The sequence below is a fragment of the Anomaloglossus baeobatrachus genome, chromosome 4, assembly GCF_048569485.1.
Source record: "Anomaloglossus baeobatrachus isolate aAnoBae1 chromosome 4, aAnoBae1.hap1, whole genome shotgun sequence".
NCBI lineage: Eukaryota > Metazoa > Chordata > Amphibia > Anura > Aromobatidae > Anomaloglossus > Anomaloglossus baeobatrachus.
Window position 1 is genome coordinate 399,335,287 of NC_134356.1, and position 72,089 is coordinate 399,407,375.

The following is a 72,089-nucleotide window of genomic DNA, read 5'->3' on the forward strand; positions in this document are numbered from 1 at the left end:
GTCAAGTTATGGTTTGTGGACTGAGGTAGAAATTCTATGTATTCTGTGGATGTGTATAGTCTCTGGTCCAGAAGAGGAAGTGGATTACGGCATAGCAGACATCCAGATTGACGTGTTAGTTTAGGTCGTGTACCCTTTTTAATATGGGGTCTAATCAGTCCACACCTGTCAAGTTAACGGCAGAAGAATTAGTAAGCGAACGAGAAGGAATGGAAAGATGTTTTGTTAAACAAGCGAGGGATCTTGAAAGATAAAGATCTCCTTATGGATGCTGAGGCATGGTATAGAACGTCAAAAGATGTTAGGAAATTGACATGGAAAGAGGAATGGGATAGAGATGGTAGATATTTCTATATTGCATCAGCTCAAGAAAATGGCACCTCAGGAAGTGGCCAAGCCCATTAGGAAACAACGCCCCCCTCCTCATAAGTCGTCCCCAGAGGGTTGGACTTGTGTAGTTTGTCCCCCTGCCCACCAAACGCCCTCCCTAGCCTGCCCAGACGTCATTTCAGGTTGGGCCGCACCTAGTTCCCTTTTCCGGCCATCTTAAGTCCCAAGGCCACTGGCCTATTTGTTGCTGGAGCAGCAGAAGACACCGAGGGGTGTCAGGAAGATGACAATGATTTAACAATGATCCACCCCACCACCAACACTGTCCCTAGTAGAGGTAAACCACAGGTGCTGTCCTATTTGAGGACGTCAGGCCACACATGGCATCGCACCATTATTCCGATAGTCCCAGACAAGAACGCCCTAAATATGTGACATGGAAGCCTCAAGAGGCTGCAGTCCTTGTGAAGGAACACTGAGATATATGCACCTATGAGTGACGTGTCATCAATAATTGATGTTTGATACCTTGGACCTGATGTACAGGTGCAGTGTTAAGGAACAAGTGGGTGAAAGAGCCCTGACTGTTACCTGGTACGGTTTTCATGCTAAGCAGTGAGTTGAACGTTGTATGCGTACTCACTGGTCTTGTTTTAGTAGATGTCAATGTATTCTTACCTAGAATTAAATACATTGGGGAAGACCCCTAAACTTTGGTCTTAATCGGAATTATTGAGTAGTCGATAGACCGTTCTCATGGAGGTGTATGTATATCGTGAATTCTCTCTCTGACATAATATCTCATATATAGTTTTCCCTGAAAGATGTTTTCACCCAGATTAAAGCTGGGGATTCTTTCTGGCCAGTAATGGAGCCAGGTTTGCAGTGAGGGTGTATGTACCTTATCACCCAAGTGACACTGGAAGATGTTTTATGTATAATGTACGCAGTTTTTGGTGTGAAACACCGTAGGAGAGTTGAAAAGAAAGGAAAAAAAAACAAAAAAAAAAAAACAGGGAAATGTTTCCATTTCAGTCCTGTGAATGAAATTCGGTGAAGTTTAGTTGTAAATGACACACGTATGTTGAAATGGAGAATTCTAGATGTGAATTGATGAGTAATTCTGAATCTAGCAACTGCACTATGTGTATTTTACCTGTCTGTGAAAATAAGAAATATAAGCTGATATATAGGGTGGACTTGTGTCCACGTAAGCCCACCCCATTATTTCCTGTTCTGAATGTAGATTTCTTTCTGTCACTCAGCCCTGGGTGGGGTATGGTATGGGGATAGTTATTGCAGGGGCTGACAGGAGATAGGGATACGCTGGAGGCTCGGCCCTGACCACCATCAGGTCTACCGTCGAGATGAGGGCGAGTACAGGGTCCCTAGTTACAGGGTCAGCCCAGGGGTCCCTATATAATCCATATTCCCGGTGACAGATTGAATACCTCCTGAATGTAGATGTCACAATACATGACATCTTTTCTTTTCACTCCCTCCCAGGACTCTTCAGACGCCATTTTTGGCCAACACCTACTTCCTCTTTTAGCGGCTGTTTCTTATCGGTAATTATCTTTAGTGGACGTTTTAACTCAGACACTACATAGTTCATCTTTAGACGCCATTTTTAGTCCAGCCGACACCCAGTTCCCCATTTTTTGTTTTAGCAGCCAAAGTCACTGCTCTGTTTATTGCCGACATAGCAGGGACTGCAGAGGGGGGAGACAGGGACCTGGAACACACACACTCCATTTTTCCACTAATGAACCTTAGCAGAGGTTATTGCTGATAGTCCTGTGGACCTTTTCCCTTCACTTTTGCATATTTGTTTTTTTCTGTATGTTATACAATTTAGTAGACCATATAGACTGCTCACTATTAGTCCTGGTGGACAGTGAATATTTTTCTGCATATGGCAGTTGTTACTTAGCCTAGTTTTGAGATATTTTCACTTGTATGTTATCCTGCCTGGTGTCTTACACAAGAGTTCCCTGATAGAGAGGGTGGAGGTTCATGTGGTCCCAAGGGGACATTGATCATCAGGAGTTGACATATATTAAAGTTTTCGTTGGCAGCACCCAGTAATCCTTTGTGTCTTAGTTTGCAGGGTCTGACAGGAGATAGGGATACGCTGGAGGCTCGGCCCTGACCACCATCAGGTCTACCGTCGGGATGAGGGAGAGTGCAGGGCCCCGAGTTACAGGGTCAGCACAGGAGAGGTAGAGTAGATACGCTCCACTGCTTTTTCCTAGTTGTGTAGATGTAGTCAGGGGGTGCTGCTTGGTAGTTTCCAAACCCTCTTGTGCTCTTTTCTCTTTCCCCGGGATTTTAGGGGATTTTAGTTTTTAGAATTTCAATGTTCTCCTGACCCCAAAGTTACACCCATTGCTCTTTCTTACAAACCTGGGTATAGTCCTTTGTATCAGGTCTCCGAGAGCCCATATGCAAACAACTACAGCTGGTAACACCTGAGTTACAGTCAGTCATCTGAGCTACAGTCACAGTCACCTGAGTTACAGTTACAGTCACCTGAAGAGTATAATCATGTCATCTCCAGCCCAGAAGTCATTCTACATGTTTGCAATGGAGGAAGATAGCAGTCCTTTGAACACTACTCAGCCAGATTGAACACCTACCTAAAGCACCAGTTGAAGATCAGTGCCCGTATGACATCACTGCTCCCTGACAAAGTCACCAACTCCCGGTGTGCGGTCCTTAATCCTGCTGAACTTCTCCCTCTTCCAAGGGGGGAGTGTCCCACCTCTGACACCTTGGTGGAAGAGGTAGTCGACTCTGGCATAGCTGAAACTCTGGATTCGATACCGTGACAGATACACCTTTGGACCCTGACTTAACATCTTTGCGGATGGATCAAGATGTGCATCAAGAAGACGGTTCCACATGGGTATGGTGGTGGTAGCAGAAGACGCTGTGCTGATAGAGCAGTCGCTACCCGCATGCCTGTCTGTGAAGAAGCAGATGTATGTGCTCTCGCTGAAGCCTGCAAGATGGCAGCCAGCATCTACTCTGTGGAGGATAAGAGACTTGATCACTGACAATGGAACTGTACGCCGCCATGAGGCCATAGAAGAACGGATGGAAGCTTTGCTATTGCCAGACAGAGTCGCGGTGAGCAGGGTTGAGGCCTACATTGGAGGAGTCAAGGGAAGCAGTAAGAAGTGCCCTCACTGACAGAACATCCAAAGAAGCCCCAAGACCACTTACGAGAGAAACAGTCAGTCAATCTGTGCTTTTCGAATGACCCAGATGTGAAGAAGAAAGGAAGGATGGAAAGTCTTGAGAAGACGTTGTCCTGACCCTACAAGAGCAAGTCCCAGAAGAAGAGGACTGAGATAGGGTGCAGCTGTGGGCTCCCGGAGACCATGGAAAGTGGCTAGTGACCTGCTTTCACTGCCAGCCAAAGAGATATGGCAGGCCTTAGACACAGAACTGACTCTACACACCCCATACCAGCCACAGAATAGGGGGAAGGTTGGGAGGATGGGGCAGTGTAGAAGGCAAGGGCATGAGAGTCTTCCCCTTGAATTGTTCAGTGTCAGACACACCTCAGCAGGGATCACTAGGTTGAGACCCTATGAAATCCTGTTTAGAAGTAGCGCCAGATACTTCAACTAAGCTTGTTGTTTGTTTAAACATTTGCCTAATACACGTTTTTGAAGTTTTCTCCTCCAGATCCAACCAGATCTAGATTTCTCTCTCTTTTCTTTTTCTCTCTCCTCTTTTCCTCTCTCTTTTCCTCTCTCTTTTCTCTTTTCCTCTCTCTCTCTCTCCCTCTCTTCTCAATCTTTCTCTCTCTCTTTCTCTCTCTCTTCCCTCACTCTTTTTCTTTCGGACGAAGATCCATGCATTCCACTACAAAGAGATGTCGGACCTGCCTGAGACCAGGAGATGGCTGTCTTCCCTCTTCTACCCGATACTTTGTGCCAGGATGATGATATCTAAGCATGTGGACTGGAAGACGACTCTACATCCCACCTTTGATGTCCCACCATTACCGCCTGAGGACTGAGGAGCATGAGACTCTGAGTGAACCCAACCCTGATAAATATTAGCCAATTAAAGGACTAGTGCCACGTTCCCCCTTCCTGAATAACGTGGGCCAGGGGAACATAGCCATGAGGACAGTCTAGAGAACACGGTCAGGATCTGGCTTCCTATGCATAGTCTGTTGGGTGGGGAGATTCATCCACAAGGGATGGGGTATCTCGTATGTGAGTGAGGTAACCATCAGCATTAGGACAGATCAATAGACCTGGAAACGTAAGGAAAGACTTTTTGGCTATCTCCAAAGGGGGGACTGTTAGGGATGTGATTATCATTATTATGAGTATATAGGAGTTACATGGAGATATCCATAAAGAACAAGATTTAAGATGTTGTTTGAACTGTACCCCACATATCTCTTGGCATAAGACTCAGACAGACAGTCTGGGCTATTCTTGTGACAAGTGAATAATGCTGACATTGCTTAATATAAATGAGGAACCAAGCACATTACAGTAAATTGTATATCACAGAATAAGCTGTTCTACTTTATCCAATAGGAGACGTGTTACGTATTCTTGGCACCTAGCCAATAAGGTTATATATATTTGTAACACTTCCGGAAATAAATCAGTCTTACTTTCTATTCATATCTGAGTACGTCTCTCTGGTGTGAGCGAAAGAGAGGGTAATGCATGCTACCACGAGTGACTCATAATTTGGACTGCAGACAGTTTAAGAGGGATGCATGATTAGATTGCATCAACCTAAATTACGGCCTTATCACAGCGTGTAAAGTACCCTAAAGTGTGCTGCTATTAGTGAGCTCAGTGGTTTTGCCCATGTAGATGATACAAATGGCTCAGAGCTGCTGATCTTAGTAGTTGAACGCCAACATGATTATAATTATTTATAACACAAATTATATGAAGAAGAAATAAATTTAATATAAACATCTGATTTAAACAGAAAGGTATTTTTTTTAAATTCCCAGAAATTCTTCTGATCCTTTCAGATTATACATTTATGCCATGCAGTTTATATCTCTATAATAACTGTTCCTCTGTTTTTCAAATAGAAGAAATAGAGAATAAAAAAAGTAAATAAAATAATAAATAATAAAATAAATAAAGATAAAAAGAATCAGTTTACTGCTCTGCTCAAAAGAGCACAACTTGTTTGAGGAATTATTTTTTCCTGCCTTGGCTTTACTCAGAATGCTTTTTTCTTAGCTGATCAAAAAAAAATATGAAGGAAAAAAAAGGCAATGGTTAAGGGTTAAGTGAAAATAAAGATCTTGTGTGAAAAAAAAAACCCTGTACATTTTAGAAAGAAAACTTTTTCATCATCTTATAGAGCAGCTGGATAAAAGGTGTAACTTCAGCTTCTTTAGCTGTTAGTTGAATTTATTTCTTTCCTGCAGGCTAACAGCATGGCACTTGGTGGGGATAAGTGCCACAGAGAAAGTAAAAGCAACATTTCCACACAGCTGACAAAAATGTGACTGATGTACATTGAAAGGTGTTAAAATGAAATACTGTACCTTCTTTTCTTCTGATGAAGCAATACATTTGTATTATATGATATTGATTGCGGGAAAAACAGTTTAAGTGGATTTGAAAACAAGGTTCTAAAATAATAGAAATCACACTGTCAGTTTCCAGACAATTCTGTGAATTTCTGTTTCCTGGCTGTATCGACATTTGTTTTTGACTCCAGATTTCACCAGATTTTTTTTTTTTTAGGATATAGAAATTGACAGCTTGGTGGGTGTTAATGGGTGTGTTACTGTATCTCAAAAGATGGTCCAATCTTTTTTTTTCTGGTCCCAATTGTAAAGATGAGGAAATATCAAATTTTTTAACACCATTGTGTAACCAAACAAGATAATGTTTTTCCACTGAATGGGGGATTTTCCTGAGAATCCCTTTCAACCAAGTATGTTAATTATTGATGGTCTGTAAAACAATTCTGCACCATCTACTGTTATCCCTTTTTCCACCTTATAATTTTTGGGTGAGTACAAATTATGAATGTTGAGGATTTCAACAGCATAATCTCTAGTGAGGAGGCAATATTTTATGATGTACTGTATATGAAAGATATGAAAGTTGCGATATAAATGGGATATGTTGTCAAGGTCTTCCTTTAGAAATTAGTAAAATTTATCATGCTTCTAAGACTCATTGATCTAGAGTCCTATATAGTCATGTTACTCCTAGTTTGATTATTCTGGAATAGGATATCTGTTGGTTTTACGTTGTAACCAAGCTATCACACTGGATATGCTCTTGGAAATTATACTTGCAGATCTTGGAGAAGCTAATGAAACTTTGCCAACTGTCCAGAAAATCCAGGTGTCACGTAGTGACTACAGGGATTCCACCAAGTAGACTGGAACCCCTGGCGAGTGCCGCAACACACAGGATACACATTACAATGGTGGGCCCTTCCGATAGATAAAGGTACACAAGGTCACTTCCTAAACTTACCTGAGACTGATCCCTCCACTCATAAAGGTCCTTATACGAGTTCTTTCACACTGTCGCTGATCAGTTGCCTACCCCTTTTTTTCCCTGGGCTCTGCCCTGTATAGTCAACCCTACATTTAACAATTCAGGTCCACAACCAAGATGTTAAATTGATCAAATAATTTTTTCTTGATTATCGTACAAACAAATACATATATATATTTAAAATACTTTACCATAGGCTACCACTATAAGGAAGAAGGGATAGAGTCGCACTATTGTGAGTGGCTATCTGGGGAGATCTGCGATCAGTAAAACACTGGTTAAGAAGGCTGGTATGGCTATATTATTAGACATACAGATACCTGGTGCATAGAACACATAGGCTAATCATTATATGTGTACTGCTGCAGTACATCTGTCATAGGATATTATTTAGCATCCACTAATAATTGAACTATGCATCCTTAAGGTGCAAGTATTAACAGTAGATACTGCATCAGCCACTCACCTATCACTGCCTATGGTGTATAATGCCGCCCATACATCAATCCAGGATTACTTATAAGAATTACCTGCAGCCATGTGTGTACCGATCGCAAGTGCCCAGGCAGCCACTACCACCTCAACGCGTGTTTCACCACTTCCGGTTTCATCAGGAGGCATGCTGGAGAGCTAGTGTGTGCCTTAATATAGTCTGTGGGATTGGTTACAGCTGTTGATTAGGTACCGGTGTCGGGCGCACTGAGCGTCATGATGTGCATTCAGTGGGTGAGTCGCACAACGAGCACGTCATCAGATCACATGGCCGCGTGTCACGCGGCATGCGATCATGTGATGTCGAGCAACCACGGAGACCGGACCGAAGTCCCGCCCCCATGTAGCTCGCTCTAGCGGCGCGTCACCCACGAGAACTGCACAGCGCATGGTCTCTGTGCGACCCCCAGGTACGTGAGTGTTCAAATACTATGCTGCACCCACATTAAACTTCTAACAACCATAGAGTTTTGTATATATATGTGTAATTACAATATCGTCCAGGTGTGTGTCACTTAGTATTTATATGATTAGCATGTACATGTAGAGATGTCAGTCTGATCTCCCATATGCTCTAAAACACTACATACTGTTGTTCTTAAGGTAGAATGGGGGGAGGAAAACCATTTTTGCATGTGCTATATGATTACACAATGTAACTCTATATTACAGGGATATTGTTCTAGACCTTACAGGGCAGCAGATCACACATCTCCCAGTATTGTGGACAAGCGTCTCCATATGGTTCACGGATCTAGAAAATATACACCATATAGGTCCATGTTAATAGACCAAAATTAAATCTGCGATCCAGTGAACTCACATAGAGACGCTCTTGAGGTAGTACAGAAAAACACAGTGGCCATTCAAAATACCTATATTTCATGTCACAGCCTATATATACGTCAAGTCCACCATATTTCAATGCTCCACTAAGTACAGACTATCATCTGGAAATATGTGAGCCCATACATGAATGCAATTAAATCAATCGCCCTTAAGCCCACAAAAATATTAGATAGACATAGCAAGTACAACACTAATATGCTGCCCTACACACTTACATATAGAATAGTGTATCGGCATGTAGATACATAGAGTAGCATCAATTGGAGATCACTTGACATCTGATCCGTCGTTGTTCTTATATATGTCCATTCATGAATCCAGACTGAATATCTGCTTGTCCATTCCACATCCATGCATATCATATGTAGTATCAGACACATCTTTAGGCGGCCACTATGGTTAAATTGAAGGCACAAAGAGAGAACAAGGAAAAATTAAAATATGATAGAGTATAGGAATTTAAAATTCGCGCTATGTTGGTAAAAAAGGTTTGAAACTCAAGGCCTCATTGAGGCCTCTGGGCATCAAGGTGTCAAGGACCACCATCCAATTTGTCTCTTTTTTTAAAAGTTCACTTTTGTAGTCCCCTCCTCTTGCTCCTAAACTCACATGGTCTATACCTCTCACTCTCAAGCCCTTAGGATTACATTTGTGGTGTACAGAGAAGTGTAGTGGTATTGTTTTCAAATCGTGAATATCTTTACATCATTTGGCATTAGTAATGTCTCGGACGTGTTCTAGTGTTCTCATCCTTAGTTGTCTAGTGGTCATACCCCATAGATTGTTTTGCAGGGGCAGCTAGCGTAGTAAATTACCATCTCTGTTTTACAGGTTATATTGTAAGTAATGGAAAAACTTCTTTTCTCTGTACTGTCCACAAATGTAGTGCATCTGTCTATGTACTTACATGCTGTACAATTCCCACATTGAAAGCATCCCCATTTGGGTCCCCTCTGAGTGAATGGGTTTTGAGATGGTGGGACATAGTGACTGCGAGTGAGCAGGTCTTTAAAATTTTTAGATATTCGCCATGTGATGGAAGGATAGATTGTAAGGTGTTTACCAGAGCTTGATCTGCCAGCAAAATCCCCCAGTGTTTTTGGAAGATATTTCTGATGTTATATCATTTAGTATTGAAGTTAGATATAAATCTAACAGGTTGTAATTCATCATTTTCCTTATGTATTACTAGCAGGCGCTCTCGTTTGCTGTTCACTGCTCGGGTATAGCCTTGTCTGATTTTTTGAGGTGTGTAGCCTCTCTCTTTAAGGTTGGCACTGAGTTGTTTGGCCTGAACCTCAAAGTCCACCTCCCTTGAGCAGATCCTGCTCATGCACAGGAATTGCCCTGTAGGCACTGCCTTGATAGTTTGTGGATGATGGGAGGAAGATGCATGCAAAAGCGAGTTCGTCACTGTGCTTTTGTGAAAAACATCCGTCACCAGACTACCATCCTCACCTCTCTTGATCGAGATGTCCAAAAATTCCGCCTTCACATAATCATACTTAAATGTAAGTTTTATATTCAAGTGGTTGTTGTTTAATTGTTGTAAAAACATCTCCAGGGAAGCCTCAGAACCCTGCCATATAAACAGGATGTCGTCTATGTACCTGTACCATGATACCACTGCGTCAAAGCCCACCAAAGACTGCACAACCTCCTGCTCCCACAGCCCCAGGAAAAGATTGGCATATGAGGGCGCACAAGTCGCCCCCATTGCCACTCCCCAGAGCTGTAGATAATAGCGGTCTTTGAATAAAAAATAGTTGTGCCTCAAAACAAAATTTAACAGTTCCATAACAAAATCAATGAGTTCACTATCCATATTGGTCATTTGTAGGTAGGTCTTTGACGCAGTGGTACCATGGTCATGCACAATCGACGTATAGAGTGACTCAACGTCACATGTCACTAATATCATATTTGGCTCCAGATGGATATTTTGTAGGTGCCTAAGCACATCAGTCAAGTCCCTGATATACGATGGCAGGGTCCTGACGCACCCCTGAAGGTAAAAATCAATGAACCTACAAATCTTTTCATTAAGCCCCCCTATCCCCGACACAATCGGTCATCCTGGGGGGTTTACTTTATCTTTATGAATTTTTGGTGTTAAATAGAAGGTCGGAACCCTTGGACATCTCATCAGAAGTCCAATCCCTCTTTTTTTCAGTGATCATACCCCTCCTAAAACCATTTTCAACAATACCGTCTAGTATTTTTTTGTACTGTACTGTGGGATTATTGCTCAATTTTTGATAACAGGAAGTGGCATTAAGTTGTCGAGATGCCTCGCGTTCATACATATCTACAGGCTAAACTACAAGATTTCCCCCCTTATCGGCCGATTTTATGACCACATCTTTCATGTTTTTAAGTTCTTTAATAGCCTTTCTTTCTTGGAATGTTAAATTATGGTCTCTCGTTTTCTCTGGGATGGTAGATAACTCTTTTTTAACCAATTCTACAAAAATATCTACATTAGGACTAAGGCCATGAGGGGAAAAACTTGCGTTCGGCCATACAGATATGTGGGAAACCGCACCTGTAATAGTTCATCTTCCTCTTGTTCCTCCAATAAAGTTTGGAGGTCAGATAGAGCTTGCTGTTCTCTAAAGGTCGGGAAATTACCGTCATCTGTAGATGCAAAGAACTTTTTGTATCTTAATTTTCTAGCAAAGAGTTCTAGATCTTTAATGAGGGTGAAGTAATCAAAATGTGCAGTGGGGGAGAAGGTGAGCCCCTTCTCTAGCACACATATCTGCGCATTTGTTAGATTTTTATTGGATAGATTAATTACCTTCAATTTGTCTTGTTTTTGTATCCCCATTGTTTCTGGTTCCTCAAGACTCTTCCAGAACTTCCTGGGTTTTGAGCATTTAATGGAGGATTTTGTTCTGGACCATTTCCCCTCCCTTGCTGCTTGGCCAAAATATTCTCCACATGATTCCTCAGACAGATTTGATGTAATGGATGATGATCGGGGCCCCCCTCTATTTTTATTTCTCTGATTATTGTTATACCAACGGTACACTTTATTGTCCCAATAATCGCCAAGGTCCCTCTGAAATGTTTTGATTTTTCTTTCCTGCACTTCTTTTTAACATTTATTAATTTTGACATCCAATTCTTTATCAAATTTAGAGAATTCTTCAGAAGAAAGATTCTCCTGAATTTGTAGTTTTTTATGTATCAATATCCTTTTCTACTGTTTCAATAGATTTTTTTTGTCCAGTCCGATCAGCAGTTCAGTTAGTGTACGGGAGCATTTAGTTAATGTATCTTCCCATCTTTCAATAAATATTGGGTCAGGTGTTTCTGTAGTAGGAAATATCTATAACCTGAGTCCTCGGGGCATAATATCTTTCTGGAGATAATTTTCCAATGACACCTTATTCCACCATAAGCGTGTGCATTTTTTGAGGGAATTGGTGACCTTGAGTTTCAAATCCTTAACATTACACGTTTCACTCTCAACGACTCCCCCCTCACCAAAGAGTGAGCCTATCTGATTTATCCAAGCTTTGTCTCGCTTTTTATAATCCATGTAGCCAGTGCTCGAGGCATCTGAAATTACATAAAAAGAAATATAGGATGCAACCTATAGTTAGCCTTAGGGTTGTCTTATTCTCAGGGACACTATTCTTGTATTATTGGAGGCTAACTATAGGTTGTCTGCCCTGTATAGTGTAGGGCACAGAAATGCTAGTCACAGTGTAGGATAAAGACACAGAGGGGATAAGACAGACTGGAGTAAAATAAACAGCAATCATATACAAAACACTCAAAACAAGAGGTAATAATGAGGAACGAACCAGAGCGGAAAAAACAAACAGGATAAAGGAAGGAAAAACAACAGCTTTCACACAACAAATATTCACTGTATGGCTTGTTGGTCTTCAGCTTACAGTTTCCCTCTAGAGGCAGTATAGCACCAACTATCACCAGTGATTTACCTGGACTACGATAGAGGTTTTTATAGAACAGGTGATTAGCAATAGAGACCAGCTGACTATTGCCCACACTCAAGAGTTTCAGGAGACCAGATGATCTAGTTAACCGTAGCAGCACTGAATAAAGGAGAATCTGCACAGCCAGCAGTATTAACCTAAGCCAGTGTGTATGAAGCCCTGGGCTGTGATCTCCTGATACCAGAAATAAGAGGGCCTACTCTCGGTCTCATGACGCCAGGACAGTCCATAAAAATAGCTCACTTTTTTGCCTTGTCTTTAAAAAAATGTAAGGCGTTTGACATTTTTTCAAGCTAAAGAGACTTAAACAAATTATGATTGTAATTAAAATTATTTGATAATTCCCAGTGAATGCAGCTGATGTCTTCATGTCAGAATTCTTAGCCATAGACTTATCATTCCATCATAATGATCTGTTATGGTTTTACAATGAGTCTGTAAAAAATATGGTCTGTCATCCAGACAAAAAAAAAAGTCAAATTAGCAACCCTCTGCTCATGTCTGGCTAGAGGCTATAGATGATAAGGTTTAGGGCAATTCTATGGTATGCAGGCTCAGATGGTAATTTGATTATGGATTGAGTATTCTTTTGGAGGCTGGCTGTAGTTCAGGTACAATCTGGTCAAGAAGATCACTGGGTGTAATGTAATGTATTAAAGTAGCTAAAAACACTGTTTGTGAGGATTGGCTGGGCTGAGGTGTTCTTTCACAGCTCTAATCATTAGTGACATGGGTTCCTTTAGGTATGTGTGGTGTTATTTCCTTCTGTTTCCCTTTCTGTCACAGCCCTAAATACCAGTGACATGGATTCTCCTGTGTATCTATGTGTGTGGTGTTATTTGCTGTTGTTTCCCACTTAAGTCACATATAATCAGATTGATCAGTTACCCAATAACAAGGAAAGACACCGTACATTTCATAAAAATAAAGTTAACTCTCTGGTGGAACTAAAGGAACATACAGTCATGGCTGAAAGAATTGGCCCCCTTGAAATTGTTCCAGAAGATGAAGTATTTCTCCAAGAAAATTATTGCAATTACACATTTTTGTTATACACATGTTTATTTCCTTTGTATAAAATTGCTGATCTTAAAATTGCCTTTGTGTCACATCATGACACAATTTGTGATGTTCTAATAGACACACCATAAAATCTGAAGATTACCAAATGATTTTGTGTAGCGCTGTACTAGCCAATGTCAAAAAGCTGGGTTTCAACTCTTTGTCATGGGGTCTACAGCAGGACAATGACCCCAAACAACAGTAATTTAAAGCTCTCTATACTGGTGTTTCATGGGATTTAGATCTGGAGTCATTGCTGGCCACTGCAGAACTCTTCAGCACTTTGTTTCCATCCATTTCTGAATGATTCATGCAGTATGTTTCGGGTCATTGTCCTGCTGGAAGACCCAATGACAAAGGACTGAAACCCAACTGTTCCCTACTTAAAGCCCAGCAGTAGGGATACCTAAGGTCAGGTATCCAGCTTGGCACATAGGTGCAGAACCTATCTAGGGTGGTGAGGGACCCCTGGGACCAACACTAAGATTGGTCAAGAGTCACCATTTTCCCTTTCCTTAGACAGAGGGTTTCCCTTGCCTTCCCTTTTTCTGTTTGCTTGGTACTTCCCTGTACCTAGCGTGACAGAAAACCAGCTTTCTGACATTGTGCAGAACATTGCAACACAAAATCCTTTGGTAATCTTCAGATTTCATGATGTGTCTATTGGAACAACACAATAAAAAAACTGGAAAAAAAAGGCAAATTTGACATAATTTCACACTAAACTCCAAAAACTGGCAGGACAAAATTATTGGAACTCTCAACTTAATATTTAGTTGCTCACCCTTTGAAATAAATTACTATTTGGTTGCACACCTTATGGAATAAATAATTGCAATCAGTCACTTCCTATAACCATCAACAAGCTTCTTACTCCTCTCAACAGAAATTTTGGACTACTTTTCTTTTGTAAACTGCTCCAGGTCTCTCAAATTTGAAGGATGCCTTCTCATTTTCATTTTGCCCACAGTTGTTACTTGTCACAGGTGAGTTTGTATGAGCATCACATGCTTGAAACAATGTTGTTTACCCACAATTTAGGAAAGGTGCAAACAATTTTTTCTGGCCCATTTTGGGGGTTCTGTGTAAAATTGTGTCCAATTTGCATTTTTTTTCTGTTTGTTCTTTTTGTGTTTTTCCAACACACACAAAGAAAATATGAGGGGCTGCTGATAACTCTTTGGCTTTGTGATTTTTTTTGTTTCTATGGTAGCAAATGTTACATCACATGACATCTTATGTGTCTAATATATGTTTTCAAAATTTTGTGTTTGTTGCTTATAACTAGAGATGAGCGAACCGGTCCCGGTTCGGCTCGAGGTCGGTTCGCCGAACGGAGGTCCCGTTCGAGTTCGGCTCGTTCGACGTTCGACGAACCGAACTCGAGCCAATAGGAAACAATGGCAGGCAATCACAAACACAGAAAAACACCTAGAAAACACCCTCAAAGGTGTCCAAAAGGTGACAAACAACTCACAACACATGGAAAAGTGACAAGGACATATACTCATGCGAAAACAAAAGAGCTGGACAAGGAAAAAGAGGAGGACACACAGATATATGAGTATATGCAAGGAAACATCGATTCCATTATTGTGCAACTTGAGCCCTGCTCATTTTAGGCTTCCAATCTGGATAAATTGCCTGAGCTTGCCACGTACGCCTTGGGGATCTTGTCGTGTCCTGCAGCCAGCGTTCTCTCAGAACCTGTCTTCAGTGCTGCTGGGGGTCTGCTGGCAGATAAGCACACGTGTCTGTCCACTGACAATGTGGACATGGCTCTCAGAGGACTTTTCTTCCCCTGGGTCATCCAGGGGACGGGAAAGGCACGCGTATTTTTGAGAGTGCTTCATGCAAAGCATCTTTTTCATCTTGAAAATTGGGTCAACTGATGCCAGTCAAGTGGGGTGTGTGTGGCCCAATTAGTGTCAACGAGGGAGACTGTGGTTGGAGTCCCCTCGCTGTGTTTCTAAAAGAACCAAGATGAACAAGTCATGGCTCTCAGAGGACTTTTCTTCCCCTGGGTCATCCAGGGGACGGGAAAGGCACGCGTATTTTTGAGAGTGCTTCATGCAAAGCATCTTTTTCATCTTGAAAATTGGGTCACTGATGCCAGTCAAGTGGGGTGTGTGTGGCCCAATTAGTGTAAACGAGGGAGACTGTGGTTGGAGTCCCCTCGCTGTGTTTCTAAAAGAACCAAGATGAACAAGTCATGGCTCTCAGAGGACTTTTTTTCCCCTGGGTCAGGCAGGGGACGGGAAAGGCACGCGTATTTTTGAGAGTGCTTCATGCAAAGCATCTTTTTCATCTTGAAAATGGGGGTCAACTGATGCCAGTCAAGTGGGGTGTGTGTGGCCCAATTAGTGTCAACGAGGGAGACTGTGGTTGGAGTCCCCTCGCTGTGTTTCTAAAAGAACCAAGATGAACAAGTCATGGCTCTCAGAGGACTTTTCTTCCCCTGGGTCAGCCAGGGGACGGGAAAGGCACGCGTATTTTTGAGAGTGCTTCATGCAAAGCATCTTTTTCATCTTGAAAATTGGCTCAACTGATGCCAGTCAAGTGGGGTGTGTGTGGCCCAATTAGTGTCAACGAGGGAGACTGTGGTTGGAGTCCCCTCGCTGTGTTTCTAAAAGAACCAAGATGAACAAGTCATGGCTCTCAGAGGACTTTTCTTCCCCTGGGTCAGCCAGGGGACGGGAAAGGCACGCGTATTTTTGAGAGTGCTTCATGCAAAGCATCTTTTTCATCTTGAAAATGGGGGTCAACTGATGCCAGTCAAGTGGGGTGTGTGTGGCCCAATTAGTGTCAACGAGGGAGACTGTGGTTGGAGTCCCCTCGCTGTGTTTCTAAAAGAACCAAGATGAACAAGTCATGGCTCTCAGAGGACTTTTCTTCCCTGGGTCATCCAGGGGACGGGAAAGGCACGCGTATTTTTGAGAGTGCTTCATGCAAAGCATCTTTTTCATCTTGAAAATTGGGTCAACTGATGCCAGTCAAGTGGGGTGTGTGTGGCCCAATTAGTGTCAACGAGGGAGACTGTGGTTGGAGTCCCCTCGCTGTGTTTCTAAAAGAACCAAGATGAACAAGTCATGGCTCTCAGAGGACTTTTCTTCCCCTGGGTCAGCCAGGGGACGGGAAAGGCACGCGTATTTTTGAGAGTGCTTCATGCAAAGCATCTTTTTCATCTTGAAAATGGGGGTCAACTGATGCCAGTCAAGTGGGGTGTGTGTGGCCCAATTAGTGTCAACGAGGGAGACTGTGGTTGGAGTCCCCTCGCTGTGTTTCTAAAAGAACCAAGATGAACAAGTCATGGCTCTCAGAGGACTTTTCTTCCCCTGGGTCAGCCAGGGGACGGGAAAGGCACGCGTATTTTTGAGAGTGCTTCATGCAAAGCATCTTTTTCATCTTGAAAATTGGCTCAACTGATGCCAGTCAAGTGGGGTGTGTGTGGCCCAATTAGTGTCAACGAGGGAGACTGTGGTTGGAGTCCCCTCGCTGTGTTTCTAAAAGAACCAAGATGAACAAGTCATGGCTCTCAGAGGACTTTTCTTCCCCTGGGTCAGCCAGGGGACGGGAAAGGCACGCGTATTTTTGAGAGTGCTTCATGCAAAGCATCTTTTTCATCTTGAAAATTGGCTCAACTGATGCCAGTCAAGTGGGGTGTGTGTGGCCCAATTAGTGTCAACGAGGGAGACTGTGGTTGGAGTCCCCTCGCTGTGTTTCTAAAAGAACCAAGATGAACAAGTCATGGCTCTCAGAGAACTTTTCTTCATCTGGGTCATCCAGGGGACGGGAAAGGCACGCGTATTTTTGAGAGTGCTTCATGCAAAGCATCTTTTTCATCTTGAAAATTGGGTCAACTGATGCCAGTCAAGTGGGGTATGTGTGGCCCAATTAGTGTCAACGAGGGAGACTGTGGTTGGAGTCCCCTCGCTGTGTTTCTAAAAGAACCAAGATGAACAAGTCATGGCTTTCAGAGGACTTTTCTTCCCCTGGGTCAGCCAGGGGACGGGAAAGGCACGCGTATTTTTGAGAGTGCTTCATGCAAAGCATCTTTTTCATCTTGAAAATTGGGTCAACTGATGCCAGTCAAGTGGGGTGTGTGTGGCCCAATTAGTGTCAACGAGGGAGACTGTGGTTGGAGTCCCCTCGCTGTGTTTCTAAAAGAACCAAGATGAACAAGTCATGGCTCTCAGAGGACTTTTCTTCCCCTGGGTCAGCCAGGGGACGGGAAAGGCACGCGTATTTTTGAGAGTGCTTCATGCAAAGCATCTTTTTCATCTTGAAAATGGGGGTCAACTGATGCCAGTCAAGTGGGGTGTGTGTGGCCCAATTAGTGTCAACGAGGGAGACTGTGGTTGGAGTCCCCTCGCTGTGTTTCTAAAAGAACCAAGATGAACAAGTCATGGCTCTCAGAGGACTTTTCTTCCCCTGGGTCAGCCAGGGGACGGGAAAGGCACGCGTATTTTTGAGAGTGCTTCATGCAAAGCATCTTTTTCATCTTGAAAATTGGCTCAACTGATGCCAGTCAAGTGGGGTGTGTGTGGCCCAATTAGTGTCAACGAGGGAGACTGTGGTTGGAGTCCCCTCGCTGTGTTTCTAAAAGAACCAAGATGAACAAGTCATGGCTCTCAGAGGACTTTTCTTCCCCTGGGTCAGCCAGGGGACGGGAATGGCACGCGTATTTTTGAGAGTGCTTCATGCAAAGCATCTTTTTCATCTTGAAAATTGGCTCAACTGATGCCAGTCAAGTGGGGTGTGTGTGGCCCAATTAGTGTCAACGAGGGAGACTGTGGTTGGAGTCCCCTCGCTGTGTTTCTAAAAGAACCAAGATGAACAAGTCATGGCTCTCAGAGAACTTTTCTTCATCTGGGTCATCCAGGGGACGGGAAAGGCACGCGTATTTTTGAGAGTGCTTCATGCAAAGCATCTTTTTCATCTTGAAAATTGGGTCAACTGATGCCAGTCAAGTGGGGTATGTGTGGCCCAATTAGTGTCAACGAGGGAGACTGTGGTTGGAGTCCCCTCGCTGTGTTTCTAAAAGAACCAAGATGAACAAGTCATGGCTTTCAGAGGACTTTTCTTCCCCTGGGTCAGCCAGGGGACGGGAAAGGCACGCGTATTTTTGAGAGTGCTTCATGCAAAGCATCTTTTTCATCTTGAAAATGGGGGTCAACTGATGCCAGTCAAGTGGGGTGTGTGTGGCCCAATTAGTGTCAACGAGGGAGACTGTGGTTGGAGTCCCCTCGCTGTGTTTCTAAAAGAACCAAGATGAACAAGTCATGGCTCTCAGAGGACTTTTCTTCCCCTGGGTCAGCCAGGGGACGGGAAAGGCACGCGTATTTTTGAGAGTGCTTCATGCAAAGCATCTTTTTCATCTTGAAAATTGGCTCAACTGATGCCAGTCAAGTGGGGTGTGTGTGGCCCAATTAGTGTCAACGAGGGAGACTGTGGTTGGAGTCCCCTCGCTGTGTTTCTACAAGAACCAAGATGAACAAGTCATGGCTCTCAGAGGACTTTTCTTCCCCTGGGTCAGCCAGGGGACGGGAAAGGCACGCGTATTTTTGAGAGTGCTTCATGCAAAGCATCTTTTTCATCTTGAAAATTGGCTCAACTGATGCCAGTCAAGTGGGGTGTGTGTGGCCCAATTAGTGTCAACGAGGGAGACTGTGGTTGGAGTCCCCTCGCTGTGTTTCTAAAAGAACCAAGATGAACAAGTCATGGCTCTCAGAGGACTTTTCTTCCCCTAAGTCATCCAGGGGACGGGAAAGGCACGCGTATTTTTGAGAGTGCTTCATGCAAAGCATCTTTTTCATCTTGAAAATTGGCTCAACTGATGCCAGTCAAGTGGGGTGTGTGTGGCCCAATTAGTGTCAACGAGGGAGACTGTGGTTGGAGTCCCCTCGCTGTGTTTCTAAAAGAACCAAGATGAACAAGTCATGGCTCTCAGAGGACTTTTCTTCCCCTAAGTCATCCAGGGGACGGGAAAGGCACGCGTATTTTTGAGAGTGCTTCATGCAAAGCATCTTTTTCATCTTGAAAATTGGCTCAACTGATGCCAGTCAAGTGGGGTGTGTGTGGCCCAATTAGTGTTAACGAGGGAGACTGTGGTTGGAGTCCCCTCGCTGTGTTTCTAAAAGAACCAAGATGAACAAGTCATGGCTCTCAGAGGACTTTTCTTCCCCTGGGTCAGCCAGGGGACGGGAAAGGCACGCATATTTTTGAGAGTGCTTCATGCAAAGCATCTTTTTCATCTTGAAAATGGGGGTCAACTGATGCCAGTCAAGTGGGGTGTGTGTGGCCCAATTAGTGTCAACGAGGGAGACTGTGGTTGGAGTCCCCTCGCTGTGTTTCTAAAAGAACCAAGATGAACAAGTCATGGCTCTCAGAGGACTTTTCTTCCCCTGGGTCAGGCAGGGGACGGGAAAGGCACGCGTATTTTTGAGAGTGCTTCATGCAAAGCATCTTTTTTATCTTGAAAATGGGGGTCAACTGATGCCAGTCATGTGGGGTGTGTGTGGCCCAATTAGTGTCTGCGAGGGAGACTGTGGTTGGAGTCCCCTCGCTGTGTTTCTAAAAGAACCAAGATGAACAAGTCATGGCTCTCAGAGGACTTTTCTTCCCCTGGGTCAGCCAGGGGACGGGAAAGGCACGCGTATTTTTGAGAGTGCTTCATGCAAAGCATCTTTTTCATCTTGAAAATGGGGGTCAACTGATGCCAGTCAAGTGGGGTGTGTGTGGCCCAATTAGTGGAAACGAGGGAGACTGTGGTTGGAGTCCCCTCGCTGTGTTTCTAAAAGAACCAAGATGAACAAGTCATGGCTCTCAGAGGACTTTTCTTCCCCTGGGTCAGCCAGGGGACGGGAAAGGCACGCGTATTTTTGAGAGTGCTTCATGCAAAGCATCTTTTTCATCTTGAAAATTAGCTCAACAGATGCCAGTCAAGTGGGGTGTGTGTGGCCCAATTAGTGTCAACGAGGGAGACTGTGGTTGGAGTCCCCTCGCTGTGTTTCTAAAAGAACCAAGATGAACAAGTCATGGCTCTCAGAGGACTTTTCTTCCCCTGGGTCAGCCAGGGGACGGGAAAGGCACGCGTATTTTTGAGAGTGCTTCATGCAAAGCATCTTTTTCATCTTGAAAATTGGCTCAACTGATGCCAGTCAAGTGGGGTGTGTGTGGCCCAATTAGTGTCAACGAGGGAGACTGTGGTTGGAGTCCCCTCGCTGTGTTTCTAAAAGAACCAAGATGAACAAGTCATGGCTCTCAGAGGACTTTTCTTCCCCTGGGTCAGCCAGGGGACGGGAAAGGCACGCGTATTTTTGAGAGTGCTTCATGCAAAGCATCTTTTTCATCTTGAAAATTGGGTCAACTGATGCCAGTCAAGTGGGGTGTTTGTGGCCCAATTAGTGTCAACGAGGGAGACTGTGGTTGGAGTCCCCTCGCTGTGTTTCTAAAAGAACCAAGATGAACAAGTCATGGCTCTCAGAGGACTTTTCTTCCCCTGGGTCAGCCAGGGGACGGGAAAGGCACGCGTATTTTTGAGAGTGCTTCATGCAAAGCATCTTTTTCATCTTGAAAATGGGGGTCAACTGATGCCAGTCAAGTGGGGTGTGTGTGGCCCAATTAGTGTCAACGAGGGAGACTGTGGTTGGAGTCCCCTCGCTGTGTTTCTAAAAGAACCAAGATGAACAAGTCATGGCTCTCAGAGGACTTTTCTTCCCCTGGGTCAGCCAGGGGACGGGAAAGGCACGCGTATTTTTGAGAGTGCTTCATGCAAAGCATCTTTTTCATCTTGAAAATGGGGGTCAACTGATGCCATTCAAGTGGGGTGTGTGTGGCCCAATTAGTGTCAATGAGGGAGACTGTGGTTGGAGTCCCCTCGCTGTGTTTCTAAAAGAACCAAGATGAACAAGTCATGGCTCTCAGAGGACTTTTCTTCCCTGGGTCATCCAGGGGACGGGAAAGGCACGCGTATTTTTGAGAGTGCTTCATGCAAAGCATCTTTTTCATCTTGAAAATTGGGTCAACTGATGCCAGTCAAGTGGGGTGTGTGTGGCCCAATTAGTGTCAACGAGGGAGACTGTGGTTGGAGTCCCCTCGCTGTGTTTCTAAAAGAACCAAGATGAACAAGTCATGGCTCTCAGAGGACTTTTCTTCCCCTGGGTCAGCCAGGGGACGGGAAAGGCACGCGTATTTTTGAGAGTGCTTCATGCAAAGCATCTTTTTCATCTTGAAAATGGGGGTCAACTGATGCCAGTCAAGTGGGGTGTGTGTGGCCCAATTAGTGTCAACGAGGGAGACTGTGGTTGGAGTCCCCTCGCTGTGTTTCTAAAAGAACCAAGATGAACAAGTCATGGCTCTCAGAGGACTTTTCTTCCCCTGGGTCAGCCAGGGGACGGGAAAGGCACGCGTATTTTTGAGAGTGCTTCATGCAAAGCATCTTTTTCATCTTGAAAATTGGCTCAACTGATGCCAGTCAAGTGGGGTGTGTGTGGCCCAATTAGTGTCAACGAGGGAGACTGTGGTTGGAGTCCCCTCGCTGTGATTCTAAAAGAACCAAGATGAACAAGTCATGGCTCTCAGAGGACTTTTCTTCCCCTGGGTCAGCCAGGGGACGGGAAAGGCACGCGTATTTTTGAGAGTGCTTCATGCAAAGCATCTTTTTCATCTTGAAAATTGGCTCAACAGATGCCAGTCAAGTGGGGTGTGTGTGGCCCAATTAGTGTCAACGAGGGAGACTGTGGTTGGAGTCCCCTCGCTGTGTTTCTAAAAGAACCAAGATGAACAAGTCATGGCTCTCAGAGGACTTTTCTTCCCCTGGGTCAGCCAGGGGACGGGAAAGGCACGCGTATTTTTGAGAGTGCTTCATGCAAAGCATCTTTTTCATCTTGAAAATGGGGGTCAACTGATGCCAGTCAAGTGGGGTGTGTGTGGCCCAATTAGTGTCAACGAGGGAGACTGTGGTTGGAGTCCCCTCGCTGTGTTTCTAAAAGAACCAAGATGAACAAGTCATGGCTCTCAGAGGATTTTCTTCCCCTGGGTCAGCCAGGGGACAGGAAAGGCACGCGTATTTTTGAGAGTGCTTCATGCAAAGCATCTTTTTCATCTTGAAAATTGGCTCAACTGATGCCAGTCAAGTGGGGTGTGTGTGGCCCAATTAGTGTCAACGAGGGAGACTGTGGTTGGAGTCCCCTCGCTGTGTTTCTAAAAGAACCAAGATGAACAAGTCATGGCTCTCAGAGGACTTTTCTTCCCCTGGGTCAGCCAGGGGACGGGAAAGGCACGCGTATTTTTGAGAGTGCTTCATGCAAAGCATCTTTTTCATCTTGAAAATTGGCTCAACTGATGCCAGTCAAGTGGGGTGTGTGTGGCCCAATTAGTGTCAACGAGGGAGACTGTGGTTGGAGTCCCCTCGCTGTGTTTCTACAAGAACCAAGATGAACAAGTCATGGCTCTCAGAGGACTTTTCTTCCCCTGGGTCAGCCAGGGGACGGGAAAGGCACGCGTATTTTTGAGAGTGCTTCTTGCAAAGCATCTTTTTCATCTTGAAAATTGGCTCAACTGATGCCAGTCAAGTGGGGTGTGTGTGGCCCAATTAGTGTCAACGAGGGAGACTGTGGTTGGAGTCCCCTCGCTGTGTTTCTAAAAGAACCAAGATGAACAAGTCATGGCTCTCAGAGGACTTTTCTTCCCCTAAGTCATCAAGGGGACGGGAAAGGCACGCGTATTTTTGAGAGTGCTTCATGCAAAGCATCTTTTTCATCTTGAAAATGGGGGTCAACTGATGCCAGTCAAGTGGGGTGTGTGTGGCCCAATTAGTGTCAACGAGGGAGACTGTGGTTGGAGTCCCCTCGCTGTGTTTCTAAAAGAACCAAGATGAACAAGTCATGGCTCTTAGAGGACTTTTCTTCCCCTGGGTCAGGCAGGGGACGGGAAAGGCACGCAAATTTTTGAGAGTGCTTCATGCAAAGCATCTTTTTTGTCTTGAAAATGGGGGTCAACTGATGCCAGTCATGTGGGGTGTGTGTGGCCCAATTAGTGTCTACGAGGGAGACTTTGGTTGGAGTCCCCTCGCTGTGTTTCTAAAAGAACCAAGATGAACAAGTCATGGCTCTCAGAGGACTTTTCTTCCCCTGGGTCAGCCAGGGGACGGGAAAGGCACGCGTATTTTTGAGAGTGCTTCATGCAAAGCATCTTTTTCATCTTGAAAATGGGGGTCAACTGATGCCAGTCAAGTGGGGTGTGTGTGGCCCAAATAGTGGAAACGAGGGAGACTGTGGTTGGAGTCCCCTCGCTGTGTTTCTAAAAGAACCAAGATGAACAAGTCATGGCTCTCAGAGGACTTTTCTTCCCCTGGGTCAGGCAGGGGACGGGAAAGGCACGCGTATTTTTGAGAGTGCTTCATGCAAAGCATCTTTTTCATCTTGAAAATTGGCTCAACTGATTCCAGTCAAGTGGGGTGTGTGTTGCCCAATTAGTGGAAACGAGGGAGACTGTGGTTGGAGTCCCCTCGCTGTGTTTCTAAAAGAACCAAGATGAACAAGTCATGGCTCTCAGAGGACTTTTCTTCCCCTGGGTCAGCCAGGGGACGGGAAAGGCACGCGTATTTTTGAGAGTGCTTCATGCAAAGCATCTTTTTCATCTTGAAAATTGGCTCAACTGATGCCAGTCAAGTGGGGTGTGTGTGGCCCAATTAGTGTCAACGAGGGAGACTGTGGTTGGAGTCCCCTCGCTGTGTTTCTAAAAGAACCAAGATGAACAAGTCATGGCTCTCAGAGGACTTTTCTTCCCCTGGGTCAGCCAGGGGACGGGAAAGGCACGCGTATTTTTGAGAGTGCTTCATGCAAAGCATCTTTTTCATCTTGAAAATTGGGTCAACTGATGCCAGTCAAGTGGGGTGTGTGTGGCCCAATTAGTGTCAACGAGGGAGACTGTGGTTGGAGTCCCCTCGCTGTGTTTCTAAAAGAACCAAGATGAACAAGTCATGGCTCTCAGAGGACTTTTCTTCCCCTGGGTCAGCCAGGGGACGGGAAAGGCACGCGTATTTTTGAGAGTGCTTCATGCAAAGCATCTTTTTCATCTTGAAAATGGGGGTCAACTGATGCCAGTCAAGTGGGGTGTGTGTGGCCCAATTAGTGTCAACGAGGGAGACTGTGGTTGGAGTCCCCTCGCTGTGTTTCTAAAAGAACCAAGATGAACAAGTCATGGCTCTCAGAGGACTTTTCTTCCCCTGGGTCAGCCAGGGGACGGGAAAGGCACGCGTATTTTTGAGAGTGCTTCATGCAAAGCATCTTTTTCATCTTGAAAATTGGCTCAACTGACGCCAGTCAAGTGGGGTGTGTGTGGCCCAATTAGTGTCAATGAGGGAGACTGTGTTTGGAGTCCCCTCGCTGTGTTTCTAAAAGAACCAAGATGAACAAGTCATGGCTCTCAGAGGACTTTTCTTCCCCTGGGTCAGCCAGGGGACGGGAAAGGCACGCGTATTTTTGAGAGTGCTTCATGCAAAGCATCTTTTTCATCTTGAAAATGGGGGTCAACTGATGCCAGTCAAGTGGGGTGTGTGTGGCCCAATTAGTGTCAATGAGGGAGACTGTGGTTGGAGTCCCCTCGCTGTGTTTCTAAAAGAACCAAGATGAACAAGTCATGGCTCTCAGAGGACTTTTCTTCCATGGGTCATCCAGGGGACGGGAAAGGCACGCGTATTTTTGAGAGTGCTTCATGCAAAGCATCTTTTTCATCTTGAAAATTGGGTCAACTGATGCCAGTCAAGTGGGGTGTGTGTGGCCCAATTAGTGTCAACGAGGGAGACTGTGGTTGGAGTCCCCTCGCTGTGTTTCTAAAAGAACCAAGATGAACAAGTCATGGCTCTCAGAGGACTTTTCTTCCCCTGGGTCAGCCAGGGGATGGGAAAGGCACGCGTATTTTTGAGAGTGCTTCATGCAAAGCATCTTTTTCATCTTGAAAATTGGCTCAACTGATGCCAGTCAAGTGGGGTGTGTGTGGCCCAATTAGTGTCAACGAGGGAGACTGTGGTTGGAGTCCCCTCGCTGTGTTTCTAAAAGAACCAAGATGAACAAGTCATGGCTCTCAGAGGACTTTTCTTCCCCTGGGTCAGCCAGGGGACGGGAAAGGCACGCGTATTTTTGAGAGTGCTTCATGCAAAGCATCTTTTTCATCTTGAAAATTGGCTCAACTGATGCCAGTCAAGTGGGGTGTGTGTGGCCCAATTAGTGTCAACGAGGGAGACTGTGGTTGGAGTCCCCTCGCTGTGTTTCTAAAAGAACCAAGATGAACAAGTCATGGCTCTCAGAGGACTTTTCTTCATCTGGGTCATCCAGGGGACGGGAAAGGCACGCGTATTTTTGAGAGTGCTTCATGCAAAGCATCTTTTTCATCTTGAAAATTGGCTCAACTGATGCCAGTCAAGTGGGGTGTGTGTGGCCCAATTAGTGTCAACGAGGGAGACTGTGGTTGGAGTCCCCTCGCTGTGTTTCTAAAAGAACCAAGATGAACAAGTCATGGCTCTCAGAGGACTTTTCTTCCCCTGGGTCAGCCAGGGGACGGGAAAGGCACGCGTATTTTTGAGAGTGCTTCATGCAAAGCATCTTTTTCATCTTGAAAATTGGGTCAACTGATGCCAGTCAAGTGGGGTGTGTGTGGCCCAATTAGTGTCAACGAGGGAGACTGTGGTTGGAGTCCCCTCGCTGTGTTTCTAAAAGAACCAAGATGAACAAGTCATGGCTCTCAGAGGACTTTTCTTCCCCTGGGTCAGCCAGGGGACGGGAAAGGCACGCGTATTTTTGAGAGTGCTTCATGCAAAGCATCTTTTTCATCTTGAAAATGGGGGTCAACTGATGCCAGTCAAGTGGGGTGTGTGTGGCCCAATTAGTGTCAACGAGGGAGACTGTGGTTGGAGTCCCCTCGCTGTGTTTCTAAAAGAACCAAGATGAACAAGTCATGGCTCTCAGAGGACTTTTCTTCCCCTGGGTCAGCCAGGGGACGGGAAAGGCACGCGTATTTTTGAGAGTGCTTCATGCAAAGCATCTTTTTCATCTTGAAAATTGGCTCAACTGACGCCAGTCAAGTGGGGTGTGTGTGGCCCAATTAGTGTCAATGAGGGAGACTGTGTTTGGAGTCCCCTCGCTGTGTTTCTAAAAGAACCAAGATGAACAAGTCATGGCTCTCAGAGGACTTTTCTTCCCCTGGGTCAGCCAGGGGACGGGAAAGGCACGCGTATTTTTGAGAGTGCTTCATGCAAAGCATCTTTTTCATCTTGAAAATGGGGGTCAACTGATGCCAGTCAAGTGGGGTGTGTGTGGCCCAATTAGTGTCAATGAGGGAGACTGTGGTTGGAGTCCCCTCGCTGTGTTTCTAAAAGAATCAAGATGAACAAGTCATGGCTCTCAGAGGACTTTTCTTCCATGGGTCATCCAGGGGACGGGAAAGGCACGCGTATTTTTGAGAGTGCTTCATGCAAAGCATCTTTTTCATCTTGAAAATTGGGTCAACTGATGCCAGTCAAGTGGGGTGTGTGTGGCCCAATTAGTGTCAACGAGGGAGACTGTGGTTGGAGTCCCCTCGCTGTGTTTCTAAAAGAACCAAGATGAACAAGTCATGGCTCTCAGAGGACTTTTCTTCCCCTGGGTCAGCCAGGGGATGGGAAAGGCACGCGTATTTTTGAGAGTGCTTCATGCAAAGCATCTTTTTCATCTTGAAAATTGGCTCAACTGATGCCAGTCAAGTGGGGTGTGTGTGGCCCAATTAGTGTCAACGAGGGAGACTGTGGTTGGAGTCCCCTCGCTGTGTTTCTAAAAGAACCAAGATGAACAAGTCATGGCTCTCAGAGGACTTTTCTTCCCCTGGGTCAGCCAGGGGACGGGAAAGGCACGCGTATTTTTGAGAGTGCTTCATGCAAAGCATCTTTTTCATCTTGAAAATTGGCTCAACTGATGCCAGTCAAGTGGGGTGTGTGTGGCCCAATTAGTGTCAACGAGGGAGACTGTGGTTGGAGTCCCCTCGCTGTGTTTCTAAAAGAACCAAGATGAACAAGTCATGGCTCTCAGAGGACTTTTCTTCATCTGGGTCATCCAGGGGACGGGAAAGGCACGCGTATTTTTGAGAGTGCTTCATGCAAAGCATCTTTTTCATCTTGAAAATTGGGTCAACTGACGCCAGTCAAGTGGGGTATGTGTGGCCCAATTAGTGTCAACGAGGGAGACTGTGGTTGGAGTCCCCTCGCTGTGTTTCTAAAAGAACCAAGATGAACAAGTCATGGCTCTCAGAGGACTTTTCTTCCCCTGGGTCAGCCAGGGGACGGGAAAGGCACGCGTATTTTTGAGAGTGCTTCATGCAAAGCATCTTTTTCATCTTGAAAATGGGGGTCAACTGATGCCAGTCAAGTGGGGTGTGTGTGGCCCAATTAGTGTCAACGAGGGAGACTGTGGTTGGAGTCCCCTCGCTGTGTTTCTAAAAGAACCAAGATGAACAAGTCATGGCTCTCAGAGGATTTTCTTCCCCTGGGTCAGCCAGGGGACGGGAAAGGCACGCGTATTTTTGAGAGTGCTTCATGCAAAGCATCTTTTTCATCTTGAAAATTGGCTCAACTGATGCCAGTCAAGTGGGGTGTGTGTGGCCCAATTAGTGTCAACGAGGGAGACTGTGGTTGGAGTCCCCTCGCTGTGTTTCTAAAAGAACCAAGAGGAACAAGTCATGGCTCTCAGAGGACTTTTCTTCCCCTTGGTCAGCCAGGGGACGGGAAAGGCACGCGTATTTTTGAGAGTGCTTCATGCAAAGCATCGTTTTCATCTTGAAAATTGGCTCAACTGATGCCAGTCAAGTGGGGTGTGTGTGGCCCAATTAGTGTCAACGAGGGAGACTGTGGTTGGAGTCCCCTCGCTGTGTTTCTAAAAGAACCAAGATGAACAAGTCATGGCTCTCAGAGGACTTTTCTTCCCCTAAGTCATCCAGGGGACGGGAAAGGCACGCGTATTTTTGAGAGTGCTTCATGCAAAGCATCTTTTTCATCTTGAAAATTGGGTCAACTGATGCCAGTCAAGTGGGGTGTGTGTGGCCCAATTAGTGTCAACGAGGGAGACTGTGGTTGGAGTCCCCTCGCTGTGTTTCTAAAAGAACCAAGATGAACAAGTCATGGCTCTCAGAGGACTTTTCTTCCCCTGGGTCAGCCAGGGGACGGGAAAGGCACGCGTATTTTTGAGAGTGCTTCATGCAAAGCATCTTTTTCATCTTGAAAATGGGGGTAAACTGATGCCAGTCAAGTGGGGTGTGTGTGGCCCAATTAGTGTCAACGAGGGAGACTGTGGTTGGAGTCCCCTCGCTGTGTTTCTAAAAGAACCAAGATGAACAAGTCATGGCTCTCAGAGGACATTTCTTCCCCTGGGTCAGCCAGGGGACGGGAAAGGCACGCGTATTTTTGAGAGTGCTTCATGCAAAGCATCTTTTTTATCTTGAAAATGGGGGTCAACTGATGCCAGTCAAGTGGGGTGTGTGTGGCCCTATTAGTGTCAACGAGGGAGACTGTGGTTGGAGTCCCCTCGCTGTGTTTCTAAAAGAACCAAGATGAACAAGTCATGGCTCTCAGAGGACTTTTCTTCCCCTGGGTCAGCCAGGGGACGGGAAAGGCACGCGTATTTTTGAGAGTGCTTCATGCAAAGCATCTTTTTCATCTTCAAAATTGGCTCAACTGATGCCAGTCAAGTGGGGTGTGTGTGGCCCAATTAGTGTCAACGAGGGAGACTGTGGTTGGAGTCCCCTCGCTGTGTTTCTAAAAGAACCAAGATGAACAAGTCATGGCTCTCAGAGGACTTTTCTTCCCCTGGGTCAGGCAGGGGACGGGAAAGGCACGTGTATTTTTGAGAGTGCTTCATGCAAAGCATCTTTTTCATCTTGAAAATGGGGGTCAACTGATGCCAGTCAAGTGGGGTGTGTGTGGCCCAATTAGTGGAAACGAGGGAGACTGTGGTTGGAGTCCCCTCGCTGTGTTTCTAAAAGAACCAAGATGAACAAGTCATGGCTCTCAGAGGACTTTTCTTCCCCTGGGTCAGCCAGGGGACGGGAAAGGCACGCGTATTTTTGAGAGTGCTTCATGCAAAGCATCTTTTTCATCTTGAAAATGGGGGTCAACTGATGCCAGTCAAGTGGGGTGTGTGTGGCCCAATTAGTGTCAACGAGGGAGACTGTGGTTGGAGTCCCCTCGCTGTGTTTCTAAAAGAACCAAGATGAACAAGTCATGGCTCTCAGAGGACTTTTCTTCCCCTGGGTCAGCCAGGGGACGGGAAAGGCACGCGTATTTTTGAGAGTGCTTCATGCAAAGCATCTTTTTCATCTTGAAAATTGGCTCAACTGATGCCAGTCAAGTGGGGTGTGTGTGGCCCAATTAGTGTCAACGAGGGAGACTGTGGTTGGAGTCCCCTCGCTGTGTTTCTAAAAGAACCAAGATGAACAAGTCATGGCTCTCAGAGGACTTTTCTTCCCCTGGGTCAGCCAGGGGACGGGAAAGGCACGCGTATTTTTGAGAGTGCTTCATGCAAAGCATCTTTTTCATCTTGAAAATTGGGTCAACTGATGCCAGTCAAGTGGGGTGTGTGTGGCCCAATTAGTGTCAACGAGGGAGACTGTGGTTGGAGTCCCCTCGCTGTGTTTCTAAAACAACCAAGATGAACAAGTCATGGCTCTCAGAGGACTTTTCTTCCCCTGGGTCAGCCAGGGGACGGGAAAGGCACGCGTATTTTTGAGAGTGCTTCATGCAAAGCATCTTTTTCATCTTGAAAATGGGGGTCAACTGATGCCAGTCAAGTGGGGTGTGTGTGGCCCAATTAGTGTCAACGAGGGAGACTGTGGTTGGAGTCCCCTCGCTGTGTTTCTAAAAGAACCAAGATGAACAAGTCATGGCTCTCAGAGAACTTTTCTTCCCCTGGGTCAGCCAGGGGACGGGAAAGGCACGCGTATTTTTGAGAGTGCTTCATGCAAAGCATCTTTTTCATCTTGAAAATGGGGTCAACTGATGCCAGTCAAGTGGGGTGTGTGTGGCCCAATTAGTGTCAACGAGGGAGACTGTGGTTGGAGTCCCCTCGCTGTGTTTCTAAAAGAACCAAGATGAACAAGTCATGGCTCTCAGAGGACTTTTCTTCCCCTGGGTCAGCCAGGGGACGGGAAAGGCACGCGTATTTTTGAGAGTGCTTCATGCAAAGCATCTTTTTCTTTTTCAAAAGGGGGGTCAACCGATGCCAGTCAAGTGGGGTGTGTGTGGCCCAGTTAGTGGAAACGAGGGAGACTGTGGTGTGAGTCCCCTCGCTGTGTTTTACATGCTTTTAGAAGGGCATGACATGGCTTGGAGGTTGACTTTCAGCATCTGCAAACTGTTGCCTACCAAAATGCTGCCTTTCCAACACCTGTGGTTATAGACAATGAGGAACATACTGATGAAGATGAGACGCAGATACCCGATTGGGATGACAACTTAAATATTCGGTCAGGGCAAGAAGAGGCTCGTTCTGAGGGGGAGGGGAGTGCAAACACAACAATTGATGATGAAGTTCTAGATCCCACCTACTGTCAACCCACAGTCAGACACTCGAGGAGGTCAACAGAGGCGGTGGAGGAGGATGCAACTGATGACGAAGTTACCTTGCGCCTTCCTGGACAGAGTCGGAGCACTGGTAGCACGTCTACAACTGCATCCTCAGCCACCACTCTGCCTCTGAGCATTATTCGGGGTGGATCAACAGGTCGCATGGCCTCTAAGCCTTGCCTAGCCTGGTCCTTTTTTGACATAGAAAAAGATCGCCCAAATTATGTGATCTGTAAAATTTGTCATGGTTCTCTTAGTAGAGGTCAAAACCTCAGCAGTTTGACAACTTCTTCCATGAATCGTCAAATGAATAAATATCATATGGCCCGGTGGGAAGCTCACCGTGCTGCAATGCGGCCTAGCGGAGCGAACCATCCACCGCCTGCCCCTTCCAGTGCATCCGCGCGCTCGTCATCTTCTAGGACTGTGGGGACAGCTGTCACACCTGTTTTTCCACCCACAACTTCCACCACTGTAACCGCAACAGTCAGTTTGCTTGGTAGGTCATCAGTTGGTTTGGAAGGGGAAACAAGTGAGTGTGTACAGCTCTCTCAGACATCGATAGCACCAACGTTGGATGAAGGCAACATCATGTCTCCGCCTGCACTTTCCTCACAAACCTGCATTTTTCCATGGACACCCTACTCAACACCGTCTACACACAGCAGCCAGATCTCTGTCCCTCAGATGTGGTCAAATAAAAGGCCACTTCCTGCGACCCATGACAAAGCGAAGAGGTTGACTCTATCCGTCTGTAAGCTGTTGGCTACCGAAATGCTGCCTTTCCGCCTAGTGGACACACAGGATTTTAGAGACCTTATGTCTGTCGCTGTGATCCAGTACAAGATGCCCAATCAACACTGCTTCTCCAAGAACAGCATGCCCGCGCTACACCAGCATGTCGCACATAACATCACCACTTCCTAGAGAAACTCTGTGTGCGACACGGTGCATTTCAACACAGATACTTGGACCAGTAAGCATAGATAGGGTCATTACATGTCACTGACTGGGCACTGGCAAACTATGGTGAGAGATGGAGAAGGGTCTGCTGTCCAAGTCTTGCCGTCCCCACGAGTTGTTTCAAACCTTCTTCTGTATGTAGAAGTTAATACACTGCTTCTGCCTCTTCAACCTCGTGTGGGTCCTCCACCTTGGCGCAAACCCTGTGTGGTCAGGCCACCCTTCCTTGTAACTGCGCACAAGCACTACCACACACCTCCTTACTATGCTGGCAGCAGAGCTCAATGCCAGCAGGCGGTCAAAGTTTTACTTTGAAATGTATGGGAAATGTGAGTCACACCGCTGAGAAGTTGTGGACGGTTAGCTCTGGATACCGAGTTTCATCAATGGTTGTCTCCACTCAACCAGCAGCCAGGGAAGGCCGGGTGCGACAATGATGCAAACATGGGTGCGGCCCTTCGCTGTGACAATGTGACACACATGGCTTGTGTGGTTCACGTGTTGAACCTGGTTGTCCAGCAATTTTTAAAGCACTATCCTGGACCACATGGCCTTCTGCAGAGAGCACGGTGTAACGCCTTCCTTGATCCACACACCCAGATGGGCTGTTAATGATAGGCTAGAGGGAAGCCACTCACCAAGCAGGACCCCTAGAACCCTGAAACCCTTTAACCCCTATTAGGAATTGCACAGGGCCCAAGGTGATTAATACCTGTGGAAGGCTGCAGTTCCAGAGAATAGTAGTCAGGCAGGGTCAAAACATTAATTGAGGAACAGGAACAGAATGGGACGGCCAGGACTTAATCAGAAAACAAGCAGAGGTGAAATGCGGATCGGCCAACAAGGTACATAAACAGCAAGCAGGAAAAGTAGTCAGGTAACAAGCACACAAAATCATAAAACTGAACTGGGGGTAAAATTAACCAGAGGTCATAGCTATGTCTGGCAGTGGTCTGCAGACAGGATGGGCATAAAAAAGGGTGTGGTGTCTTCCCATTGGTTGTAGCTGAATGATGGTATTTCATCTGTGAGATACCCACCAGCTACATTCAGCCAGAGATTCTGCATCTGTCAAGGTAATGCAGCCCAGTGGGTGAGCATAACCTGCGTCCACCTGCGCCGCTGGCATCGACTCCTCTCCCATCATCAGCACTATTCATGAAAGGAACACGTTGTCACCTGGCGACCGGAGTACAAATTGACGGAGCGGACTCCGTTGGTGACTTAACAGCCGTGTGCGGCAATGATGCAAACCTTGCTGCGGGCCATCCTCAGGGCAATGTGACACACGTGCCTTGTATGGCTCACGTGTTGAACCGAATTCTCCAGCAATTTTTAAAACACCATCCCGGCCTACATGGCCTTGTGCAGCGGGCACGCTTGCTATGTGCTCACTTACATCGTGCGCACACAGCAGCTCAACAACTTTCATCACTCCGGAAGTCTTAGGGTCTGGCAGTTAAACGCCGGAAATGCGATGTTCTGACACGCAGGAATTGGAATCTGCACATGTTGGAGCGTGTGTGGCAGCACCGCAGAGCCCTGCTGAAATACGATATGACATATAGCCTGGGATAACTTGATCAAGAGGTGGTGCAGATCACGCTGCTGGAGTGATGTCAGATCAAGGACCTATGCACCCTGCTACACAGTTTACAAATGTCGACGAAGATGTTTAGCACTGGCAATGTCATTCTCAGCGTGACAATTCTGGTCATCTACATGATGGAGCACACTGTAATTATTATTCGGAGTCAGGTGCTGGGACAAGAGGAAGGGGAGGAAGTACAGGAGGAGTCATATGCGGAAGGGATAACAAGATCTACGAGGTCCAGATGGTCAGCGGCACCTATGCGGCATTCATGGTGGGGGAGAGGGATTAACAAGGGCGCATAGTATCAGCAAAAAGTGTTGATGAAAGTGCAGGAGCCCATGAAGAAATGGAGGACGAACTGGCGATGGGCATGGAAGACTCAGCAGATGAGTGAGAGCTTGCTCACATTTCGGTTGTGCGAGGTTGTGGGGAGAGGGCAGAGGAAGGATGCACGATTCTCACCTCTCTGCCACCAACACACCAAGGACTTGGTCCTCCTGGATGCACAAGACACATGAGCGCCTTCTTGCTGCACTACCTACATGACCCTCGGATTGTATGAATTCGAAGTAATCCTGAATACTGGGTTGCCACACTGTTAGATCCCCGGTACAAGACAAAATTTGGCAAACTAATTCCTGCCATAGAAATGGACGCACGTATACAGGAGTATCTGCAGAATGTGGTACGCAATCTTAGATCTACTTTTCCACTAAACACCAGTGCTGCACAGAGTGAATCTCAACGCTTTGTCATGGATAGGAGGAAATGGTCTTTTACTTGTCCACATCGGAGGGACCGAGGGATGGCTGCTGTGCTGAGATGGCGTTGAGTACGGTGTCCCTGCAGAGTTGCACTTTTGGTCATATACCAAAATGAGTTGAAAAAGGACAGATGCTGGTGGAAAGGGGAACAGGTGTGTTGGAAAGGGGAAAAAAGTTTGGGTCCGTGGATTTGGTGGTTAAGCAACTGTAACATTTGCTGAAGAAACACCATCTGTTACAGTGGGACTGGCAGATTTGGATAAAGTGGTATATACTATGTTACCGCTATATAACGAAAATTAATAAGAAAAGAAAGAGAAAGGTATATATCCCCATCAGCAGTCAGTGTCCACCGTGCTCCCAGTTGGAAAAGGAGAGGTTGGCAACTAAAAGGTTTGGTGGAGGATACAGAGCTGTGTGGCTATGAAACTAATAGTAGCCTGAACCGAGTTAGACACCATTCGGATCTGGAGACTGTGAGCCCTGTTAGCGTCACAGGGTCCACATGCCCACACAGCCCAGGAACTCCCTGTTAACAACACAGGGGCCATTGAGTACGCTGACCGTGTGCGTAGGGGCACACCTGTGGACAGCAGGCGCATCAGCAGCAGCAGGCCTGTTAATGCCACTGGGCTGCACAAGCAGGACTGGTAGGACAGGAGCTGGTCTTAACCGTTCTGCGTTACCAACTGTGGTGGTGGCCTGCATCGACACCCTATCCCTGCCTACCTCTGGCCTAAAGCCGCAATGGGTTCAACACATGGAGGTGTGCTCTTTCGTAGCATAATAGAAGACTGCGCACCTCCTTGTTGGCTCCAGCCCCTTTTATAACCTGGGTCCGCCCCAAACCAGGGTGAACCACAATGCACCTCCTGGAGACAAAAGTAGAGTGACACGTCATGAGTGGCATAACTAGCGTCCTATTTGGAACCGCAACTTCAATGATGACCTCATGGCTGCCATGACCCAAACACCTCACCAGTCATCGTCTGACCATCAATAATGCGGTTACAAGTCATAGGGGTGGGCCTCTGCAAGCCATTTGGGAGGACACCTGATGCCCTGTGGTCTATATGGGACCCCCACATCAGGGGCAGGGCCAAAGAGTTCATTACCGGACCTAGTCTCTGATGTAGGAAGTGCCTGAGCATGCTCAGTAGCATGAAATACAGTCTCTGAAAAAAGACTATCAGCTTTAGCATGGTGTCTAGGCACAAAACAGGACTTAGACCCGGCACGGAATGCAAGCACCTGTGTAAAGAGGCTTTTCACACTTAGTGTGGGAGCATGCGCTGTATCCCGAAATGAAGACTTAGCGTCAGGAATAACACAGTCAGGCTGAGCATACTCACTAGGCGAAACACTGTAATTAGGCTGCAGCTGGGGTAAATCGGCACACGCATGCGCACTAGCTGCCTCTCCACACTTAGACGTGGAGGGGAAATTGCTCTTGGAGATGCTGTCTATGAACAGAAGGAAAAGCTAAAGGAAGCCTGACTTTCTATCCCTCCGAATTATGAAATGCAGCAATGAATTCCATGAGTTTGCTATAACATTAGCGTAGCAAAATGTGCATGAGGGTGTCATGTAGAGGTGCTATAAATAGCTTGTCACCAGTGGGGCACTAATGGAATACAACAGCCAGTTCTATGATGCCACTAAATGGCAGTATTTTTTGCTATCATTATAGCTTATTAAAAACAGAGCAGGAGGGTGTCCTGCACAGGTGCTAGAAATAGCTTGGCACCAGTGGGACAATAATGAAATACAACAGCCAGTTCTATGATGCCACTAAATGGCAGTATTTTTTGCTATCATTATAGCTTATTAAAAACAGAGCAGGAGGGTGTCCTGCACAGGTGCTAGAAATAGCTTGGCACCAGTGGGACAATAATAAAATACAACAGCCAGTTCTATGATGCCACTAAATGGCAGTATTTTTTGCTATCATTATAGCTTATTAAAAACAGAGCAGGAGGGTGTCATGTAGAGGTGCTATAAATAGCTTGTCACCAGTGGGGCACTAATGGAATACAACAGCCAGTTCTATGATGCCACTAAATGGCAGTATTTTTTGCTATCATTATAGCTTATTAAAAACAGAGCAGGAGGGTGTCATGCAGAGGTGCTGCACATAGATTTGCAGTAGTGTGAATAGACAAAAGTACAATAGCCACGTTTAGGATGCCACTAGGTACACTGAGTGTTTGCTGGTATAATGGCTTAGTTTAAAAAAGTTGGAGTGTGCAATGCAGGCAGACGTGCTGCAAATATCTTTACAATTGTGTGAATAGACAAAAGTACAATAGCCACGTTTAGGATGCCACTAGGTACACTGAGTGTTTGCTAGTGTAATGGCTTAGTTTAAAAAAGTTGGAGTGTGCAATGCAGGCAGACGTGCTGCAAATATCTTTACAATTGTGTGAATAGACAAAAGTACAATAGCCACGTTTAGGATGCCACTAGGTACACTGAGTGTTTGCTAGTGTAATGGCTTAGTTTAAAAAAGTTGGAGTGTGCAATGCAGGCAGACGTGCTGCAAATATCTTTACAATTGTGTGAATAGACAAAAGTACAATAGCCACGTTTAGGATGCCACTAGGTACACTGAGTGTTTGCTAGTATAATGGCTTAGTTTAAAAAAGTTGGAGTGTGCAATGCAGGCAGACGTGCTGCAAATATCTTTACAATAGTGTGAATAGACAAAAGTACAATAGCCACGTTTAGGATGCCACTAGGTACACTGAGTGTTTGCTAGTGTAATGGCTTAGTTTAAAAAAGTTGGAGTGTGCAATGCAGGCAGACGTGCTGCAAATATCTTTACAATTGTGTGAATAGACAAAAGTACAATAGCCACGTTTAGGATGCCACTAGGTACACTGAGTGTTTGCTAGTATAATGGCTTAGTTTAAAAAAGTTGGAGTGTGCAATGCAGGCAGACGTGCTGCAAATATCTTTACAATTGTGTGAATAGACAAAAGTACAATAGCCACGTTTAGGATGCCACTAGGTACACTGAGTGTTTGCTAGTATAATGGCTTAGTTTAAAAAAGTTGGAGTGTGCAATGCAGGCAGACGTGCTGCAAATATCTTTACAATAGTGTGAATAGACAAAAGTACAATAGCCACGTTTAGGATGCCACTAGGTACACTGAGTGTTTGCTAGTATAATGGCTTAGTTTAAAAAAGTTGGAATGTGCAATGCAGGCAGACGTGCTGCAAATATCTTTACAATTGTGTGAATAGACAAAAGTACAATAGCCACGTTTAGGATGCCACTAGGTACACTGAGTGTTTGCTAGTATAATGGCTTAGTTTAAAAAAGTTGGAGTGTGCAATGCAGGCAGACGTGCTGCAAATATCTTTACAGTAGTGTGAATAGACAAAAGTACAATAGCCACGTTTAGGATGCCACTAGGTACACTGAGTGTTTGCTAGTATAATGGCTTAGTTTAAAAAAGTTGGAGTGTGCAATGCAGGCAGACGTGCTGCAAATATCTTTACAATTGTGTGAATAGACAAAAGTACAATAGCCACGTTTAGGATGCCACTAGGTACACTGAGTGTTTGCTAGTGTAATGGCTTAGTTTAAAAAAGTTGGAGTGTGCAATGCAGGCAGACGTGCTGCAAATATCTTTACAATTGTGTGAATAGACAAAAGTACAATAGCCACGTTTAGGATGCCACTAGGTACACTGAGTGTTTGCTAGTATAATGGCTTAGTTTAAAAAAATTGGAGTGTGCAATGCAGGCAGACGTACTGCAAATATCTTTACAATAGTGTGAATAGACAAAAGTACAATAGCCACTTTTAGGATGCCACTAGGTACACTGAGTGTTTGCTAGTATAATGGCTTAGTTAAAAAAAGTTGGAGTGTGCAATGCAGGCAGACGTGCTGCAAATATCTTTCCACTAGTGTGACTACACAAAAGTACAATAGCCACGTTTAGGATGCCACTAGGTACACTGACTGTTTGCTAGTATAATGGCTTAGTTAAAAAAAGTTGGAGTGTGCAATGCAGGCAGACGTGCTGCAAATATCTTTCCACTAGTGTGACTACACAAAAGTACAATAGCCACGTTTAGGATGCCACTAGGTACGCTGACTGTTTGCTAGTATAATGGCTTAGTTAAAAAGAGTTGGAGTGTGCAATGCAGGCAGACGTGCTCTGCAAATGTCTTTGCGCTAGTGGGACTATAGCAAAGTCCAATAGCCACGTTTAGGATGCCACTAGGTACACTGACTGTTTGCTAGTATAATGGCTTAGTTAAAAAGAGTTGGAGTGTGCAATGCAGGCAGACGTGCTGCAAATATCTTTACAATAGTGTGAATAGACAAAAGTCCAATAGTCACGTTTAGGATGCCACTAGGTACACTGACTGTTTGCTAGTATAATGGCTTAGTTAAAAAGAGTTGGAGTGTGCAATGCAGGCAGACGTGCTCTGCAAATGTCTTTGCACTAGTGGGACTATAGCAAAGTCCAATAGCCACATTTAGGATGCCACTAGGTACACTGACTGTTTGCTAGTATAATGGCTTAGTTATAATGAGTTGGAGTGTGCAATGCAGGTAGAGGTGCTGCAAATGTCTTTGCACTAGTGGGACTATAGCAAAGTCCAATAGCTACGTTTAGGATGCCACTAGGTACACTGACTGTTTGCTAGTATAATGGCTTAGTTAAAAAAAGTTGGAGTGTGCAATGCAGGCAGACGTGCTGCAAATATCTTTCCACTAGTGTGACTACACAAAAGTACAATAGCCACGTTTAGGATGCCACTAGGTACACTGACTGTTTGCTAGTATAATGGCTTAGTTAAAAAGAGTTGGAGTGTGCAATGCAGGCAGACGTGCTCTGGAAATGTCTTTGCACTAGTGGGACTATAGCAAAGTCCAATAGCCACGTTTAGGATGCCACTAGGTACACTGACTGTTTGCTAGTATAATGGCTTAGTTATAATGAGTTGGAGTGTGCAGAGGACAGGAGGGTACAGTGCCAGGATTGTGGGTATGGGTAGAGGAATGGAAGCCTGCCTTTCTATTCCCTCCTAATGGTGAAATGCAGCGAAGAAATCCCTGACCTTGGCTACACAGACGCTGTCTCTGTTTTCAGGACCTGTCACCTATGGCTCTCTGACCCTGCCGGTTTGAGCCCTTAAAAGGACTGCTAGAAAGTGCTCTCCCTAAGCTGTCTAACGCTGTGAATGGAGCGCATACAGCTGTATCGGCGATAGGACTCAGGAGGACGGAGCTGCGACAGTGATGTCTGACACCAAAGACGCAGAATAATAATGGCGTCCTGGAGGAAAATGTCCGTTTTTATAATGCAGGGACATGTGACATGGACATCCTATCACACATGCCGTTGCTTCTCTGGCTAAAAGTCCACTTAGCTGTGTGTGTGTCTGGGATTGGCTGACATGCTGGCCCGCCCCACTACACGCGCGCTTTGGGAAGGAAGACAAGGAAAAAAAAAAAAAAATGGCGATCGCCATTATAGAAACAGCAGTGATCTGAAGGCGCTGTTCACGCACACTATACACTGAAATGTCATAATAGTGTGATTCACAGAGTGACTTACACTATTACAGCAGAAACCAAGCTAGGATTTAGCTGGTTTTTTGCTGCTAGAACCGTTCTCGAACGTTTCTAGAACTATCGAGCTTTTGCAAAAAGCTCGAGTTCTAGTTCGATCTAGAACAGGCCCCAAAATCACTCGAGCCTAGAACTGGAGAACCTCGAACCACGAACCGCGCTCAACTCTACTTATAACAACAGTGTTCTATGCACACAGGAAAACAAAATGGCGGAAGCTAATGCAATATTCACAACTGAGAGCAGAGGAGTGATAAAATTCTTGTTTCTGCAAGAAACGTCTGGGAAGGATATTCATAGTGGTATGTCGCAAACATTGGGGGATTAATGGCCTTCATAGTCCACAGTTAAGAAATGGGTTGCCAAATTTAAAACAGGCCACTTCAGCACCAATGATGAGGAACATCCTGGGTGACCGAGAGTGGTTGTTGTTCCAGAGATCATTGATGCTGTGCACAAAATCATACTGGAGAATCGACGAATTTCAGCTAAAGGAATAGCAGACATCATGGTTATTTCCCGTGAATGTGTTTGTGTCATTATCCATGAACATTTGGACATGAGGAAGCTATCTGCAAAGTGGGTCCCCAAATGTTTGACAACAGATCAGAGAAGCATGCGAGTGAAAACTTCCGATCCATTTATCAGCGTTTCTGGATTGATAAGAATCAACTGGTCACTATTAGAGATGAGCGAGCCTCTAGAGGCTTTTGTTCGGTTCGTCGAACGGAGGCCGCGTTTGAGTTTGGTTCGGCGAATGGTTCGATGAAGCTCTCGAGCCCCATTGAAACCAATGGCAGGAAAACACAAACATAAAAACACATTATAAATGTACACATACAGTTAATAAACATTGCCATAACACTTACCTGTCCCCGCGACGCGTCGTGCACTCTGTCTCCCGCCGCTTTTCCTTCCGATAATCGCTGCGTCCTCCCGGTAACCAGCACTGATGATAGGACCTTCCGTGATGTCAAAAAAGCATGTGACCAGTCACAAGTCTATTATCTCATTGGCTACAGACTGGTCACATGGCTAGACGTCATTGCTAGGTCCTGTCAGTGCATCTCTCCGGTACGCGGTGGTCGTTTGTGCATCCCCGTGTACCGGCGAGATGCTCTGGCACATAGTCAGCTCCCCGTTCTGCTTCCCCGTTCCGTTATTCACCGTCTGTCACAGCCGGTGAATAACGGAGATCACCATTGCTATACCAACCTGCCTGTCAGCGGTGAAGTCGCCGCTTAAAGCACACAGCTTCTGAACACTCACGGAGCATCAGTGTCTTCCTCCCATGCTGTGCTATCTGATGTAGCAGTACTGCATGGGTTGATTCTCCTTCAACCCATGCAGCACTGCTACATCAGACAGCACAGCATGGGAGGAAGAACGCTGCTGCTCCGTGCAGTCTATTCACTCAGTGAGCGTCTTTCTCCCATGCAGTGCAGCCTGATGTAGCAGAGCTGCGTGAGTTGAAGGAGAAAGAAGACAGAAGACCATGGATCATGGAGGGATAAGAGGGAGTAATAAACATGGAGTCTCTAAGTGTGTCTGTGCATTTATTTCTATTAAAGTATTTTTTCTCTGTGTGGTGTCTTTTTTTTTACTTTTTATTGGAGATTCTTAATGGCCGGGTCAAACTTGCCTGACATTAAGAATCTCTGGCTTAATACTAGCTAGTACAACAAAGCTAGTATTAACCCATTATTACCCAGCGAGCCACCGTCACCAAGGCAGCTGGAAGAGTTGGATACAGCGCCAGATTATGGCGCTTCTATGAAAGCGTCATTTTCTGGGGTGACTGCGGACTGCAATTCACAGCAGAGGGGCTAGAAAGCTGGGGCCAACCTGTGCTGCGGATTACAATCCCCAGCTGCCTAGTTGTACCTGGCTGGACACAAAAATGGAGCGAAGCTCATGTCGATTTTTTTTTTAATTATTTCATGAAATTTATGAAATAATTAAAAAAAGGGCTTCCCTATTTTTTTTGTTCCCAGCCAGGTACAAATAGGCAGCTGGGGGTTGGGGACAGCCATACCTGCCTGCTGTACCTGGCTAGCATACAGAAATATGGTGAAGCCCACGTCATTTGTTTTTTAATTATTTCATGAAATTCGTGAAACAATTAAAAAAAAACAGGCTTCCCTATATTTTTGGTTCCCATCCGTGTACAAATAGCCAGCTGGGGGTTGAGGGCAGCCGTAGGTGCTTGCTGTACCTGGCTAGCATACAAAAATATGGCGAAGTTCACGTCATTTTTTGGGTGTGCAAAAAACTCCTGCATACTGTGATGGATGGAGTATGCTGAGCCTTGTAGTTCTGCAGCTGCTGTCTGCTCTCCTGCATACATAGGGAATGGAGCATGCTGAGCCTTGTCGTTCAGCAGCTGCTGTCTGCTCTCTTCCATACAGACAGACAGCAGCTGCAGAACTACAAGACTCAGCATACTCCATCCAGGACTGTATGCAGGAGTTTTTTGGCCCCCGAAAAAATTACATGGACTTCTCCATGTTTTTGTATGCTAGCCAGGTACAGCAGGCAGCTACGGGCTGCCCCCAACCCCCAGCTGCCTATTTGTACCCGGCTGGGAACCAAAAATATAGGGAAGCCCTTTTTTTACTTAATTCATGAATTTCATGAAATAATTAAAAAAAAAAAGACGTGGGCTTCGGCCAATTTTTTGTGTTCAGCCAGATACAACTAGGCAGCTGGGGATTGGAGCCAACAGCTCCGGGTGCCCAAGCTTTCTGGGCACCCCTGCTGCTAATTGCAGTCCGCAGCCGCCCCAGAAAATGGCGCTTTCATTGAAGCGCCATCTTCTGGGGCTGTATCCATTTCCTCCAGCTGCCCTGATGACGGGTGGCTCGCTGGGTAATAATGTGGTTAGGGCTAGCTGTATATTATCAACTGGCCCTAAGTCCGAAATTCATGGTGTCATGCCAATATTAGGCATAGCCACCATGAATTTCTAGTACAGATAAAAAAAAACACAACACAAAGAAAAATATTTTTATTACAAATAAAACACAACACAATTAGGGACTCCATCTTTATTGAAATAAAGAACCCCCCTCCGCAGTAATCCTGGGTCAAAAGTCCCGCACCGTCCAATCCGGATCCAATATCATCTGATCGGTTTGCTGGAAGGCAAAGCGATCAAATGATGTGTCAGGTTCAAGGGCCTGAATCACATGACACAGCAGCTGATTGTATAAACGGCTTTTACACAATCAGCTGATGCATCAGTGCAAGAAAACCCCAAGAAACTACATACTTCAGTGCAGACTCCTGTCCGACAGCATCAGCTGATAGTTTAGCTGGCCAGGCGGTAAAAAGCCGGCCTCACCGCTCGACTTATAGTGTCAGCTGATTCCGTCCGGTGACCGCATCAGCTGATCATCGCCAGGTTTGAGAAAGAGAGAGAGAGAGAGAAAGCTGAGAGAGAGAAGATATAGAAAAGAGAGAGAAAAGAGAGAGAGGAGAGAGAGAGAAGAGAGAGGAGAGAGAGAGAAAAGAGAGAAGAGAGAGGGAGAAAGAGAGAAGAGAGAGGAGAGAGGAGAGAAAAAGAGAGAGAGAGGAGAGAGAAGAGACAGGGATAAGGAGAGAAAAAGAGAGAGAGAGAGAAAACAAGAGAGAGACACAGAGAGAGAGAGAGAGAGGGAGAGAGAGAGAAGAGAGAGGGAGAAGAGAGAGGAGAGACAAGAGAGAGAGAGAGATAGAGAGGGAAAATGAGAGAGAGAAAGAGAGAGAGAAAGAGAGGGGGAGAGAGAGGGAGAGAGAGAGCGAGAGAAAGAGAGGAAAGAGAGTGAAGAGAGAGAAGAAAGAGAGAAGAGAGCAATGCAGCCTCATTCCGTGAACCGCTCCGATTTTAGAGGTGTGTCCCGCGAAAAAGAGAGAGAGAAGAGAGAGGGAGAAGAGAGAGAGAAGAGAGAGAGGAGAGAGAGAGAGAAAGAGAAAAAGAGTGACTGAGAAAAAGAGAGAGAGAGAGAAAGAGAGAAAAAGAGAGAGAGGAGAGAGAGAAAGAGAGAAAAAGAGAGGGAGAAAGAGAAAGAAAGCTAGAGAGAGAGAAAAAAGAGAGAGACAGGAGAGAGAGACAGAGAGAGAGAGAGACAGAGAGAGAAAGAGAGTGGGAGAGAGGGAGAGAGAGAGAAGAGAGAGAAGAGAGAGAGGAGAGAGAGGAGAGCGAGAGAGAAAAGAAAGAAGAGAGAGAGGAGAGAGCAATGCAGCCTCATTCCGTGAACTGCTCCGATTTTAGAGGTGTGTCCCGCGGCTCACAGCTGATGTCCGGCTCCTCCCCTCAGTGCATAATTAAATTAAATTATAATTAAAAAATATATAATAATTATCATTTAAAATAAAAAAAAAAACGGGACCGGGATTAGAACTCACAACCTAATACTTCTGAGGCGAGCGGCCTACTACTCTACTCAGCTACTGACTCCATTGGTAAAGAGAGGCATATTTGGTAATCTTGAAGTCTGCATTGCTCAAGTCTCTGCTGATCGCGCAATTTACTTCATTGCTACGTGGAGCTGATACAGAGCATTCGTGTTCTGTAGCAGAGCTGACAGTGTCGTGTGGATTACGTCGGTCCTGGAGGGGTATTTGGGGATTAATAAAGGGGTGAAACAGGGTGGGTTTTTGTCTTTTATTCCAAATAAAGGATTTTTCGCTGTGTGTGTTTATTTACTTTCACTTTCAGTTTAATCATGGACGGTATTTCAGGGAGACGCCTCATTATTACCCCGATTGCCACCGCACCAGGGCAATTCAGGATGAGCTGGGTAGAGTCCCCCGGGACTGTCGCATCTAATGGATGCAGCAATTCTGGGCGGCTGCTGGGTGATATTGTTAGGGTGGTGGGTTCCCGATAACGTGGTGCTCTCCATCCTGACAATACCAGCCTCCAGCCGTGTGGCTTTTTCCTGGCTGATATCAAATATGGGGGAACCGCATTTTCTTTTTTATATTATTTATTTATTTATTTTACTGCACGATATAGATGCGCCCGCCGCGGCTGTGATTGGTTGCAGTGAGACAGCTGTCACTCAGCTTGGGGACGTGTCTGACTGCAACCAATCATGGGTGCCGGTGGGCGGGGAAAGCACGGAATAACTAATTGACTAATGAAGCGGCAGCCATTTTCTAAAGAGGAAAAGACACCGCAGATTTGTGACAGACATGGAGCGAGGCGCCTGTGATCGGTGAGCAGGAAAGGTAGAGGAATTGTGCTGGGGACGCAGGACGCATGCAGATATGCAACGTGTGCACATAGCTTTACTGTGAAAAGCCACGTTTATGGTGATCGAACCGTTCTCGAACGTAACTCGAACTGTCGAGCTTTTAGCAAAAAGCTCGAGTTCGATCTTGAGCACCCCCCAAAATCACTCGAACATGAAATTGGCAAACCTCGAATATCGCTCAACTCTAGTCACTATGGATGAGACCTGGATTTATTTGTATGCCCTGAAAAGAAGGAGCAGTCAAAAGAGTGATGTCACAGTAGTTCTCCTCATCCAAAGATGTTCAGGGTGCAGAAATCAGCCACTAAGGTGATGGTGTCTGTGTTCTGGGATAAGGAGGGCGTGCTGCTAGTGGACTACCTTCAAGAGGGTTCCACCATCAATGCGAGGTATTACATTGAGCTTTTGGACCATTTGGAGGCAGCTCTGAAGGCCAAAAAAGCGACAAGCTGTCCAAAGGAATCTTGTTCCTGCAAGACAATGCCTCCGCTCACATTGCACAAGCGACCATGGCAAATCTGTCAAAGCTGGGCTTCCAGCTGGTTGACCACCCACCTTATTCACCAGATCTAGCTCCCTCTGACTATCATCTGTTTCCAAACCTGAAGAAAACCTTAAGAGTACCAAATTTCACACCATTTCTGATGCCATGGCTGCTACGGATACCTGATTTGAGGCACAACCTAAATTTTTCTTTTTGCTAGGCTTACAGAATTTGGAATACCCATGTAAAAAGAGTGTTGACATCAGTGGAGAGTATGCGGAATAAAAGTAAAGTTTCATTATCCTTTCTCGTTTCTGTCTGGGTAAAGCAAAAGACTTATCAGCAGCCCCTCGTATACACGTGTATAACACATATTGTGTAATTGCAATAATTATTTGGGAGAAATTCTTCCTTTTCTGGAACACTTTCAAGGGTGCCAACACTTTTTGTCATGACTGTAGTAGGTATTAGGTATAAACTTTGTACTTCATATATTCTGCAAAATACAGGGGCACAAGCAAATCAATTTCATGTGGTAGTACCTCAGTTATTACATTGCCTGCTTTATGGGAAGTAGAATTAAAGTACTCCATTCTGCTTTCTGTGCTCTAACCATAGCCCACTTTTTTGCAGTAGCCAATATCTGAGTCATTAATTTAGGACAAGACTGAAATCATCTGCTTTGTGATTCACTTACATTACTAATGGTTTAATCAGCGAGAACAACACGCACGCTGAAATCATTTGTAATTTTTGCGTGCAGCAAGTTCTTCTCTAGTGCACAAGGCATTGTAAACAGAGGTGTAATGATCACAGTCGCAGGTATTTTGACCAGGTCCAGGGGTAGAGGGAGCCCACCTATCATGTCCCCACCGGAGTCCACTCTTGCAGCTTGTCCTTTGATCACCAGGTGCTGCTGTATTTTCTCCATGGGCGATGCTGATGATAGGGGAAGAGTCTGCACCAGTGGTTCTGGTGGGCGCAGGCTCCGCCTATCCACTAAGCTGGGTTTCCATGGGATCTGCAGTACCACTGGCTGACTGTAGGTGGCATGTGTCTTCCAGCTGAAGTTACCACCTTACAGCTACAACCTATGGGAAGACACCACACTTTTCTTATTCCACCTCCTGCCTGCTGGTCGCCACCAGATATAGAGTTTAGCTTATCCTGCTTGTCTCGGGCTCTTGCCCTGCTCTGTATATTGATCCCTGTGTTTTGAACCCTGCCTGCTCTCTGACTTTTCTCCTGCTTGCCATTTTTGTACCTCGCTGCCATCTCCAGTTTTGACCATAGCCTGATTCCTGACTACGGTCTTGTCTGTCAATTTTGTCCCTTTTCTGTGTATCCTGGTTTGACCCTGTCTGCAACTACTCTTCTTGGAATTGCAGCCATCCACAGGTAGCGATCTCTGGGGCCCTGTAGTAATTCCAAATCCTTGTATAAGGGTTAAAAGGTTTTGGGGTTCCCAGGGTCTTGCTTAGTGAAAGAGACTGATATGATTTTTGACCTTATGATGGAGAAAGACATCTCCAAAACGTGGTGTAAATAAAATCACCATAAATTTTTCTTGGAGTTTCCTCTTATTAATGGCAATGTTGCATTAACCCTTCCTGCACCATCCTGAGTCTAACAAACTTTATTAGCATAGAAACAGCACCCAAACTCCGAACTCAGACACAAGCTTTTTTAAAAGTTCTTGGTTGAGTTTGATTGCCCAACACCAGGTCTCCAGGACAAACCTCGAACTTTACCATACAATTTCGCTCTTCCCTTGTGAGGACTTCTAAACAGGTGCTGCTGATGAGTTGCTCTCATTTGTGTCTTTTTCACACTTGTATTACAGAGAGTTTTAAAACTAAATCAAAGTGTGTCTCTTTCTTAAAAGAAATTAAATTTAGAAAAATTGTAAGTGAGACACTATTAACATTATCTTACCAGCACCTGTTTTCTTGCAGTTCAAACTGCAGATTTGCAAGTACACATCCACTATTAAATGGAACCTTTTAGGTCCCTTATATCTTCCAACCCAGTAGCATTGATATCAGTATGTCAAAATTCCCTCCCCAACCAGGCCTGCCTAATGTTATTCACTAAAATCAATGTTTAAAAAAGGATTTATAAACTACTCTATTCCTTTGCTAATTAAGCCTGTGACTTGTCAATGGGGTATTAGTTCCCTAAACTAATTGGAACACTTTCCATGTTATCACGCCCCTGTGGAGTTGATAACATAATTTCCATGAGCCAGCATCACCCCGTTTTGGCGCGTGAGTTTGTTTACACACATTGAACCTTTTCAGAAGCTGGGTGTACACATCCCGACTTCAGTGATGTGCAATGTGCAGGATCTGAAGAATAGCTTCTGCACTTCTGATCATGCACATTTTGCTCACTGAAGCTAGGGCCTGTACACCCAGCTTCAGAAGGGGCTCAATGTGAGTGAACAAATGAGGGCATAAGATACCTGACAGGCTCTCTAAGCATTTAAAATCTATCCAACATGTCTCAGATAAAGCTATGATTGGACTTTTGAAAAGAGCAGCAATGGCATATGGTTGCAGAGTACGCAATAATTGGTGTTGTGCAAGTAGCACAACTAGAGTTGAGCGATGTTCGATTCGAACGGTTCGCCAATTTCAAATTCTAGTGATTTTGGTCGGTGTTCGAGTCGTTCGACGAACTCGAACGATTTGCTTCGAGTTCGGCTGTTCGAGTTACTGTTCGATAACGGTTCGATCACCAAAAGCGTAGCTAGTTACTAGCTGGCTTTTCACTGTAATAGTGTCAGTCACTGTAAATAATGATATTATCAAAATTCAGCGTATAGTGTGTGGGGGGGACGGGGTTTAGATCAGTGCTGCTGAGTGCTGAAAGAATGGCCACTTTTTATTTCCTAACCGCGCGTACAGTGGGGCGGGCCAGGCTGTCAGCCAATCACAGACACACACAACAAAGTGGATTTTTGACAGACAAGCAAGGGCATGTGTCATAGGCTGTGCATGTCACATGTCATTGCCCAATAAGACCCGGACATTTTCACCTTCGCCACCATTATCTCTCTGCTGCGGGTGGGTGACAGTCACCGCTCCCGCTCCCGCTACTGCTGCTGTGTGCGCTATAGACATACAGTGCAATCTACACATCGCTTTAGGGATTAGGGACTACTTGTAATTTCAGCCCTTTTCAGGGCTACATTACAGCCGTTCATAGCCATTGTTGCTAGGAAGGTCTATGTCAGCGCTGTGCAGGGGTTTATATCACAGCGTCTGCCTAAATCAACTCAGGCAATTCCTTGGGGCATAGTTTCATTGTCAGGGATAGAAAGTGAGGCTTCCCCTGCTGACAAGCAAGCTGCAGCATCTGTGCATTGTACACCACCTGTCCATTTTTGCTACACAATTTTTATTGCAAAAAGTGCTGCCATTTTTAGGGCCATACTTTCATTGTCTGGGATACTATGTGAGGGTTCCTCTGCTGACAATTTTGCTATATCACCTCTGCATTGTACAGCACCTGTTCATTTTTGCTACACAATCTTAATTGCAAGAAGTTCTGCCAGTTTTAGGGCCATAGTTTAATTGTCAGGGATACTATGTTAGGGTTCCTGTGCTGTCAAGCCACCTACACCACCTGTGCATTGTACACCACCTATCCATATTTGCTACGCAATTTTTATTGCAAAAAGTGCTGCCGTTTTTAGGGCCATACTTTTATTGTCTGGGATGCTACGTTAGGGTTCCTCTGCTGACAATTTAGCTATACTATCTCTGCATTGTACACCGCTTCTCCATTTTTACTATGCTATTTTAAATTACAAAAAGTGCTGCCAGTTGTAGGGCCATAGTTTCATTGTCAGGGATACTACATTAGGGTTCCTCTGCTGTCAAGCAAGCTACACCACCTGTGCATTGTACACCACCTGTCTATTTTTACTACGCAACTTTAATTGCAAAAAGGGCTGCCATTTTTAGGGCCATACTTTCATTGTCTGTGATAGTCAGTGTTGGTTCTTCAGCTGTCAATAAAGCTAGATCACCTCTGCAATCTACACCACCTCTCCATTTTTGCTACGACATTTTAAGAGTCCAATTTGTTCACAAACATAATGAGTAGAGATGAGCGAACCGGTCGCGGTTCGGCTCGAGGTCGGTTCGCCGAACGGAGGTCCCGTTCGAGTTCGGTTCGTCGAACGTTCGCCGGACCGAATTCGAACTGCATAGGAAACAATGGCAGGCAATCGCAAAACATAAAAACACCTAGAAAACAGCCTCAAAGGTGTCCAAAAGGTGACAAACAACTCACAACACAACACAAACACATGGGAAAGTGACAAGGACATATACTCATGCGAAAACAAAAGAGCTGGACAAGGAAAAAGAGGAGGAGACACAGATATAGGCATGGCACACCCTTCTAAAATCATGAAAAACACCGCAAGGTGACTCCAAGCGGAGTCTCCCTTTTTTCTAAAAATTGAGCCACACACACCCACCCCTTCAGTGGCAGCACTTGTGCCCCAGTTGTACACTTCACAGCTAGATTTGCATCAAGCACATTCAAAAATACGCCATACTTAACCGTCCCCAGGATGACACCGGGGTAGGTAGCAAAGTCTTTCCTGATCCCAGCTGTATGCATCTTGGATCATTTTTTAAAACAATGTAAGCAAGGATTACTCCAAGCGGAGTGTCCCTTTTTTCCAGAAATTGTGCCCCACACACACCCACCCATTCAGTGGCAGCACTTGTGCCCTAGTTGGACACTTCACAGCTAGATTTGCATCAAGCACATTCAAAAATACGCCATTCTTAACCGTCCCCAGGATGACACCGGGATAGGTAGCAAAGTCTTTCCTGATCCCAGCTCTGTTCATCTTGGCTCCTTTTTAAAAACACTGTAAGCAAGGGTTACTCCAAGCGGAGTCTCCCTTTTTTCCAAAATTGGGCCACACACACACCCACCCCTTCAGTGATTTCAGTTGTGCCCCAGTTGTACACTTCACAGCTAGATTTGCATCAAGCACATTCAAAAATATGCCATTCTTAACCGTCACCAGGATGACACCGGGGTAGGTAGCAAAGTCTTTGCTGAACCATAACTTGTTCATCTTGGCTCCTTTTAAAAAACACAGCAAGAAACGGTTACTCCAAGCAGAGTCTCCCTTTTTTCCAAAAATTGTGCCCCACACACACCCACCCATTCAGTGGCAGCACTTGTGCCCTAGTTGTACACTTCACAGTTAGATTTGCATCAAGCACATTCAAAAATACGCCATTCCTAACCGTCCCCAGGATGACACCGGGGTAGGTAGCAAAGTCTTTCCTGATCCCAGCTCTGTTCATCTTGGCTCCTTTTTAAAAACACTGTAAGCAAGGGTTACTCCAAGCGGAGTCTTACTTTTTTCCAAAAATTGGGCCACACACACACCCACCCCTTCAGTGTTTTCAGTTGTGCCCCAGTTGAACACTTCACAGCTAGATTTGCATCAAGCACATTCAAAAATACGACATTCTTAACCGTCCCCAGGATGACACCGGGGTAGGTAGCAAAGTCTTTGCTTAACCATGACTTGTTCATCTTGGCTCCTTTTAAAAAACACAGCAAGCAACGGTTACTCCAAGCAGAGTCTCCCTTTTTTTCCAAAAATTGTGCCCCACACACACCCACCCATTCAGTGGCAGCACTTGTGCCCTAGTTGTACACTTCACAGCTAGATTTGCATCAAGCACATTCAAAAATACGTCATTCTTAACCGTCCCCAGGATGACACCGGGGTAGGTAGCAAAGTCTTTGCTGATCCCAGCTCTGTTAATCTTGGATCATTTTTAAAAACACTGTAAGTAAGGGTTACTCCAAGCGGAGTCTCCCTTTTTTCCAAAAATTGTGCCCCACAGACACCCCATCAGTGGCAGCACTTGTGCCCTAGTTGCAAACAGGATGTTTTGATTTGCATCAAGCACATTCCAAATCCACAAGCATTTACTCTCCCCAGGATGACACAGGGGTAGTAAATTCCTTGTGGATCCATGACTTATTCATTTTGATGAACGTTAGTCTGTCCACATTGTCACTGGACAGACGCGTGCGCTTATCTGTCAGCACACACCCAGCAGCACTGAAGACACGTTCAGAGACAATGCTGGCAGCTGGACACGACAAAATCTCCAAGGCGTAACTGGAGAGCTCTGGCCCTTTTTCAAGATTTGAAGCCCAAAATGAGCAAGGCTCCATTTGCAAAGTCATGGCATTGATGTTCATTTGAAGATACTCCTGTATCATCCTCTCCAGCCGCTGACTATGTGTCAGACTTGTTGTCTCTGGTGGCCTTGCAAAGGAGGGTCTAAAAAAATTATGAAAAGATTCAATAAAATTGCTGTTACCAGCACCAGATACGGTGCTACTGGTACGGGTAGACTGTTGGAGATGACGAGACTGTCCCATGTTTGTCAAGTTACAACTGGGAGATTCACTCCCTGCACCTACACGGTTGTTTGGTGGAAAAGCCGAGCTAAGATCGAGTAACAGCTTCTGCTGATACTCCTGCATACGTGCGTCCCTTTCTATGGCTGGAATGTCACAAAATTTGGATTTGGGGATCTAATAGTGTGGCAAGCCAGTAGTCATCATCACTTCTAATTTTGACAATATGAGGGTCATGTTGGAGGTAGTGCAGCAAGAAGGCGCTCATGTGTCTTGCGCAGCCATGCGGACCAAGTCCACGCTGTGTTTGTGGCATAGAGGTGCTAACCGTTCTTTTTTCCTCTGACATCTCCCCCCAACCTCTTTCAACTGAAATTTGACCAAGGTCTCCCTCATCCGCTGAGTCTTCCATGTCCATGGACAGTTCGTCCTCAATTTCTTCATGTTCTCCTGCACCTTCCTCAACATTTCGCCTGCTACCATGCGCCCTTGTTGATCCCTGTCACCTATGGTCCCATGCCTGCCACCTTGGTGATGATGAACGTCTGGACCTTGGGGATGTTGTTGTCCCTTGCGCATATGAATCCTCCTGTACTTCCTCCCCTTCCTGTTGTCCCACCCCATGACTCCGAATAGTGTTTAGCGTGTTCTCCAGCATGTAAATGACTGGAATTGTCATGCTGATAATGGCATTGTCAGCGCTAAACATATTCGTCGCCATGTCGAAACTGTGCAGATGGGTGCATAGGTCCTTGATCTGAGACCACTCCATCAGGGTGATCTGCCCCACCTCTGCATCTCGTTGGCCCAGGCTATACGTCATGACGTATTGCACCAGGGCTCGGCGGTGCTGCCACAGTCGCTGTAACATGTGGAGAGTCGAATTCCAGCGTCTCGCCACATCACATTTCAGGCGATGAACCGGCAGGCCGAAAGACTTCTGGAGCGATGCAAGTCGCTCAGCTGCGGCGGTTGAACAGCGGAAGTGAGCAGACAGTTTTCGTGCCCTGGTCAGAAGGCCATCTAGGCTGGGATAGTGTGTTAAAAATTGCTGGATAACAAGGTTCAACACGTGAGCCATACAAGGCACGTGTGTCACCTTGCCCAGGCGAAGGGACGCACCCAGGTTTGCAGCATTGTCGCACACGGCCTTACTAGGCTGCAGGTTGAGTGGAGACAACCATTTATTAAACTCGGACCGCAGAGCTGACCACAACTCCTCAGCTGTGTGACTCTTATTCCCAAGACATGTCAAGCTAAAGACCGCCTGATGCGTTTGCGCTCTGCTGCCAGCATACTAATGAGGGGTGCGTGATTCCTTCTGCGCAGTGAGAACGCTGGTGGCCTGACCAGGCAGGCTTGGGGTGGCGGTGGAGGACACAGATGAGGTGGAGGAGGCAGAAGCAGTGGCAGAACTTGGACAGACAGAGGATTGACACACAAGTCGTGGGGACGGCAACACTTGTGTAGCAGACCCTTCACCATCTATCACCATAGTTACGCAGTGCCCAGTCAGCGACATGTAACGTCCCTGTCCATGCTTACTGGTCCAAGTATCGGTGGTGAAATGCACGCATTCACACACAGGGTTTCTCAAGGAAGCGGTGATGTTGTGTGCGACATGCTGGTGTAGCGCGGGAACACCTTTCTTAGAGAAGTAGTGGCGACTGGGCATCTGGTACTGGGGCACAGCGACAGACATAAGGTCTCTAAAATCCTGTGTGTCCACCAGGCGGAAAGGCAGCATTTCGGTAGCCAAGAGCTTACAGAGGGATAAAGTCAACCTCTTAGCTTTGTCATGGGTCGCAGGAAATGGCCTTTTATTTGTCCACATCTGAGGGACAGAGATCTGGCTGCTGTGTCTAGACGGTGTTGAGTAGGGTGTCCCTGGAAAAATGCAGGATTGTGAGGAAAGTGCAGGCGTAGACATGATGTTGCCTTCATCCAACGTTGGTGCTATCGATGTCTGAGAGAGCTGTACACACTCACTTGTTTCCCCTTCCAAACCAACTGACGACCTACCAAGCAAACTGCCTGTTGCAGTTACAGTGGTGGAAGTTGTGCGTGGAAAACCAGGTGTGACAGCTGTCCCCACAGTCCTAGAAGATGAAGAGCGCGCGGATGCACTGGAAGGGGCAGGCCGTGGATGGTTCGCTCCGCTAGGCCGCATTGCAGCACGGTGAGCTTCCAACTGGGACCTATGATATGTATTCATGTGACGATTCATGGAAGAAGTTGTCAAACTGCTGAGGTTTTGACCTCTACTAACAGAATCACAACCAATTTTACACATCGCATAATTTGGGCGATCTTTTTCTATGTCAAAAAAGGACCAGGCTAGGCAAGGCTTAGAGGGCATGCGACCTGCTGAGCCCCCCCGACTAGTGCTCAGAGGCAGAGTGGTGGCTGATGATGCAGTTGTAGACGTGCTACCAGTGCTCCGACTCTGTCCAGGAAGGTGCAAGGTAACTTCGTCGTCGGTTGCATCCTCCTCCACCGCCTCTGTTGACCTCCTCGAGTGCCTGACTGTGGGTTGACAGTAGGTGGGATCTAGAACTTCATCATCAATTGTTGTGCTTGCACTCCCCTCACCCTCAGACCGAGCCTCTTCTTGCCCTGACCGAATATTTAAGTTGTCATCCCAATCTGGTATCTGTGTCTCATCGTCATCAGTATGTTCCTCATTGTCTATAACCACAGGTGTTACAGTTTGTGACAAAGGGTCAACATTATGCTCAGAAACTTGGTCCTCACGGCCTGAGTCAGAGTCACAAAGGTTCTGGGCATCACTGCAGACCATTTCCTGGTCTGTACTCACTGTAGCTTGGTAGCAGACCTCTGATTCCCAGGCTATAGTGTGACTGAACAGCTCTGCAGACTCAGCCATCTCAGTTCCACCATACTGTGCAGGGCTGATGGAGACTTTAGAGCTGGGAGAAAGCAAGTTTGATTGGGATGACAACTCAGAGGACTGGTGTTTTTTGGATGCGGTACTTGAGGTGGCTGAGAGGGCACTTGTTGGACCACTTGAGATCCATTCAAGCATTTTCCTTTTTTGGCCATCATCTACCTTTGTTCCTGTTGTTTGTGTCCGTAAAAAAGGGAGCACATCGGATTGTCCACGGTAAGTAGTAGATATCTTACTTTTGCTGGTAGATGGTCTATCTTCAGCAGATGTTAATGGAGCTTTGCCACCTTCCCCACGGACAAACCCTTTTTTTCCTTTTCCACCACGCCTCTTCCCCTTTCCACCAGCATCTGTCATTTTGCCACTCATGTTGATTGCGACAAGATTGTGCACTGAAAATGTGGTAGTAAAAATTGAGAGGTGGTGTAGATTGCAGCGGTGGTCTAGCTTTATTAACAGCAGAATAATAAAGAATAAATATCCCTGACAATGCAACTACGGCCCTTAAACTGGCAGCATAAATTGCTAGTATAATGGCTTAGTAACAATGAGTTTGAGTGTGCAATGCAGGCAGACGTGCTGCAAATATCTTTGCACTACTGGGACAATACAAAAGTCCAACAGCCACGTTTAGGATGCCACTAAGTTCACTCAGTGTTTGCTACTATAATGGCTTAGTAACAATGAGTTTGAGTGTGCAATGCAGGCAGACGTGCTGCAAATATCTTTGCACTAGTGGGACTATACAGACGTCCAATAGCCACGTTTAGGATGCCACTAAGTTCACTCAGTGTTTGCTAGTATAATGGCTTAGTTATAATGAGTTTGAGTGTGCAATGCAGGCAGACGTGCTGCAAATATCTTTGCACTAGTGGGACTATACAGAAGTCCAATAGCCACGTTTAGGATGCCACTAAGTTCACTCAGTGTTTGCTAGTATAATGGCTTAGTTATAATGAGTTTGAGTGTGCAATGCAGGCAGACGTGCTGCAAATATCTTTGCACTAGTGGGACTATACAGACGTCCAATAGCCACGTTTAGGAGGCCACTAGGTTCACTCAGTGTTTGCTAGTATAATGGCTTAGTTACAATGAGTTGGAGTGTGCAATGCAGGCAGACGTGCTGCAAAAATCTTTGCACTAGTGGGACTATACAGAAGTCCAATAGCCACGTTTAGGATGCCACTAAGTTCACTCAGTGTTTGCTAGTATAATGGCTTAGTTATAATGAGTTTGAGTGTGCAATGCAGGCAGACGTGCTGCAAATATCTTTGCACTAGTGGGACTATACAGAAGTCCAATAGCCACGTTTAGGATGCCACTAAGTTCACTCAGTGTTTGCTAGTATAATGGCTTAGTTATAATGAGTTTGAGTGTGCAATGCAGGCAGACGTGCTGCAAATATCTTTGCACTAGTGGGACTATACAGACGTCCAATAGCCACGTTTAGGAGGCCACTAGGTTCACTCAGTGTTTGCTAGTATAATGGCTTAGTTACAATGAGTTGGAGTGTGCAATGCAGGCAGACGTGCTGCAAAAATCTTTGCACTAGTGGGACTATACAGAAGTCCAATAGCCACGTTTAGGATGCCACTAAGTTCACTCAGTGTTTGCTAGTATAATGGCTTAGTTATAATGAGTTTGAGTGTGCAATGCAGGCAGACGTGCTGCAAATATCTTTGCACTAGTGGGACTATACAGAAGTCCAATAGCCACTTTTAGGATGCCACTAAGTTCACTCAGTGTTTGCTAGTATAATGTCTTAGTAACAATGAGTTGGAGTGTGCAAAGGGCAGGAGGGTACAGTGGCAGGGTTGTTGGTCTCTGGGTAGAGGAAAGGAAGCCTGCCTTTCTATCCCTCCTAATGGGGAAATGCAGCGAGGAAATCCCTGACCTTAGCTACACAGATGCTGTCATCTTGTGTAGCTGTTAAACTCTGTTTTAAACTCTGTCACCTATGGCTCTGACCCTGCCGGTATGAGCCCTTAAAAGGACTGATAGAAAGTGCTATCCCTAAGCTGTCCAGCGCTGTGTATGGAGCGTATACAGCAGTATCGGCGATAGGAGCTGCGCCATTGATGTCTGACACCAAGGACGCAGAAGGCAGATAATGGCGTGCTGGAGGAAAATGTCCGGTTTTATAATGCAGGGACATGTGACATGGACATCCTACCACAGATGCCGTTGCTTCTCTTGCTAAAAGTCCACTTAGCTGTGTGTGTGTCTGGGATTAGCTGACATGCTGGCCCGCCCCACTACACGCGTGCGCTTATGGAAGGACGACAAGGAAAAGAAAAAAAAAATTGGCGATCGCCATTATACATACAGCAGTGATCTGAATGCGCTGTTCCCGCAAACTATACACTGAAATGTCATAATAGTGTGAGTCACAGAGTGACTTACACTATTACAGCGGAAAGCCAGCTAGGAATTAGCTGTTTTTTTTGCTGCTAGAACCGTTCTCGAACGTATCTAGAACTATCAAGCTTTAGCAAAAAAGCTCGAGTTCTAGTTCGATCTAGAACAGCCCCCAAAATCACTCGAGCCGCGAACTGGAGAACCTCGAACCGCGAACTGCGCTCAACTCTAATAATGAGTGGCAAAAGGACAGATGCTGGTGGAAAGGGGAACAGGCGTGTCGGAAAGGGAAAAAAAGTTTGTGTCCGTTGGATAGGTGGTAAAGCAACAGTAACATCTGCTGAATTAAGGCCATCTTCCAGCAAAAGAAAGATGTCTACTACTTTCCTCGGACAATCTGATGTGATCCCTTTTTTACGGAACCGAACAACTCTACCAATGGTAGATGATGCACAAAAAAAAGCACATGCTTGAATGGATCTCAAGTGCTTCATTAAGTGGCCTCTCCTCCACCTCAACTTCAACATCCCAAAGATTCCAGTCCTCTGAGTTGTCACCCCAGTCGCACTTGCCTTCTAACAGCTCTCTAGTCTCCACCTGCCCTGCAGAGTATGGGGTAACAGAGATGGTTGAGTCTGCAGATCTGTTCAGTCACATTATAGCCTGGGAATCAGAGGTCTGCTCCAAAGCTACAGTGAGTCCAAACCAGGAAATTATCTGCAGTGATGGCCAGAAGCTTTGTGACTCAGATTCAGGCCCTGATGAAGAAGTTTCTGAGCATAATGTAGACCCTCATTCCCAAACTGTAACTCCTCTTGGTGGAGACAATGAGGAACATGCTTATGTTGATGAGACTCAGATACCTGATTGGAATGACAATTTAACTATTCAGTCACGGCAGGAAGAAGTTAGCTCTTAGGGCAAGGGGAATGCAAACACAAAGGGTAATGATGAGGTTGTAGATCCCACTTATTGTCAATCCAAAGTAAGGCACTCGATGAGGTCAGTGGAGGTGGTGAAGGAGGATGCGACTGACGACGAGGTTAGCTTGCATCTTCCTGGACAGAGTCGGAGTACTGGAAGCACATCAACAACTGCATCCTCAGCCCCAACTCTGCCTTGGAGTACAAGTCGGGGTGGCTCTGCAGGTCGCATGGGCTCTAAGCCTTGCCTAGCCTGGTACTTTTTTAACATCACAAAGCATCTCCCAACTCATGTCATCTGTAAGATTTGTCGCCAATCTCTAAGTAGAGGCCAAAACCTCACTAGTTTGACTACTTCGTCCATGAACCATAACATGGATATCAAGCATTAGTCCCAGTGGGAAGCTCACTGTGCTACAGTGCGGTCTAGCGGAGCGCGCCAACCACTGTCTGCTCCTTCAAGTTCATCTGCGCGCTCTTCATCCTCTATAACTGTGGAGACAGCAGTCACACATGCTTTGCGGCGCAGACCTTCCACCTCTTTAACCGCAACAGGCAGTATGATTGGCAGTTTGTCAGCTGTTTTGGAAGTGGAAACAGCTGCTGGTGTTGAGCTTTCTCAGACATCAAGAGCACCAACTTTGGATGAAGGCAACATTATGTCTCCACCTGCACTTTCCTCACAGACCAGCAGTTTTCCAGGCAAAACATACTCAACGCCATCTCAGCACAGCAGCCAGCCCTCGGTCCCTCAGATATGGACAAATAAAAGACCATTTTCTCCTAGCCATGACAAAGCTAAGAGGTTGACTTTCACCCTCTGCAAGCTGTTGGCTACAGAAATGCTACCTTTCCGCCTGGTGGACACAGAGGATTTTTGAGACCTTATGTCCGTCGCAGTGCCCCAGTACCAGATGCCCAGTCACCACTACTTCTCCAAGAAAGGTGTGCCTGCGCTACACCAGCATGTCACACAGAACATCACCGCTTCCTTGAGAAACTCTGTGTGTGACAGGGTGCATTTCACCACAGATACTTGGACCAGTAAGCATGGACAGGGGCGTTACATGTCGCTGACTGGACACTGGGTAACTATGGGGAGAGATGGAGAAGGGTCTGCTGTACAAGTCTTGCCGTCCCCACAAGTTGTGCGTCAATCCTCTGCATGTAGAAGTTCCTCCACTGCTTCTGCCTCCTCAACCTCGTCTGGGTCCTCCACCTCAGCCCAAAGCCTGTCTATTCAGGCCACCCGGCTTGTAACTGCGCACAAGGAATCCCGCACACCTCCTTACTATGCTGACAGCAGAGCTCAATGGCATCAGGCGGTCTTTACGTTGAAATGTCTGGGAAATAAGAGCCACACAGCTGACGAGTTGTGGTCAGCTCTTGCGAGCGAGTTTAGTAAATGGTTGTCTCCACTCAACCTGCAGCCAGGGAAGGCCGTATGCGACAATAATGCAAACCTGGATGCGGCCCTTCACCGGGGCAAGGTGACACACGTGCCTTGTATGGCTCACGTGTTGAACCTTGTTGTTCAGCAAATTTTTAACCCACTATCCCGGCCTAGATGGGCTTCTGCACAGGGCACTGTCACTATCTGCTCACTTCCGCTGTTCAAATGGCACAGCTGACCGACTTGCATTGCTACAGAAGTCTTTCGGCCTGCCGGTTCAACACCTGAAATGCGATGTGTCGACACGCTGGAATTCGACTCTCCACATTTTGCAGCAACTGTGGCAGCACCGCAGAGCCCTGGTGCAATACGTTATGACATATAGCCTGGGTCAATGATATGCAGAGGTGGAGCAGATCATGCTAATGGAGTAGTCTCAGATCAAGGACCTATGCACCCTTCTGCACAGTTTTGACATTGTGACGAAGATGTTTAGCGCTGACAATGTCATTATCAGCATGACAATTCCAGTCATTTACATGCTGGAGCACACTCTAAACAGTATTCGGAGTCAGGTGGTGGGACAAGAAAAAGGGGAGGAAGGACAGGAGGATTCATATGCGGAAGGGATACCAACATCTACAAGGTCCAGACGGTCAGCAGCACCAAGGCGGCAGGCATGGGATGGTGGGAGAGAGGGATTAACAAGGGCTTATGGTAGCAGCCAAACTGTTGAGGAAGGTGCAGGAGCCCAGGAAGAAATGGAGGACGAACTGACGATGGGCATGGAAGACTCAGCAGATGAGGGAGACCTGAATCACATTTTGGTTTTTCGAGGTTGGGGGGAGATGTCAGTGGAACGAAGCATGTTTATCACCTCACCGACTGAAACACAGCAAGGACTTGGTCCGCATGGATGCGCAAGGCACATGAGCACCTTCTTGCTGCACTTCATACACCATGACCCTCGGATTGTCCGAATTAGAAGTAATGCTGATGTGACGCCCTGGCCTAGACAGGTGGTCACAGGCACAACACCATACACCCCTTTCCCTGGACAGGTCACACCAGTCACACATTAAACCCTTGTTGCCACCCTCCAGGGTTGATGTCCACACCAGGTGGGGCAGAGCCAGGCGGTTGACCCCACCCACAAGGAGTTCACAGGCCTGGAGGCGGGGAAAAACACAGTAGTTAGTGAGTAGTCGGAGAGTCCAGTTGTGGACGGTGGAGTGTGAGGAGTGCTACTATTGGTGTCTGGGTTGGAGCCCAGGCACTTCCAGCAAGGTAGGCAGATGGTGGTGGCAGTCTGCAGGAGTGGGTGAAGGTTAGCGGAACCGTAGGACCGGGGTTGGGCGGTGGCCCGCCGGTACCGAACCGGGGAGCCGATTAGAGCCAAGCACAAGGCAGGGTACTCAGACCCTGACTAGGCTTGAAGCCAACCTGTAGTCAAATTTACTGATTGCGGTCGGGACCTCAGGGGTTCATTCCCACCCAAGTCCCGATTGAAGGCAACAGCCCAACCATTCCGGATAAGCGCCACTGCCAAGGGTCAGAGATCCACAGGGCCAGTGTCTGCGGGCAAACGGGCTCCTCCGGCACGTATACATCGGGGAGCGGACTACCGGTGCCCAGGCATTGGAGTCGAGATACAAAACACAGGTGCAGGGAGACGACAGCCACCATCAACCCATCCAGGGAGAACACCGCAGCCGGCTGCGGGCCCCGTCCATCCAGCAGTTTGGTTTACCAGAGACTCTGTCCATCTGTGTCTGAGTGAGTACACCTGTACCATCCGGCACCGCGCTGCGCTGCACCGCAACCCTGCACCATGCCAAAACCCATCCTGCGGTACCCTCCCTCCTACTGGGCCCCGGGACCAACAGCCCCTACCCACAGAGGGGTCAACACCTAGCTTCTCCCCGCCTTCGCTCCCGGGAACCCCGTAACCAGCAGCGGTGGTGCCCACCATCACCACAACCCGTGGGTGGCGTCACGAACTCTATATATCCCAAAAATCCAATTCCCTTCCCCCCTTTTCACTCGTGGGTGAGGAGCGCTGCTCGAGCCCCGGGTCCGGCCCGCTCGAGACACCGAGGAGAAGGTACCGGATCCGAGCGCGATCTCCCCGAGCAGCCCCCGCGACGGGGAAGCTGGCCCCCGCCCCCGACACTGACTACTGGGTTGCCACACTCTTAGATCCTCGGTACAAGTCAGAATTTGGCGAAATATTTCCAGACATAGGAAGGGACGCACGTATGCAGGAGTAGCATCAGAAGCTGTTTTGCAATCTTAGCTCGGCTTTTCCACTAAACACCAGTGGTGCACAGAGTGAATCTCACAGTTGTAACTTGCCAACCATGGGACTGTCAATTCATCATCAGTCAAACCGTACCAGCAACACCGTATCTGGTGGTATCACCAATTTTATGGAATCGTTTCATAATTTTTTTAGATCATCCTTTGCAAGGCCACAAGAGACAAGAAGTCTGACACATACTCAACAGCTGGAGAGAATGATACAGGAATATCTCCAAGTGAATATAGATGCCATGACTCTGCAACTGGAGCCTTGCTCATTTTGGGCTTCCAATCTTGAAAAATGACCTGAGCTCGCCACTTACGCCTTGGAGATCTTGTCGTGTCCCACAGCCAGCAATCTCTCGGAACGTGTCTTCAGTGCTGCTGGGTGTGTGCTGACAGATAAGCGCACGCGTCTGTCCAGTGACAATGTGGACAGACTAACGTTCATCAACATGAACAAGTCATGGATCCGCAAGGACTTTTCTATCCCTGTGTCATCCTGGGGAGAGTAAAGGCTTATGGATTTGGATTGTGCTTCATGCAAATCAACATGTCAAGTTTGCAACTGGGGGACAACTGATGCCACTTTAGTGGTGTCTGTGGCCCAATTTTTTGGAAAAAAGGGAGACTCTAGTTGGAGTCGCCTTTTTGTTTTTTTTAAAAAATGTTCCAAGATGAACAAGTCATTGATCAGCAAGGACTTTTCTACCCCTGTGTCATCCTGGGAAGAGTAAATGCTTGTGGATTTGGATTGTGCTTCATGCAAATCAACATGTCAAGTTTGCAACTGGTGGACAACTGATGCCACTTAAGTGGTGTCTGTGGCCCAATTTTTGGAAAAAAAGGAGACTCTGGTTGGAGTCTCCTTGATGTGTTTTACATGATTTTAGAAGGGCATGCCATGCCTATATCTGTGTCTCCTCCTCCTTTTACTCATCTAGCTCTTTTGTCTTCACATGAGTATACGTACTTGTCACTTTTCCATGTGTTTGTGGTGTTTTGTGAGTTGTTTGCCACCTTTTGGACACCTTAGAAGGTGTTTTCCATGTGTTTGTATGTGTTTGTGTTTGGCTCCCATTGTTTTCAATGGGGTTCGAAGGTGTTCGTCGAACGTTCGCCAAACTGAGCCACTGTTCGATGAACCGAACTGAACTCGAACACTAGGGGGGTGGCTGAACACTAAGCACAACAATCTAAGGGGAGTGCATTGGAAAGTTTCATTTATAGTTCAGTTCCTCATGATAATACTACATCAGCAAACACTTTTTATTTTTTTGCAGTGGACAGACATATGCACCCATATTATTTGCCTTTTCATTCATACCTTGTACTACTGCTAAGTTATGTCTGTGATTAAAGTGTAACTTCTCCCAAAACTGTAGAGCTGGCAAATATGCTATGTCCTCATCTTTCAAATGCTCCTATTTTTGCAAAAAATTATAATTATAATGTATGTGTAGGATTGCCACTTTCCTCCAAAAATGAATAATAGATTGCTGCCATTGTTGAACCTTTGATGAATCTTTGCAAGGTTGCTATTTATCCTAAATGTTACTATACTGCACATGTTTTTAAAGTAATGCTGCATAAAGGCACTACCGAGTGAAGAAAGGTTCAGTAGCAATAGTAAGCAAATAGCTTTGCTTTGTTACTGAATGGCTGAGCTGAATTTATTTTTGTTCCTCCCAAAATACAGGTTCAAACTTTTTTTCAGAACAGTGTAGCCTGATTAGCTATTCAGCTTGATAAAATGCAAAACAATCATAAAAAAGCAATTAGAAGCTAAGCAATTTATTATCCAGCAGTTCAAAGCAATTTGATACAACATTGTTTTGTGGGAACCTAGTTGGTCGCATTGTACTGTATATCAGTCAGCCAAAGGTTAATAATAGCTATCTACTATACCTATGAATATCTATAAAGCCTGATTCAGACTTTAATTTTTCATGTACATGTTCTAGCCATGGTTTTCATGGATAAAACGTATTCCCATTAAAATATATGGGGCCCTTTATATGTTCATAAGTGATGTATGAGCACCAAAATGCTTGGCTGCTCATCTCATGTTACAAGTGTAATGGAAGTGAATGGGATAAACAAACATTTTCCTGGCAGACCCTCCCACGATGTCTGTGGGGCAGGAAAATCACTGAAATAGATGGAAATAGCAAAGGGAAGATGACTAGACACAACTCTAAATCACCGATTTCCAGGTCGTTCCTGGGAACAATGTTGTCAGAGTATTACGCCACTCTTAAAGACTGACAATAAAAATAAAACATTCAAACACAAAAATAACATAGATGGCAGTGCAAGGCGCGGAACAAAAAGAGGATCATGCCTATCATGTGTATCAAACACAAAAAAGGCGCGAAAGTTAATCCAGTCCTTCAGAGGTTACATCTATCAAATGAAGCGTTGAGATCAGAAGTACCAGTCCACAGTATGGAGTGTCCACCACATGATGCAAAGAGAAGGCCTGCTTAGTGTGGTATGACCTATAAAAACAGGCAGAGATGTTAGAGAAGCCCAGATAGTAGTCCGAAGAGCTCCCTACCCAGGGAGAAGCGGATTAGTGATGCAGAACTCTGAAGGGTGAGATAGCAACATTTTTCTGCAGGAAGATGAGGGAGAAGCATAGCTGTGTGGTGATAAGAGTATCTGATGCCGAGAAGCAGAAAGTGGTGTGGAAGACCTGGAGCTGCCTAATTCCAAGGAGGAAGAACAGGCCTGCTATGGAGGTCTGATACAGAACGGTTCCCCAAGGTGCCGAAGACTGAGAACAAGGTGTGGGTTGCACCCTTGAGCTTTTTAAGGACCAAAGAGGGCAAAGCAAGGGTCCGGGTACTTGTCAGTGAACTAAGGAGCCAGGGTATGTCAGCAGCAGAGAGAAGGTGGGTTAGAGCTCAAGCTACAGAGATGCTTGATGGTCCCCTTGCTAAACACTACTAGGCACTGGCTTCTGGTGAAAAAGTCATTAGTTATGATCCACAGCAAGTATGCGGCTTTTCCATGAATTTGAGACCAGTCATCGGGTCTTTATGAAGGGAAAAATAGTGGAGACTGAGTACTTGCTTTAAAGGATGCACCATTTTACAGTGGGCACACAGAAGACGTTCCTTAAAATGGATGGCCCCCGTGAGTGGTTTGCAGTCACTTGGTACACAAAGCCCTACCATTACCGAGTCTTTCAGAAGAGTGGAAAGGGTATGGGAGATAGCCATAGAAGCCGGTCATCCCAGTGGTGCAGCGTGGATGCCGTTGGAGGAATGCTGGAGTTTGCCCCCAATGGTGCACAGGTGAGTCATGATTCAGATCATGCCTGGGGCATCCACAACTATTCATATGCCCAGACCATCTGAGACAGCACTGTGTTCTGAGCAGGTACAGGAATGGGAAGCTATAGAGGACAAAGAGGAGTCACCTCCAAATTCCAGAGAAAGCTACAAATGACAAGTGAAAGAAACTGAGCCAGATGCTAAGGAGTCCTCGTTGTGCTCATTACACTCATCATGAGGACAGTTTGAAGTCCCTGAAAGGTCACATTTCAGCGAGTCTAATGCCAACATATCCAATACTTCCTCATGTTGAAGCCACAGATTGCTAGAGTTTGTATTACTACTTCTCAGTTTATTTGCACATGTTGCGAACTCCACTGCTGGATTGAGAAATTTTGATGGTGCAAGAGGGTTTTACATCTTTTGCTAAGGACTGAGCCCAAATCAGGAAGTATGTTACTCCCAAGGGACTGTGTGCCTGTTTCATCAACAGAAGTGAGGTAAAAGAACTGTTTTACCCTCCTAAGGACTGATGGGGGTGCAATTGATTGTGCCCTTGATTTAAGGGGCTAGTCTTAAAGGGATAGACTGTGCCATGTTGTTGGCTTGAGAACCTATGCTAAAAGGTGCCAAACCAACCCTAGGGGAGTGCTGCTGGGTAAAAGACAAAAATAGGCTTCAATGGTTGTGATTTAGGATCCTAAACCATGTAAAACTAGATCTGTGCTCTAGAGAAGCAAAAAAAAAAGACTTCATATTGCTTAATTTCATGTTGCTTGTGGAGAAATGTTTGGTGTCTTTTAGATTTTTTCCAGATGGTATAGGATGGCCTTAGTAAAGGAGGGGAAAATGTAAAAAGATGGACATATTGACCACTTTCCTACTTGAAGACACCAATGTTGTTGTTATGATATGTAGTTGGTTAAGTGTTATCACGGTGCAATGTGAATTGAAAAATGTGTTGCTAGTAATAGACTGTGTTCTGTCAAACAGTAGGGTAAGTGATAATTAATGTTTGGGACTTTGAGACTAGCCCAGAATGGGAGGGTTAGTCTGAAGGGACAATGACAGTGACGACCTTATAAAAAGCCACTTCAGGAGGCCCACTACCAGGACTTTTATTCATTTGATGGGCTCTTTTTCTTGCATTGACTGAAACATCTGCCATTTTGTTTGTTCTAATTGTTGTTTCACAAATCCACTTGACCAACAGAAATATCAACAGAAGGATTACACCAATTGTAATACCCACAATGTTGTATACTTTCACTTGCTATTTCCTTAAGGTATATGTTGGACAAACTTCAAAAGACCTACACAAGAGAATACATCAACATGTGTTCAACATCAACCAAGCCAATCAAGACTTGGAAAAAGGAAAAACTCTTTGCACGATTGCCTCGGACGTTTTTCGGCTCCACTCTGGCAAAACTCATAGATAATATGTAGCAAGCTTGCAATAAAATCCTTTTACTCTCCGACATAGTGACTATTCAGGATGGAATCCAGGTGGGTATACAACCTGTGCTCTGTTGCACCGTTAAACATGAATGGAGATTTGCTGTTCTCTGTTTTACTCATTAAATAATTTTACTTCACAGTATTTTTTCTGACCCCTTCTTTTTTCATGTTCTATTTCTCTTGGTTTGCGCTTGCAACAAGTTACCCCATGTCACAGGCTATTTCATTTCCACTTTTACACTTGTTCCATATCTGTGAGTGTACATCCCATAATTTGTACATGCAGATACGTTTAACTCTCCTTATTACCACTCACATTATTCCACACTTACATTCAATGGTGGTATACACTAGTGATGAGAGAGCACTAAAATGCTCAAGTGTTCGGTACTTGAATTGAGCAGATCAGAAACTCGGACAGGTTTGACCTGAGTACAGAGTATAGTGGAAATAAATGGGAAACTCAAGAATTTTTCCAGAAGACCCTAACCGGAGGGCTGTAGAGGCAGGAAAATCGCTGAAATGGATGGAAACGGTGCTCAAATGGTATGGGAACAGCATGGGTAAGATGCCTGTATGTATCTCAGACTCTCCAGTTGCTGCTGAAAGCAATGTTGTCAGAGTATTAATAAACTTTTATGAACTGACAATAAAACAGAAGATAAAATGGATTTTACAGTAAAAAATATTAGGAGAAATGCTTTTCTGTATAAGGACTTGTATATAAGTCAAAATTAAAAAGAGAGAAGAAACCTCCCTTTCTGAACTCCTTAATAGCCTGGCCATCGCTCAACATATTTCCCCTTCTTCTATAATTATAGGAAATGACATAATAGAGGGAAGATTAAAATACTCTGACTGATAGTCACCAGTAAATTTAATTTTAACAGTTTACTCCCTTATCTGGGCATGCAGTATGTGTGACATGGTCAGACACATCCTTCTTAATTTATGAAGAAGGGACTCTAAAACTCACAAAGCCTATGTGGATAATGAAAGAATTGTCAAAAATTAGAAGGAAGATTAACTCCAATGCACCAGGTATTAAACATAAAGGAGGGCCTATTACACATTTTGTTAAAATTATTAGGTAGTGGGACTCCTAAACTCATAAAGAATATGCAATAAGTGCAAGGGTTGCCAAAAACTAGGAGGGAGTGCAATAGACCCTGGAGTACAGAAAGAGCAGAGCCTTAGAAAATATTTTTTCTCCAATTTTTAATTAGTGGGCCTCTTATACTGGTGAAGCTTATTCACTAAGTTCAAGGGCTGGAAAGCGTTTACCACTGGGGGTATACATTTATATGTGTAAAAGAATTGTAAAGGTAGGCCTCATACACAACCTTAAAAAATAAAGGAGGGCATCATTCACACCCTGGAAAAATTATGAGCAGGGGTTGCATTATGAACCTATAAAAATTATAAGGAAGGACCACCACTTTACCCTCTTAATATTTGGAGTAAGTGCTACCTGCTGACCCTCTAAAAATTTGGAGCGAGGGCTGCATGATCACCCTGTTGATATAATGAAGGAGGAGAATGACAAGAAAAAGGATAACCCATGAAGTGTATACCCATTTTGGGTGGAAAAGAGTGCATGGGAATAAACCAGAAAAGAAAATAAAATATTTGAGTTGGCTTTAGGTTTTATCGCTGTATTCAGTAGGGCTAAGAAGGCATAGAGGGGCAGTTCATGCCACGTGTCCAGATTGATGACCTAATAGTTGTATGAAACAGAGAAATCACAGAGAACGCTGGTACATTCTGCTAGGTACTCCTTTGCCATCTTAAAAACTGTTCCCTCGTCAAATTACCCCGTACATTAAAGCCTGGGTGATGGGAGGATCTAATAAAACTGTGAGGAGGAGAAAGAGAAAATATCCAGCACCAGCATTGAAAAAATCCCAAAAATATTAAAACATCAAATTTATTGAAGATTCTTAAAAATATTAAAATAGGTGTAGAGTTAATAGTGTTCCCCTTCCTTTGTTGGACTTAGTGTATTTCTCCCTTGTCTCTCCTCCTTGATTACCGAATGAATCTTTGCCGCTAGCGCTATCAGATAGGATTTTTTGTACATCTTTTTCGACAAGGGCCTTTTGATATTGCACCATTTTACTGGTCCTCTACAATGCAGGAAGGATTAGTACCCTATGTAGTGCAGGCAACCGTCTTCTGTTCCTCTTCCTCCTCATTATCACTCAATCTGTACAGAGAAGATAAGATGAGGCTGGGTTGAGTAGTATAATCCTGTGTATTTTCTTCCTCCATCTCCAACTGGTCCACATGCAAAGCTTCTTCTTTAATTGTGAGCAGCGAGCATTTGACTAGACACAGTAGAGGGATAGTTATGCTGCTTATGTTGCCCTCACTGCTCACCATCCTTGTGGATTCTTCAAAGTTGTGTAGAATCTCAGAGATATCAGACATTTATGCCCACGTATCAATTCTTATGTGCAGAGGCTAACCATAATACTGAAGGGCCCTCTGCTGCTCTGAAAGTCTTGTCGACATGTGTAATCTGGAGGTCCAGTGTGTGATCACCAGTCAGTGTACTGGCACTTGCAAGCACAGACCGGTAGCGGCTGTAGCTGAGTTGCGGAAATGGGTGCACTTACGGCGCACCTTCACAAGTAACAGGTAAATATCTATTGATTTTCAGAAACTGCATAACCACTAAGTTAAGCACCTTGGCCAAGCATGGTAGGTGTGCAAGCTTGCTAAGCTTAAGAGCTGTCACCAGGTTACAGCCATTTTCACACATGATCATGTTAAGTTGTAGATTCAGCAGCATGATACAGAGAGCAGTCTGGACCATTACAGTTTTTCAGAACTCTGCAGCTGTGGACAGTTTTTCACCTAAACAAATTAGTTTCAGCAGTGTTGCAGTGATTTCAACTTGCGATAGCTATGGACGACGTGCTCCATGTTATAATTCAGAGATGGAGGAGGAGGAGGGGGTGCAGGAACTGGTGTAGGAGGTGGAACAAACCCTGATGGAAATAGAGCCATCAATCCTTGGTATCGATAGCATATGTACTGTCCTAAAGTCTGACTCAGTCTTGGCATCCATAAGGTTCACCTAGTGTGACATCAGTGAAATCTAACGTCCCTGGCCACAAGCACTTGTCTACATGTTGGTCATTAAGTGGATCTTCGCAGTAATGGCATTGGTCAAGGCATGGGTGATTAATAACCCCCTTGAATAACTGACAACAGGGCTCTAATACACGATCCCTACTCCAGCAGCTCACTCTATACTAAATGCAGCTAAACACAAAATTGTTAGAGAATATATTAAATACAGCAGCAGCAGTACCCTGTGTAGGCCTAGAATCCCTGCCTACAAGCCTCTAATACAATACCCTACTACAGAAACTCAAGCTAAACTAAAGACATAATAACATATATATTATTTGAGAATTAAGTCTTTTTCAATTAGCCCTGAAAATGACTGTATGTTTACTGTGGTACCAGAATGTAGTGTCACACTATCTCTCCCTAGACGCTCTACTACTTCTGGGTACAGTGGAGTAAACATGGTGTCTCTGGGTCTTATATAGACCCAATGACTTTATGCAGCAAACCAATCACAGTAATGACAGAGAAAAACATGGCTATGGCATTAACATGATTGATAGTCAAACCCTGATTGTTTAATAGCTGAAAAAAAGCCGGGGCATCAGCATGCTCGATTCAGAAGAGAGCATGTCAAGAACCCTAATGCTCGATTGACTACCAACTACCAAGCGAGCAGTGCCGAGTATGCTCACCCATGACCATACATTACAGATGCTATATATCCTGTAATCCCCCCAAAATAAGACAGAGTCTTACAATTTTTTTTTAGATTTTTTTGGGGCTCTCAAGCACAGATTTGTGTTATTTTCAGGTCACTTGCCTTTCCACTGCAGTCAAGTGTTGCAGCTGGCTCGGCCTGGTGACTGGAAGAAGCCACAATGCTTGGGTGCAGAGAGATGCCAGTGGAAGCACCCAATCTCTTTATGAGAGCCCAGCGCTAGTCAACCATTATTGTTTGGGTGTGTATGCTTTTCATGATGAAGAGTCTACTGTATCTGTCCTGCTGCATTCTATTTACTTTTTTACATTTATAGTGATATCTTACCGGACAGTTTTTTACTGAACTGTAACTAGGGTTTATTTTAGAAGTAGGGCTTATATTTCAAGCATACTCCAAAAATCCTGAAAAATTATGCTGGGACTTATTTTCGGGGTAGGTCTTATTGTAAGATGAACAGGGTATCATACACACAATGGTATATATATATATATATATATACCCGGTGCAAAATTCAGACCTGGGCCCCCCTCCGGACGTTGGTCAGTAGAGTTCTAAGTCTATATATATATGTATGTATGTATGTATGTATGTATGTATGTATATATATATATATATATATATATATATATATATATATATATTGTGAGGTAGCAGCGTTGTTTGGGCAAAAACGTGAGGCAGTGAGGCAGCAGCATGTTCACACCAACAGTCTATTTATTGTTGCAGCATAAATAGATCCAATTTCCCACAGTCAAAGTCTCTTCTGGATCACAGCCGGTGCATATAGACAAATTCTTTGCATCAAAAAGTCTTGTTACCTTAGGACCCCGATAACCGCAGGGATCTGTATAAGGTTCTCCTAGGCTGACACTCTTGGCCTGTGTTCACTCCACACAGAGCCAGCCCAGCTCACACCGCATGTGTTAGCTTCACCAAGCCTGGCTCTCAACTGAGACACATCCTGCTGTGCTAGGCATCATTTAAACGAAAATGCTGGACATGAGGATTGCTACAAAACCTGGACTGGGAGGAGGGATCTGTCTCCCTGTTACCCTTTGTGCTATACTCCCAGTAATAGCTATAGCAAACTCAGAGGGTTTCCAGACACATTCTGGGGGACACATAGCGGTCTTCAAATATTACCCCTGTCACTGCCTCACATATCCCCCCCCTCAGTTCAAACGGGCGGGGTTGAACTTTTGCCAACATACAGGGACCTCTGGACAGGGCATCCGCATTGCCCTGCAACCTACCAGCCCGGTGTTCCACAGAAAAGTGAAAGTTCTGCAAGGAGAGAAACCACCTGGTGACTCTATCATTTCTCTCCTTAGCATTCCTCATCCAGACCAAAGGGGAGTGGTCTGTCACCAGGCGAAAGTGTCGCCCCAGCAGGTAGTAGCGTAGGGATTCCAGAGCCCATTTTATGGCCAGGCACTCCTTCTCCACTATGCTATAGTTCTTCTCTGCCGAGGTGAGTTTTCTACTCAAATAGGTGACCGGATGCTCTTCTCCATCTACCTCCTGGGACAGAACTGCACCCAGACCCACCTCAGAGGCATCTGCCTGTACTATAAACTCCTTTTGAAAGTCAGGGTTGACAAGGACAGGCTGACAACATAGGACTACCTTTAGCGCCTGAAAGGCTTCCTCTGCTTGTGTAGTCCAGTGGACCATGACCGACTTCTTCCCTTTTAAGAGATCGGTCAAAGGCGCCGACCTTCCAGCAAAATTGGGTATGAATCGTCGGTAATACCCCATTATACCCAGAAAGGCTCTTACCTGTTTTGT